General features: G+C 37.6%; 1 protein-coding gene across 1 annotated transcript; it reads right to left on the reverse strand.

Annotated features, from left to right (window-relative positions):
- Positions 1 to 17,049: 17,049 nt before the first annotated feature.
- Positions 17,050 to 59,313, reverse strand: LOC145989982 (uncharacterized). The gene is made up of 3 exons (XM_083125540.1): positions 59,220 to 59,313; positions 22,764 to 23,084; positions 17,050 to 18,468 (listed from the first exon to the last, which is right to left on the reverse strand). Exons 2-3 carry the CDS (start codon positions 23,081 to 23,083, stop codon positions 18,267 to 18,269), a joined length of 522 nt encoding a protein of 173 aa, XP_082981666.1. The 5' UTR covers position 23,084; positions 59,220 to 59,313; the 3' UTR covers positions 17,050 to 18,266.
- Positions 59,314 to 60,948: the final 1,635 nt, after the last annotated feature.

The raw sequence follows: 60,948 nt of genomic DNA on the forward strand, positions 1-60,948 counted from the left end.
GGCGAGGAAAGATATTTGGAAGATTCATGGGTATCTATATCGAGAGAGAGACAGAGGAAGAAGGAAATAAATTCGTAAGAAAGCAATACGAACATGTAAAACGTAATGAAACTTCAAAGAGATAGAGAGGGAGAAGGAAATAAGAAATTTGTATATCAGAAGTAAGTAATGAGGAAAAATAATTTGATCAGGAGAGAGAAAGAGGGAGGGGTCCTTAAGAAAAAAATAAGAATATGAAAATGATATTAAGGGGAACTCCGGAGAAAGAGAGAGAGAGAGAAAGAGAGAAATAAAAAATGTGCAAATTAGAAATGATGAGAAAAAAGAATTTGAAGATCCAAGAGTATTTGCATCAAGAAAGAGGGAGGGAGTGAGAGAGAGAAGAAATTCGCAAGAAAGGAATAACTACATAAAGAGACTTTAGGAAAAACTCCAGAGACTGAAAGAGAGAGAGAGATGAGGAATGTTAAAAAATAATTTAAAGAAGCAAGTGTTTGCATCAATAGAAAAAAGGAGAGAGAGAGAGAGAGAGAGAAAGAAAGAAATTAGATTATAAAAAGACTTTAAGAGAAACTCCAGATAGAGAGAGAGAAATAAGAAATTTACGAATTGAAAATGATTAAAAATATTCTGAGGAGGAAAGCATATCAAGAGAGAGAGAGAGAGAGAGAGAGAGAGAAAGAGCACAATAAAAATAATGAGAGACTGTTCTTTCCAAGAGAACTGTGGAAGCAACAGGAAAAATGAAAAGCTGAGACTAATGAGCTTCACATTAAAAGTAAAGAGTTCCCTTTCACAGATCATCCAATAAGTTAACATGGAGCTTAAGGTGTTTATCAGTCATAAACAAAGCTGCTGTGATTAGTACCAGATTCTATCTGGCCATGTCACACAAGATAGCGGAATATACTACTAGCAGAAGACAGTCTTTTACGGGAAAGAAGCATTAAATTCAATAATTATAAATGTCCTCATTTGGAGAAAATGTTCTTTTTACAGGTGTCGTTACTGATAAAATAGAATAATATAGAATATAGATAATTTAAGAAAATTAGAATCAAATATACTCACATAAGAACAGGAAAACGTTAATTCACACTAATCAGAAGAAAAACTCGTAAACCAAGAAATCAATAAAAGAATACTGCAAACGTTGGTGATTCAGGTTTAGAATTTTTCAAGACAGGGGAAAATAGAATATTCCTATGGATAGCGTGAAAAAACGGCAGTAGTAACAAGTATAAAATCAAACAAAGATTAAATGAAATGCAAAATTTTTTTGGCTGTAGAAAGGATGGGATTAAATTATACTGCAAAGAGATTTGTAGCTAACAATCTAGAGGGAAAATAAGCATATGTTGAAAGGAGACGAAATTATGACTATTGCAATTATGTGATTATCATATGTAGAGAAAATGGAGGGAAAGTATCGAGGGAAATGAAGCTTTTTATGATAGAATGATAAAAGGAGATATGGAGAATAGGAGAAAGACATGCAGACAGAGGGAGAAAAGGAAGGAATAGAATGATAAAAGAGTGAGAGAGAATGCCAATTGAGTTGTTAAGTCTAACTTATGCAGAGATCGACTAATCGGGACTGGACCTACAGTTTAAAGTGGGATATAAACCACTATGTGCTTCGACCCCCTTCATTACAAGGTGATGACGTTAGTACTGCGCCATCTGGGAAACCCAAGAGAGAGACAGAGAGACAGAGAGAGAGAGAGAGAGAGAGAGAGAAAATGGATATGCAAAGTGAGATGCAGATAGGAGAGAGAGAGGGAGGGAGGGATACATGTAAAGAGCAAGTGAGAAATGATAACACACAGACACACAGAAGCACACACACACCAACACACACACACACAAACATATATATATGTATATATGTGTATATATATATATATATATATATATATATATATATATATATATATATATATACACACACACACACACACACACACAGTGATTTATTCTGGCTGTACGCCGTACCGGAACCCTTCTATAGGTGATCATTTCTGAACATACCATAATATTTTGAGTTCTTATGAAGAACAATAACAAACAAACTTGAAGAGTACCGGAACATTTCTTGCCAGAAGGGTGTGTGCCAGTGTGTGGGGAGTGAGAGAGAGAGAGAGATAATAGAATGAGGTGAATATAGTATATTTAGACAGATAGAGGGGGAGTGAGATTCAGATTGAGAGGGGAAGGATACATAGTACATACATGCACAGAAAACGAGAGAGAGAGAGTATAGGTACAGATGTAGAGGAAACGAGAAAGAACATCTTGACAGATACATAAGGAAAAAGAGATAGAGAAATGATGATACAGAAATAGATAAAGAGAGAGAGAGAGACAGAGAAAAATATATAGAAAAGGAGAAAAAATAAGAAAGAAAGAGAGAGAGAAAGAAAGATGGATTACAGAGTGATAAGAAGAAAGAGCAAGAGGGATGCAGAAAAACAGAGAAAAACAAAATAAGAAAGAGAGTTATAAAGAGGAGATTAAAATATTGGTACATGAAGCAGACGCCAACTGCCATATATATATATACACACACACACGGCAAATATAGAGAAATCTGCAGAAAATTAGAATAAAATAGATTAACAACAAAGTAAATTAATAAACATTAAAATATGAAAATATAAAACAATAGAAAAGATTGATTCATGTTATCAGTAGAAAAAGTAAGCTCATATTCTTTGTTGAAAGCATTGGACGCCATAGTGTCCTTGTCATAATGCAGATGCTATGACTAAGTGCACTTTATGCACGATGGCCTAATTGGGATTGGATCTTCCATTTAAAGTGGATCACCGTGCAATATGTCTCCACAGAGAATCGAGCAAGAGAGTTTACAAGGCTTGAAAAGTAACGAAATTAATGAAATAGCATATAATAATAGAAAATAGTAGAAATTACGAAAGAAGTTTAAAGAGAGAAATAGAGACAGATTATAGACTAGATATATGTGAAAAGAAAACAATGATTATAGAGGAAAGGTGATGAATAACAATTTGAAGGCACACGAAATGGAAAAAAGGGAAAAACTGAAAGTTGCCAACGTGAAGCATGTTGTGAGACAAGATACTAAATTTTTAATCACTAAGTCTAAATAAACTACGATATAAATAGGAGGTAGTAATGTTGAAAAGAAAACCTGTGAGTGTAAAAACTATTTCAAGCCACAAACATAAATTCGGCCATAACTTCCAGGAAATACTTTTCCTTAAAGTAAACATTCGAGAAACTTCTAAACGACAGCATTCAAAAATTCGAATATTGTCCCTACACAGTTGCAGTAATCTAGTTCATCGCTCTTGTATATAAGCATTTTATTTAAATACTGATTGAACTAAAGTAAAATTGATAATGGTAGAATTAAAATAAATGCAATTACTGTACATCTATAATACGAATGTTTTAACTCCATAGTATTTTACACAGTTTTTCATCGTAAAATTGATGAACATCAGTGTTAATCAAAATAATATTAATAAAGTTAGAGAACAGATACGTTTTTGATAGGTATAAGCTAATATAATCAGGAGGAAATATAGTAGAATTTAAAGGTCATTAACAAAAATAATTAGTTTTGAGAACGGTTTCATCTTACAAAATATATCACGCTTGGAAATATAGGTAATCAAAGTGAATTGAAGGGTAAATTTAGTACTTTCTATATGTTTTCATATTAGAAGAACTTATCGTACATTAATAAAAAATAGGCATTTTAATGTACTCTTGTAAATGAGAAAAATAATATTGTCGTTAATTGTTTGCACATTGTTTCATATTGGATAATAATTCGACACTGTAACTGTGGCAGAAGTTACTTTAATTTTCATACTCGTATCAGGTCTTAAACAGGCTCAACAGGCAATATTTCTATGTGCCTCTACCGGGAATCTAACTCGGGAACTCTTGATTACAAGGCGACGTCGTTCAGAGGAAAGAAAGTATCAACTATAACAAGAGTTATAACATTATCAAGGCATACAATCTTGGTAGGTTTCTGTTCTGTCAATGAAAAATAAACAAAAACAAAGATAGAATGGAAAGGGTAATTCAGTTTTGTTTAGGATGAACAAAACTATCAACATAAACATAAACATTAGTCAACGTATTTAATGTTTTTTGATATTCTCCCAACTTAATAAAAGTATGCAATGTGATAACGAGAAACGTTTAAGTATGAAAGAAGAAAAACAATCACAGTATATAGAGATAGAAGAAATTTATCAAATCAGAGCTTAAATGAAGGATGGAATCAAATTCCGTAATCTGTATGATAAACAATTAACAGTTATTATTTTTTTATAATAAAAACATGTGCAAGGAACAATACCATTAAGATACATGCAATATAGAATCGAGGTGTGGTAATGCATAATGAAGTTAAGGACAGAAACATTTCATGCAAGAGGGAAAAAGAATAACATGCAGTATTACAAATGTGTGTAACTATAGACCACATGAAATTTCAAGAATATTTAAAGGAAATAAAATATTGAAAAGTGGAGATAATACATGAACGAAATATGACCACTAACAACATATTTCATGAATTATTCTTACTTCCATTTGTTAATACAATTATAACTAAAAATTGCTCAAATTAGGCATGCAACATTATAACTGGATATTGAAAAATGTCTTTCAATAGATTGATGTGAAGCAGGATATTTTCCAGTGGGTGGCACACAAGGATTTCCCCTCCAAAACACTGCTTCAGTTGGAGGTTATGTTCGCACAACGATTTTTACCAGTATTCTTGTAAATATCAATCCAATATATTAATTAACACAAATTACTGTGACTGAAATGCAGGTATGTGTGTGAAATACATATTTGCTGACATTCACCTACCAGAAGCCGTAGGATTTAATGCACAAAATGTGAATGACTAGCTACATTGTAAAGTTAGGAAATAAAAATTGATAAATTTGCATAGATTATTTACCTTTATGCAAATATATTTAAGTCAAGTAAGTTTCTACAAAGGGGACTTTTCAATAACGAGAAAACTTTGTGTAGAAAACACAGTAATAAATGAGTTTTCTCTCAAGGAGTGTTCAACACATGGACGAATGAATTCATAAGAGAGAGAGATGAATCAGTAGGAATGAAATGTTAACAAATGTACTTAGAACATTCCATGAGAAGGGAGAGAGAAAGGGTGAAGGGAAGGAAGACAGATATTGAAATAGTAAGAGATAAAGCAGAGTTATGAGAAGGCGGATATATAGAGAGGAAAAGGCAGAGGGAGGAAGAATATCATTAAATGTGGGAAGAGGAGACGTACAATATTAATAATTTTTAAAAAAATTTAAGATTGTACGACGAACAAGAAGCATAAGAGAAACTGAGAGATCATAAAGTGAATTACAAAATAGAAGGTGAAAAGCCACTGCAATGCATATGTCATGCAATAAAATGAAATCATAAATAATACTTCATGGAAAATTAGTAAAGGGAGAAAGGCTGACATTTCTGAATTAAATTACTATAGAAGAAACACGTATAGAGTATTCAAAGGCATGTAAAGTAATAAGCAGATGAAGGTAGGAACTTTTAAAATAATTTGCTCATATATATAGGATACAGGCAGTAGGTTGTATAGTATAGCACATAGCATAATATAAGTTAATGCTACATTGCAGAAGAATTTAAAATAATATAAACATAATAAAAATGAAAAGAAAATGAAGTAATTACGAGAATTTAAGAATGGAAGAAGATAAAACTATAGGATTTTAATTTATAGTAGAATTTAAAAGGATAATGAGAAAGATGTTAGAAACATAGCAAGGGAGAAATTATAGAATTATAGTTGTGTAGATGAAAGGGAAATCATTGGGGAATACTACAAGTTTGTATGTAAACATGAAAATTATATAAAAGGTAGAAAAAATAGTTAAGAAACGGAAAGGTGTTTTTGTCATCAATAAACACATTAGAAAGTAGGGAGCGGTAGAAGTGGGAAATAAAGCGTTGTCAAGATGAAGGTGAAAAAAAACTTCATATAAAAGCTGCAGGAAATTATCTTTAAGGGAAAATAAAATTGAACAAATACAGAAAAAGATAAGGAACACCTACTAAAGAAAGTATGTGCTGACATAGAGAGAATATAAAGTAAAATATGAAAAACTATAAAGCACACAACAATTAACAAATATAAACATTATAAAAATAAATACGATATTTGAAGAACAAGAGAAAGAACATGAGCTAGTAAGAACACTCTGGTAAGAAGTAGAATATGAAGCGTGATGAAGAGAGAAGAGTTGTAAGCGTAAGATAGAGGAAATATCATGCAAATGGTTCAAGTAAAATAGGACAGAAAATATACCTTGAGTGATAAAATAATAAAATTGTATCAAAGTATAGCCCTAGATAAGAAAAAGCACGCACTATTATATGATATAATATGACAGCGAAGGTAAGAAACGAGCAAGATAGTGTAGTACAGTAGTCATAACGAGTTAAAGTTCTTCAAAATAAAAATATCATCCTCCATTTACACCATTATGGACAGTAAACGCTAATGGTACTGCAATATTTTATATTTTGTACCAACTAAAGGATGTAATTCGCATAGAACAAGCAATGTAATTAGAACAATTATATTGTACATTTTCCCGACTTTAATGGAATATCAAACTAATAGTTTGTAATAATAGATTAAGTTTAATAATAGATCACATAACTGCGAAAGAAAGAAACGTGACAATTCACAGCTCAGAATATATTAAGATAGTTAGATACACGAAAAAAATCATTAAGAAGTACTTATGTTGTAAATACAGAATAAGCAATTATGGGCAAGGGTAAATTTAGATATCGAAATACTATATGAAAAATGATCGTAACATGAAGAGAAAGTATCTATTTATATAAAGAAAGATAGAAAGCCATGCATATAAGGAATACATTTGTGATAAAAACAGCAAACTAGAGAAATACATGAAGGTAATATTCAGGTGAAAAATAGAAAGAAGATAAGAAATGGAATAATTACGAAAATAAATTGAAAAGAGAAAGAAAACATGGGGCCAGGTAGAAAGAGTAGCAACATAAACTAGATTAAGAAATTTGAAAATAAAGAGCAAAATAAATACTTCAATAAGCTCTTGCAGAATCAGATATTATGTATAAATCGTAAAGAAAGACTATTTATAAAAGATGTATTAAGCATCAGAAATTTAAGGCGAAAACCTTTGATACATAGGGAAAGAACGACTGCATTTATAGAGTTAATAGAAGAATTGAAATCACACCATCTCAGTCAATAGAAACAAATCTTCAAGGTAGGAATTAAAGGAGAATATGCTGATACTTTTACTAGTAAAAAATGGGGAAAATATACTTCGAAGACAGATTTTAGAGGCAGAGAGAGAGAGAGAGAGAGAGAGAGAGAGAAGAAGAAGAAGAAGAAGAAAAAGAGAGATTAAGGTTGGATTACATACACGTTTCACAAACATTAGAAAAGTGATGATGATTATAAATTTGGGACAGTATTTTCAAGAGAACTAAACAGTTTTACTTATTGCAAAAAAATTGCAACAGCAGAAAGTGGTATGGAGAAGGCACATATAAACGACAGTCTGAGGAGAAATATAATTTATAACAAATGAATTCATACAGTGGAAAAAGAGAGTGAGACCTAGTGATAAATTAAATCTATAAAGAAATAAAGTGCTTCCAGAAGGAAAATAAGAGTAAAGCAAGAAAGCAAATATATCACAAGGAAATAAATAGACCTGTACTGAAACGTAAGGAGAACGTAGAGAAATAAAGTAAGGAAGTAAAGAAGTAATTTGTTCAGATTAAAAATGGATGAACAATAACATGCTACGTATCGAAACAAAGATCAAGGCATGAAAAAATATGGTGTGAATGAAGAGGAAAAATAAATAAACACGCCTACACTCACACTAACAAGTAAGACACTCCCATAATTGTAAGATTCAGTTTCAATATCAACACATATCTTGGATTTCTCATAAAATAAACTTTATTTTAACTGTTATTTCTGGGATATGTCACTTTAAGCTTATTACACCTTGTGGTTCTAACCTTACTAGGAGTAATAAAGAAAGAGTTAAGAAAGAAAACAAGAAAAGTAGCAAGGTGAATCTAGAAATGCACATACTAGAAAATAATTCACAAATCAAATGTAAATTTAAGAAACATGGGAAGTAGTAACATACAGTAAAGAGAGAGAGAGAGAGGGAAGAGGAATATAGATAAAGTAACGTAATTAAGTTCCATGAGGAAAGAAAGCTCACAGACTAGAATAGTCGTTGAAAGTAAAATAAAGAAGTACTGAAGAAAAAAGTTGTAAAAAGAAATTAACTTCGCAAAATAATTCACATTGAACAGGTAAAGCATATTACGGTTTTTGAAAGACAAGTAAAATTGAATTGCATGCAAATATATATGATGTAGAGTATCATGTAAATGAATCAAAAGGAAGAGGATAGAGAATTAAATTCAAGGAGGATTTTAATAGAATGGCAAGTAAAGGAATTCTCGACGAGACAGGCAATAAAAGGTATGCAGTACATTAGAAAACATACGAAAGTGAAGGTAAAAAGTATTGGAAGAAAATAATTTGAGAAAATCTATTGAAAGATTGGAATGGCAAAGAAAAAAGTTGAAAAGAAATAGGCAACAGATTAAAATGATGAGGAAAAATGAAGTAAATAATGCAAGAAAATTTAAAAGTAGAATAGGATGAGAGATAAATAAAGAGGAGAGAGAGAGAGAGAGAGAGGGATCAATCACATTTGTTATGCAAGTCGTGCAGAAAGTTGAATCATTTATATTATGAAAATAAAGAAAGAAGAAGTACTGAAAAAGTAAATTCATATTTTAAAAATTCGTGCGAAGGATTAAGCATTTTAGAAAAAAAACCAAGAGAATTGAATATCTCTTAGAAATAAATGTTTTCAATATGTTGAAGTGTTGAAATGAAGGAAAGTAGAAGAAATGTAATGTAAGTTATGAAAAATTGAAAACAAATAATAGAACTAGGAGAAAGTTTTAGAATATTGAGGTTCTGGAAGATATAGCAGACAGTCCAGAAACGATGAACAATAGAATAAGTATATTATACTGCACAAATGTCAGTAGGGAACAACGTACAATATAGATTTCTAAGTTAAGAAATAGAATGATATAGAGTATATCAACTGAAAAACATAAGTGTACGATTGCATGCAAAAGTAGATTTACATTTGATATATTTAATCATAGGAAATTAAATAAAAAGATTGAGCAATAATTTGTTCGTCAATAGACAAATGAGAAATAGAGCTAAATATTCAATTAGGAAAGTATAAGCTAGTAAGACATAATGAAAGAGGCCGTAGATAAGAAATTGTATTAAAATGATGAAAGTAATTGAAAGTACAAATGAAACCTAAATGAAAATACAGAAGTAGGTAGAAGAATAGCAAATGATTTCTAGAATCATATTGATTTTCAAGAAAAGAAAAGGAGCATAAAAGACAATAGAAACAAAGAAAGAACAGAATTAGAGAAATGTAATAACACGAAAAAGTTATTTTTTACTATAAGAAAAACAAATACAAGAAGGCAACCCTGTTTCATGAACAAATTAAAAAGATAAGGATAGTATAATGAGTTAAAGTGCAGAAAATACTTTATGCGAATAACTAGTAAATCCTAATTTTAGATAATGCACAAGTTTAAGATAGAAATGTAAGATTTTCCCAGAAATAAATGCTAGGTTGACTTACAGGGAAAGCAAGAAAGAAATTCAGTTTTCAAAATGAGAATAATAGAAATAGGGACAAGAAACTTACACAAAATATGAAAGTAGATGAAATTAGAAAGATGGAAGATAGTATCATAGAATTCTCATGCAAATATAGCAATTTTGAATTTCGAAAAAAAATCAGAGGTAGTTTAGAGAAGATAGGAGAAGAGATTAGAGGACGTGAAAGAGTTACTATGCAAGAAATGCACTAAATATGTAAGTTGAAAAGTATTTTTAAAAATAGTAGAAAAGATTAGGGAGGAAAATCAATAGCGGACAATGCTAAGAAAGAATATAAAACTACTCTTTCGGGAGAAAACTCACGTGTGGAAGGGAGAAAAGGAGAATGCTAAGAATTATTTCAGGGAAAGATAAAGTTATGGACAAAACAGTAAACGAATCAGTAACAATTCGAATGAAATCACTATCATGTGCTGGAAAGAGGTTCAAGAATACAAATAGAATTGTAAACATGCAAGAATATTCCACAGAAAATGAAAATTCTAATATATTTTAAAATTCATTACGGACTTGTCAAAAGCGAAAAAGATGGATTCACGATTCAATCTACGTACTTTTATTAGAGTCACAACGAACATACAAAATGTGCAAAAATCAACATTATCAAGAGAGCTTAATGTAATACGCAATAAAAAGTAGAGAGGGACAGAAAGAGATGAATAAAGGAGAGAAAGAGAGAGACGAAGTGAAAGTTAGAGAAAAGGAGGGAAAGAGGCAAAGAGAGAAGAAGAGATAGAGAAAAACGAGAGAGGCAAAAATAGATAAATAGAGAGAGTCGGAATCAGAGTCGGAAAAAAGAAAGATAGACAAAGAGAGATGAATAAAAGAGAAAAAGGGAGAGTCGAAATCAAGTATAGAGAAAAGCGAGAGAGAGACAACTAGAGAGCAAAATAAAGAAAGAGACAAATAGAGAGAGAGAGAGAGAACTAGAGGGGAATAAAAAGAAGGAAAGGGAGAACGACAAAGTGAAAGAGAGATGAAATAGGAACAGAGAGCGGGAGAGAGAAGGGAGAGAATTGTATTGGGCATGCAAAAAGTGAAGACTATGAGTTGGATTGAGAGAGAGAGACGGAATATGACGTCATGAAGAGAATTCGAAAATAGAGAAATATTGAAATTCTAAACATACATGTAGAGACATGTAAAGAAGAGAAAAGAGGGTGGATTTTCATTGAATTAGCTTTTAGAAGAGTTTCCTGTAGTGCAAGATATATTCAAGTTTGAAATGGAGATTAGCTACAAGAATGGCTAGTTTCTGCAAGAGACAAGTGGAGATTCAACTTTTGTTTGATACCAAGACACAGAGCAAGATCTGTAGACAATAAACACAGACACAGAGGAAGTGAAGAAGATAGAGAAGATGTGAAGATTAAATTAGAAAGAAAAGGAAAATGGATTATAATAGAATCAGAGATAGAGAGGAGGAAGATAATTTATTTCATAGATAAAGAAGAGATAAGAATAGGAGCGAATAGAAATGAGGTACAGGGAGGAGAGAAAAAGAGGTATAAGAGATAGAAATATAGATATTCTAGAGAGGTGTGAAACAAGGCAATTCCATGGATTCATCACTCATTTGCCTATTGTTAGCATTATAATATTCATAACAAATGCACAAAAATTCAAAATATGGACAGAACTTCATGTAATGGTGGACAAATATTCCTGATGAAAGTGACTGCTCCAAAAGGCGAATGAAAATTATTTTTCCTTGATGCACGGAGAGATGCAGATACAAATCTAAAGATATGTAGAGAGAGAGAAAGAGAAGAGAGATAAAGAGACAGAGTGAGTAAAGAGAGTAAGAGAGAGACAGACAGAGTGAGTAGGGAGAGTGAGAGAGAGAGACAGACAGAGTGAGTAGAGAGAGTGAGAGAGAGACAGACAGAGTGAGTAGAGAGAGTGAGAGAGAGACGAACAGAGAGAGAGAGACAGAACGTGAGAGTGAAAGAAAGCGAGAAAGCCAAAGTTAGAGATAGACAGGGGAGGAGAGAGAAAAATACAGATGCAGAGAGGAAAAACAATGGAAGAGAAGTGTAAAGCCGCAAAAAGGCGAAGAAAGATAATTTCATCGAATCGCCTACTTTGTTGTTCTAATTAACATAATAAATGTGTAAAAATTAACAATGTAAACAGAGGAAGAAATATCCTTCAATTGAGAAGAATGAAAATTTAAGTCTTACTTGATACAAATCCAGTCACTGATACATTTATAGTGACAGATAAAGTTATAGAGAGATATAGATCAGAGAGAGAGAGGGGGGGGGAATACACATAGAAGATGATAAAGATGGTGGACAAGAAGAGGATCAGCGAAAAAGAGAGAGAGACAGTCAAATCAGAGACAGAGAAAGGTGGAGAGAGAAAGACAAAATCAAAGAGAGACGAGATAGAAACAGGGGGGAGAGATTGTAATGGGCATACAAAATGTGAAGGTAAATGGGTTTGACTGAATTACCTATTTTAATGTTGAAATAAACATAATAAGCCTGTAAAAATTAACAATATGAGCAGAAGAAGAAATACCCGATAGGAATATCTTCAAGAAAGTAATTGCTCCAAGAGTTGAATGAATATTCAAGTCTTACTTCATACAAAATCAGTCACGGATACAATTATAATGACAGATAAACCCACAGAGAGATGGAGATCGGAGAGAGAGAAAGAGAGGAATAGAGATAGAAGGTGACAAGGGAGTAGGCGAAAAAATGGAAGAAGAGATAGAGAGAAGAAGGAAGTGGAGAGAGAAAGACAAAGTCAAAGACAGAGAGATGATGAGAAAGAATGAAAAAGAGAGGCCATAGAGGCATGCAAAAGTTGAAGAAGATGAGTTTGTTGAATTATCTACTTTGACGTTGAAATAAACATTATAAATGTGTAAAAATTATCAACATGAGCAGAAATATTTTAGTGTGAAATAGGGAGAAGCTAGAAAATATATTCTTAAAGAAAGGTCTTGCACCAAGACGGTGAATAATCAAGGCAGAGCCGAAGTCAGAGATATAGATAAACGAAGAGGAAACAGAGAGAAACGATATCAGAGATAGAGAGAAAGTGAGAGAGTGAGAAAGAGAGAAGGAAAAAAAGAGATACAGTCGAAATCAGATATAAAGAGAAAGCACGCAAGAGAGAAACAAAGAGAGAGAAATAGAAGATAGAAGATAGAGAGAGATCGCGCAAGTCAGAGATAGTGTGAAAACGAATGAGTGAGAGAGAAAGAGATTAATAAAATAGAGAAAGAGAGAGACGAAGTCACAGGTAGAGAATAGAAGGGAGAGAGACAAAAGAAATTGAATAAAAAAGATAGAAGAAGAGCCCAAGTCAGAGATAGAGAAAACTGAGAGAGAGGCAAAAATAGGTAAATAGAAAATAGGGAGAGAGTCGAAATCAGAGATAGAGAAAAAGAAAGAGAGCCAAAGAGAGATGACTAAAAGAGAGAAAGAGAGAATCGAAGTCGAGGATAGAGGAAAGCGAAAGAGAAAGAGAAACAAAGAGGAATAAAAGAGAGACAATTAGAAAGAAATAATAGAGAGAGAGAGAGAGAAAAATAGAGAGGAATAAAAGAGAGACAATTAGAAAGAAATAAGAGAGAGAGAGAGATAGATATAGAGAGAGAGAGAGAGAGAGAGAGATACAACTAGAGGGGAATAAAAAGAAGGAAAGAGATATGAATAAAAGAGAGAAAGGGAGAGTCTAAGTCAAGGATTGAGAAAATCGAGGGAGAGAGAGAGAAATGGAGAAGAATAAAAGAGAGACAAATAAAGAGGAATAAAAGAGAGAGAATTGGAGTGGAATAAAAGAGAGAGGGAAAGAGAGATGAATAAAAGAGGGAAAGTGGGAATTAAAGTCAGAGGTAGAGAATAAATGTGGGAGACAAAGAGAGACGAATAAATGAATGAGAGGGAGAACCAAAGTCAGATATAGACAGAAGCGAGAAAAGGATAGAGAAAAAATATATGGGAGAGAAGTAGAATCAAACTCAGATACAGAGAGGGAGAGCAAGAGAGAGAGAGAGAGAGAAATATAGAAAAATGAATAAATGAGAGAGAGGGGGAAAAGAAGTGAGTGATCCGACGTCAGAGTCATAGATAAAGCGAGATAAAGGCAAAGGGAGTGGAACAAATGACAGAGAGGTTAGAGGGAGAATAAAAGATGAAAAAGGCAAAAATCAGGACCAGAGAAGTGAGAGAAAAACAGAAAATGAGAGAGAAAGAAATGCTAAAGACGAAGAAAATGTATTTGGTATTGTAACGCTATAATATGAAAAATAAATTTGTACAAAATTAGCTACGCGAGCAAGAAATTTTGGAATGTGAAATAGGGAGAGCTAGGAAAGTATATTCTTCAAGAAAGTAGATACAGCAAAGACGAATTAACATTTAAGTGTCACTTGATACAAAGAGATATACAGATATAAAAATAATGGCAGACAGAACGAGGAAAGAGTGAGCGAGAGTGAGAAAGAAATACAGAGATAAGAAGAAAGAGAAAAACAAAGATAAAGTGAAAGAGATAGAGGAGGAGTTGAGATAGAGATGGGGACGGAGAAGGATAGGGAGATTGAGAGTAACAGTGTAAATAGACATGCAAAATAGACGAAGAAGATGGATTTGATTGATTCGGTTATTGTAAAATCTAACAATGTGATCAATTAAGTTAAGGTGATAACGAAATAGTCGAGTATAAAATATGAAGAAAATGGAAAACTATATTCTTCCAGACAAATGCAAATTCAAGATTTACTTGATACAAGGACAAATGCAGACACATACAGATATAGAGAAAGAGGAGATACATATATTGAGTTGAGTTTTGGGTTTTTGTTTTAAGTTCACTTTTATGCACAGATAAATTGTGACAGTCTAAAGTAGAATCAGAACTGCCGAGAGAGAGAACTAGAGAAGGAGGAAAGGAAAAAGATAAAGTTAGAGACAGGGAGGTTTGTGAGAGAAAACAGAAAGACGAGAGAGAAAGAAGTTCACTATAGACTTGCAAGTATTTGAAGAAGATGGATTTGTTTTAATCTAACATTATTATAAACATAAACGCATATAAATTAATAATGTAAAGAGTTTAATTTAATATGAGCAACACATGAATATGCAATTTCAAAATTAGGTCAAGGGAAAATATAAATATTTGTTTTAAAGTAGTTGCTGCTAAACACGAATAAACAATCAGATCTTGCTTTAAACAAACACAGTTACAGTTATAGAGACAGAGAGAGAAATATATAAATACTCAGAGAAAGACAATAACAGGAAGAGATAAAAATAAAATATAAACAAAACTAGATGAACAAAGTCAGAAAGAGAGGATTAGAAAAATCAGAAACATCTAGAAGAGAGACGAAAGCAGAGGATGAGTTTGAAAGTAGGGTTGAAATGAATTTCGAAGGCAAAAAAGCTGTAAAACAATTAAACATGAATAGAAAAGAGCAAAAGACAAAGAGAGATAGTTGTAAAATAAATAAATGATAAGCACAGGAACTGATAGTCAAACAAAAGGACAATGTACAGAGATAATGTATTGCTTGTACACAATGTACAAAATAAGTATACAGATCGATTTGAGTAAATATATAAGAAACTAGATATGAGAAAGGGCTGTCTCTGAACGAGTCTTGCAAGTATCAAAATTCATGCAATTGAAGGACAATAGAGAAGACTGAAACATGAAGAATTTATGGAAAAAGAAAAATAGTGAAACCGTTTTAAATATGCAAATTGTCATTCTCTCTTTCTTCTAGATATAATATCGTTGAAGAAAAAGAAGCAATGAATGCTCGAGTCACATGCTATAAGTAGAAAATTCCGCTTACATTGATACTGAAGGAGTAAAGAAAGAAGGAAAATAAAAGAAAAATGTATATTTGAAGACAATTGTGAAAAGTGTCAAGACTGAGAAGATATAAAGAAACAAAGGATATAAGTTATGCACAGCAAAAATATATGGATTTACTTTCTCGTTGAGTAGAACTTTACCGTGTGCTACGTATGCATATGTGTCACAAATATGCTACTACAATGTGAACAACATGAATCATGCATTTTGGAGTACATAGATTTCAGTGAATGAAGATAGTAAACAATATCGGGGTTGTTATTGCTTCTTGTCTTCTTGGTAATTTTCATGCTATCTTACAAGTTGTATTTATAGCAATTGTTATTGTAGTGCATGCAAAAGAAACGAATATATTGAAATATTGGAAGAAATACCGTTGACGTTTCTAATGTTTAAATATCTCTATATCACAAAACAGAAAACACTGAGAAGAATGTTAAACAATAGAAAAGTTGAAGATATTTTTTTTGGGTAAATAGTGAGAGAAAGAGAAATGCGATTGTATATAATAATAATAGGCGATCTGTTCATATTAAGAGTTAAGATGTAACAGCATATTTATGAACATGAGAACATATGAACTCGCATAAGATATAGCTAGAATGTGCTATCTTGTTTCGTGAAATATAGGTAAAAACCACACCTCCTGGAAAAAACTTTCTGCTATTTAATATCAGTGTCCCTAAAAAGGTTGGTATGAACGAACATTAAAAAACTTATAAAAATAATATAAAAACATTTTCATTGTACCACACGACTATTTTGAAGGAAAACCCTATGTCTTCATATCACTTATCATTAACTTATTGTTCTAGTTTGATTTTGAACGATCTCGCACTAGAAAACTAGGCACAGTGTATGGGTTCTTACAGTAAGATCATGTCATTACTTAACACTAATACTAATTACAAGTTATAATTTAATTTTGAGTGTTATGTTTATACTATTGACAAACATGTACTCATATATATTTTTAAATATGAATGAAGGTTGATCTTATTCATACAAAGACATTGTGATTAATATCTGAAGTTAATATAAGTACTTATATTTACTTTCGGTATTGTTGTTGGTAACTAACAAATACTCAAAATGAAGAATTCATGAAGAAATGAGTAGAGAGATTAACAATTAACGAAAATAATTCGTGGTTTATTGCATCATGCTTTAAAAAGCTAAAACCCTCACCAATGTCAGGCAGTAGGTACAGAAAACTCCAAGGAAAAATGGCTAGCAAATTGTAAAAAATATGCCTCAAGTAAGAATGAAGAATTTTGCAGAATTATTATCATACTGGTGGAAACACAAACAGCTAGCTACAAAGTGCCTTAGAATAGAAGGTAGAAGGAAGTGCATAAAATTGCAATAAACAGCATTTCTACAAGTTAGTTGAAAAAGTAAAACTTTTATTGTGTACCAAGATGGAAAAAATGTGTATATCTACAAAACTATCTACAGATAACTTTGTACAATAAATGGCAGTACAAGAAGAAAAGACAAGAGTCATATACATGCTTCTAGATAGTGAGAAATTAAGGAAGTAATCCAAGTAACGCTTGTTACTTATTACTTACAATATTACCCTTCCTTGTTAGAATCTCAAGCATCTTGCAGTTTTTTTTAAAAGGAATTGATCAGTATCAGCAGAAACAGTAGAGATAGGCACTGTGCCAATATTCATATTCATAAGAACTTGTTAGTGTCAAAGTGTGTTTGAAGCAAATTCTAGAAAGTAGGAAGATAGACACATGCAGGATTCCAACAAGAAAGGTTTACAATCAAAAGTTAAAAATGTACTTTACAAAGTATACAACAGAAATTAGGAGAAATAGGGTAAACTACAGAAATAGAGAGCATTACCTTATGAAAAAAAAAACTTACAGTGTTCATGTCTTATGTGCAATTAGTGACTAGCAATAAAATTGTAATTTATCATGGAATGATTACGTTATTACATATATTTTCTATGGCTTTATACTTAAAAATAAATCTTCTAACCTAACTTCAATACTCGTGTAGCCATTTCACAAGTAAAACTTCCAGATGTTAAACATATGTAAAGGACAGATGTGTTGCACAATTATAAAAGATAGCAACATGCACAAACGAAAGTTCTATCTTGATTTATGGTAATCGACTTTCAAACTTGTGGATATAATTCACATTGTTGAAATTTCAGTGCAAAAATATACTCCAAGTTGAATTGGTTCTTCCAACTGAAACGTAATGCAACCTTAGATGAAAGTTCGAACCAATCGTTAAGACGTAAATTTTATGCTTAGAAATGTTGGTCACTACTAACTCTCACAAAATATTTGAACTACAGAAAATTGTTAAGGTTAGATAGTCATGCCATATTCATATGGCACAGTATTGTTGTACAGGACTAGATAGATGTATAGGAATATGTTCACGTGCAGTTTTTGCAAGAAGGGTATTTCCATATCACAGCTCGAAAAGAGATACTAGTTGTTTGGCAAGAAAAATATCATTCAAATGTTCAAGAAGGGGAATTATAGAATCTTCAGATCTCAGGGCCATGTACAGGTGTCGCTACGAAGTGAAAGTTTCGTCACCTAGAAATAGAACGATGATGAAATTGCTACTTCTTTGCGATTCTAAAGCCACTAAAGCTTGTCACTGGAGACTCGCTCTGTTCCTGTTGCAGCTGTCCTGCCGACCAGATGGCAGCCTTGTCGCCGACCTCCATGTCGAGTAGTGCTACGTTCGCTTGAGCTGATGAGCTTGTTGCGACAACAGTTGTCCAAGCGTCACTGTGGGATGCTTTCTTCTTCAGAGCAAGGCTGAAAGAGACAATAAAAAATGATCATAAGTTGGGTTAGGAATTTTATAACCTAAAAATCATCATCATACAAAACAATGCATATACGTATGACCTAAAACTATATCCTAAAAAATATAAAATTGTGTATACTCATACTTATATCTTACATCATGGAGTGAACAATTTATGTAAGAATATACAGAAACAAGAAATATATGTAAGACATTTAAAACTGTATTTGCCTATTTAATTTTATTCATTCATTCTTTTGTTTTGAACCTAACTGCTTTGTAGAGTTACGTAGTCATAGTAACTAGAACACACAGAAATTTTTCTCTTCGATGCAAATCGAATAAGATAATAAAAATATGATAGAGTTAATGAATAAATTCTGTTCCTAACTTCACAATATGATGGAGTTACAATATTAAATATACAATATAAATAACATACAGGCTACTCCTGTAATTTCATAACAGATAGACTATAAATTGCACAAATTGTTAATATCACTCACTTCACAAGAAAGCACGTGACGAGTCGAGAGGAGGTATTTTGAATGCATGTGTTGCTACACTTGAGGGAGGCGGATGGAAGAAAATATCCATGGTAAGAGGAAGTTGAGTGACACCTGGTTTGATTTGTCTCTTAATTTGAAGCAACTTTTGTAGTTTTACTCTTTGGCTTTATTATATGATATTCGAATCACGTACACTAGAAATTGTTTTAGGCCTACAGTTTCAATGAGTTTCTAACATTGGGACGTGAAGTTTTCGTCTTAACGACAACACCGAAAAATTGAGGAAAGCAAAATAAGGTGTTGAAATTGTAATTAGGTAGATAAAGGAGATAAGTTTTCGGTGTTCCGGTTGCCATTTTCCAAAATAACACCGACTTTTGTACTTTAACGCAATAAACGCCGCGAAATATGCAATATCAACTGGGGATAGCACTTCTTCTGTTCAAAAAGAACTATCTGAAGAGCTATTCCGTAATTTGTAGTCTAGCTGGTGATAGATCGACTCGAAAGACATTGTCATTTTATTTATTGCAGTTTGGCACAGACATGACTGACAGTGTTTAACATCGTCCTGAAAATAGAATTCGGTCGGGGGGATCTTTCCAGAAGGGAAATTTCGTAGGAACGGGAACATTTTCAGGAACACCTGTTGTGTTTAGGAGAAGGGGGCGTGTATGTGTGCACACAAAATGGTAGGTATTTTGAGATCGAAGAGGGATTTTTTGGCATTGCTAGAGAAATGTGATGTGTATGATTGTGTTCAAAGATTTGGGTGTTATCATTCAATAAAAATTTTATATCTAGGGGCTGATGAGATGAAATAGTTTTCCAAATGGAACCAATTTCGTAATTTCTGAAAATTTGTCTCAATTTTCCAGAACTAAAACAATGTAAAAATCTTAAGCATAAAAGGAACAGTAAAAATGCTTGTAAAAATAACACCGTTTTATAATTAATGACACCGAATTTTGCCCTAAACCTCGAAAAATACGTAACACAGAATTTCAGTAAAGAATAACATCGAAATTTAGGGAAAACTAAAACGGAAACTTCACGTCCCTAGTAGCAGGTTAATATTTTCAAGACAGGGAATGGGGTTCCCGATGGCGTTGTGGTAACGTCGTCACCTTGTAACTAAATAATCCCGAGTTTGATACCCAGTTGAGGCACACCGTGGTTCGGAATCCACTTTAAACTGCGGATTCAGACTATATGTGGATAAACTGGACTTAAACTTCAAAACAGGAAGAGTAAAATAAAAATCAACATCATGACATGAGGTTAGGTGGTAGAACAGACGCAGGCTGAACCCCACTCTTCAATATAATAACATATAATAATTCCATTTATTACATTATTACATTCATTACATATTGAATTTGCATTATCATATAATTATAGACAACCATAAGCAACCAATATACACGTATTACAACTATTCAATACACGTAATAAGGGGGGGAACCCCCCGAAGTAAGCCCGCATACATACGCTTATTGTCCTGGTTCCTAAAAATATACCAGGACGTCAGTTGCTCCGAATTTCACGGTTCCTCCGACTTTATTTCCTCTATTTATTACTATTTGATTGCATTTTAAAGTAGGTGTAATAATAAATTGTAATGCTATACAAAGGAATATATACATGACATAATTGATGTATACAATACTTTATGTGATATTATTTCTGTCTTGGGATCCAGAACAGAGGACATGAACCTCGTGAGTGACATTACATTACATGGTAACAATTGTGAATGAACCCCCCCCCCAGAAATGTTTTCCTGCCTACGGCCATGATGTTGATACATACTGTCAGTTGTGGAAGATAAATTCATTCCTGGCAGAGAGATGATCTTCGATATCATGTAGAGTTGAGAAATTGATTGATTTATTTGGTTCATTTTACTTCGCTTCTGCCACCTTCCAGCTAATCGCTAAGTGAGTGATGACATAATTAAATGAAGGGACATTCACAAAGAACAGCTACACCATGATTCGAACCCGGGCGTCGTAGAGAGTTGTCCTAACCACTTAGCCACCGAGGTCGGGGATGGTGGGGTTAATTTCCACCAAGCTTGATGTTACTGTAATTGAATCTACCAACCCTACATTTATCCGTATTGAAGTCACCACGTAAACCAAAACTGCCATGACTCACCTAGACGCGGAACGATGCTTTAAAGGGAAAAGAGGAAAGAAACCATAGGTATCTTTTCTTAACCTTGGAAACGACAAAAGAAACATTATTTGATACTCTCTTCCACGTAGACACACTGACCTTGTTTCGATCGTGTGGGCAGACTGACATAACGGTGCAGGAGTTACAAAGTTTTTTTTTCTTTCACTAACGGGGCGTTTGGTAAAGGTTAGCCGGCACCGCCCTGCCCTCTGGTGTCGAGTGAAAGTACCACGGACCGTTATCCAGCAACTGCAACGAATGGCTGCCACCGCAAGGATGACGTAACTTGGACCTTCGGAGCAGAACCTGTCTACGGGAGCCGATTATTGCTCTGATTGGGAATACGTGTCTTGCAGTGCATTATTCACATAACTGGAGCATGAGGCTGTTATGCCCGCTTTCATTTTCTCTATTTTATTGAGGAGAGGTTAAGGCATTGCAGTTCCCGCTTAAATGAGGTTCCCGGTAGCAACATTAGCTATATCGTGATTATTGATTAGAGCTTTAAAATGACGATTGAGAACATTGCATCATGTGGTTACATAACTGCATTATGACTTTATATTTAAATTAATTACATTATTTTCCAGTGGCGCGAACATATAAGGGCTCGTGGGGTTTAAACCCACCCAATAATTTATCGTGTTATTATTATTTTTATTATTACTATATATTATTACACACACACACACACACACACACACACACACATATATATATATATATATATATATATATATATATATATATATATATATAAAGCTAGGATGCATTGTTGGCATGTATGAATACTATGATGCACGGGAGGGAGGGTTTGTAAGGTTGCGTTTTTAGCCAACACAATGTTCTTCAAAAGTTGTTATTTCCAAGATCGTTCAAATCAGCTGTAACCAGAAAAGATGTAACGTTACTTTTATATATATATATATATATATATATATATATATATATATATATATATATATATATATATATATATATACGTATAAAAAAAGCAACTCAATTACAGTTACTCTTTTTGAAATGTTGCTTAGATATGTATATATATAAGAAGTAATTCTTGTAACATTATAAGGGACCTCCCCGATGGCGCAGTGGTAGCGTCTTCGCCTTGTAATCAGGGTACTGCGTTCGATACCCGGTGGAGACACAGAGTGGTTCGGATCCCACTTTAAACTGGACCGTCTTACTTCTTATATATATATATATATATATATATTGACAGTCCTGATTAGCCTTACTGTGCATAAAGTTGACTTAAAACACCAACTCAATCAATCAATCAATTGTAACATTATAACAAGTTTCATTCATAACCCGCGAGTTCCCTATTTGTATATGTACCATTTTTTTATTTTTTCTGCCACTTTAACTGATCGCAACAATGAGGATGATGATGCTTACTGGAGATCTAGACTTGTGTATCGAAGGGGCATCCACCCCTATCCCCCGCAGCGGTATATTTTCCTGCCATTCTCGTGTAGCAAACCCTAAGAACCACCGCAATAAAATTGTGGACTGTCATGTCTTGGGCTTGAATAAATTATTTGAAGAGTATTGGGATGGCACGAATTTGAGCTGAAAAAATTATGATCACCCTATACAATACTCACTTGCTTCCAGCGAAAGCGAACTGGTATAACCCTGGGCAGTAGCATGTGAACTCCCCATCCTCCCTGCTCCAGCCGATGCCCTTATCGGTGAGGTCCCTGGCGAAAAGCACTTTAGTGGCGGAGCCGGACTTCTCGCCCGCCGAAGCGCCGACCGACGAGAAAGCGACGACAGCGCCGCAGTCGAGGGTGGTGGCGAACTTCTTGGCGCCGACGCCTCCCCTGGATGGTTCGGTGACTGGGAGGGAGCGGGGTTCGGGAAGGGCGGCGAAAGTTGTCGCCAGGAGAGGGACAAGGGACGCTAAGAAAAAGGGAAGATGCATCCTGAAAAGAAAAAGAATCATATTTTAGAAATTTGCAGACAAAGTAAAATGAAAATGATTTAACTGTCAAATTTATTCTTCTGCATGACAATGCCCGTCCTCATGCGGCAAAGAATACTGAAGATTTGCCGAAATCATTTCGCTAGGAAGCAATTTGAACACCCTCCCTAAAATCCAGACCTTGCGTCTTTCACATATTCGACCATCTGTAAAAACAGCTCAAGATAAGCCATTTTGCATCGAACGAAGGGCTCGTATAAGCAAATGTTACGTGCTGGATCATATGATGATTATGTGTAAATATCTTAGCAAATGCCCTTGTTTCACAAGTTTTAATGACACTGTTTCAAGGATATTGCCGACTTGACCCGATGTCAAGGGCGAAGGTGAGCTCTGGCCCCCGTGAAATAGTCTTGCCCACTTTTCTACCCACCCAAATGGCCTACGTAAGGAATTTGCAGGGTCGTGTAGAGTAGAGCAAGATTCACTCTCCGATGGAAAATAGACAAAACCAAAGAGAGAAAGTGATAGAAAAGTAGAGGAAGAAAGAACAAAAGAAAAAGTGGAGAGGAAGGAGAAAGAAAAAGGTAAAGAAATAGAGGAAGGAGAAAGAAAGAGGTAAAGAAATAGAAGAAGGAGAGAAAAACAGATGGAAACAGAGGAAGAAACGGAATCAGTAAAATAAAGACTGTAAAAGGAACGAGGAGAAAAAGACTAACAAAGATGGAAACGTGGAGAGAAAGAGAGAGACTAAGAGCTAGAAAGGTAGTGCAAAGAGAGAGAGAGAGTAAGGGACATTCGAAATGTGCAAAGAAAGTGAATAAGGTAGATTGAAACAACGAATGCAAGGGTAAGATAGAAACGTGGAAGAGAGATAGAAACGTACGGAAATAATGTAGAAAGAAAGAAAGAGTAAGAAAGAAACGTGGGAAAAGGAGAGTAAGAGAGATAGAAACGTACGAAAATAAACGTAGAAAGAAAGAGAGAGTAAGAAAGAAGCGTGGAAAAAGAGATAGAGAGAGAATGGAGAAAACGTCAAAAGAAAGAGAAAGTACTGAACATAGAAACGTGGAAAGTAAGGGAGAGAAACATAGATTGAACCGTCGTAAGAAGGAGAGAGGGAGAGAGAAGAGAAACGTAGGGTACCAGTTTCATATATCGCAAACACATTAAAATCGTATATTTTGTGTTTCGGATGGTTCGTACTTACCAATTGTGTATTGCGGGACATAGTTCAAGGTGCCATTCTGCTTTTTACACGAAAACAAACATTTTCTCTACTAAAATAACGCATTTTTCTAAGTGCTACCGAACGCACGTAACGATGCGATATCGTTTACTTTGCGAATGATATCGCTTCTTTTGTTTTCGAATATCAGTGTTTCCAACCAACTTCACCGAAAAATACCTACTATCGTGTTCGTCACGTGTGCAAATTGTACATTATGCACGGGTAGCTGACGGATAGCCCCACGAACCATTCCGATAAGGTTAGGTTAGGTTTGGTTAGGTTAGGCAAGCATGATTTCCCGGTCAAATAGATACCACGGTGAAAGAAAATACCTCGACTAACGTTGGAAACCTTAGAGAAACTCATTTCCGTAAGTATTTTCCTCTGTAAAAATGAAGAAATGTGTCTCCGATGTATGAAACTGTTACCGAAACGTAGAATGGAAGAGTAAGGAAGATTGAAAATGAAAGGAAAGGGAAAGAAGGGATTATGGAATGAAGAACGGGACTTGTGTTACGGTTCCAAGTTGGGACAACAACTGCCATACTGGAACTTTAACCATCGTGAACTGGACTTAATGATTACATGATCCTGGAAAATCGCTCATCGTGTCCGAAACCGCCACATAATCTCAGGCAGTATGCGAAAACGTAATAACAGGTTCGCACGCAGCTTGGTGGAAAACGTCTGTTACCTTCAATTAGCATAAACGAGATAATGGTTGGAAATTGCACAGATCGTAGACTAGTCATCCGTAATCGATGTCAAAGGGCAACCAAGATGCGTGGACTTATCTGAGCGTCCAGAACGCGCTCTGATCGAGAGTAAAGTCGAAGCAAAAGAGGAAGAAGACCGTACGAAAGGGGAAAAGGTTATACAGAAAGTGGATCGGACTCCTTTTAAGGAAACGTCACGAGAGCAGCGAGAGAACGTGATGGAGTTGTTCTCCCGGAGAAAGTTTACATGCGGGTGGCTCTGACAGACTATTTCACAGTGTTGCCAGAATCTAACGACATAATCTCCTCAATTTTTCTCTTCATTTTAAGAAATGTAATCATGAGTTACGCCAGAAATGTTTGTAGGTGGGTCGGGTCATGGATAAAATTTGAAGCGTAGAAATAATAACAATATTCACAATGATCATTATGGTTATGATTGTTTAATAACTATATAAAGCGATATAAATAAACAAATTTTATTCCAACTTATTATTATTATTATTATTTTATAAGATCCTTTGAGAGACTATTCCACTCGATCCAGCAGATGTGTGAATATCCATAACAACTGATTTTCATTTTTTTCAAACATTTCATAATGCATAGTTATTTTATTTTATTACTTATTTTTCCAGACAAAAGATAGGGAAAACTTTTAGTGACAAGTTTTATGTTGTGTGTCCTCTCACATAAAACTTATTTTTGAAACTTTGAAAACTGTTGAACAATTTATTCTTTTCATTAAACGGTGGAATGTGAAAACATAACATGGTTCCTGCATTTTACACTATTTTTCTTCAATCTAATGTAGATTGAACTTTGGTTGTTATGTTCTTGAGTAACAACCAACCAGTTTTAGTTATCTGTAGGCAAGTCCAAATTGACAAATGTCAGTTGCAGATATACACAATTTCCTACTTGAACAACAATGTAAAGAAGAAATGAACGAACAAGTTTTTTTACTATTTTACTAGCTGTAACAATTAAAAATATCACTAAGGAGAAATTAAAAATTACATTCTCCTCACGTAGTAAAAAAGCTGTATGTGTGTAATGCTTCAAATGAACTAAATTGTAGATGTATAGGAACTAAAGTGCATGGATGAAAATTTACACTTAAGAATTTAAAAATATTACACAAAAATATAGCATTAGAATTGTAAACTACATCATCTTAGTGCACGTCACTTTTCTATCTATTTAGGTTAATCACGGCACTGAGATTAAAATATATCCTTTTTTTGATTCTACTTACTCTAATTGATACAATTCAATATATTGACAAGTATAGTTTTTTAAATAAAAATAAATCGATTATTAACAAACATATTAGTAATGAAAGTGTCGTAAAAGCTGGGAAGATATTGGCAAGACAGTAAACTTGTAAAGGTCAACCAAGGAAGAGATACCGCAAGAAAATTGAAAAAAATCTCTCCTAGTTTTACCCATAACTAGCGTAACATCACGAATGAGATGCAAATTATTGTATGGTGTTCATTAGTAAAGTCAGCACCATCTTTTAAGGTAATCCAAGGTGTGCAGCCAATGGGTTGATATAACACTAAATGAACTAATGTAGGGTTGCCAGATGTTCTAGAGGATTTTACAGGATTGTCCTGTGTTCCACAATCTGTTTTTATGTCTTGTAAAAGTATATATTGCTTCAATGTAATGCACAGGCCTATTATAATATACCTACTTGTGTTAGTGTATAAATGGTGTTTCTTTCATCCCAATTCAGTACACGTCCAGTAATCGTAAAATGGTAAAATATGGCTTCCATGCAGGGAATGTGGAATCAAGTTTTCTTCCTTCCCTCCAATTATATCAAGTTAATTTGAATGAGTTTTCAGGCACGCCCTATTGAACCTTGACTACAGAAGTGATTGTATCTGGTATTCAGTCTACAACGTGAGCAAGTTGCCAATAGCTTGCAATGCAGACTTCCCAACCGAAGCGAATGAAAAAAATACATAAAAAGTTTGGATTTCTATAAATGCTTAAACCTTAAATTTCTTTCAATCCTTAGTCTGAAATTGTTTGTCAACCTTGGTATTAGTGGTTTTAGAGCAAGCAATAACCGGTGCTCACCGGTGATTCGTCAATTCTCTGTTTGAGTTACAGACAGGCTAATCGTGACTGGACTTACAGTTTAAAGTGGGATCCGAACCACTGTGCAATGTGCCTCCACCGGGTATCGAAACTGGGACGCCTTGATTATAAGACGACGACGTTACCACTATGCCATCGGGGAAGTGAAAAGGGAATAACATTTAGTTTAGTTTCCATGTAAAAGAGAACAATGAACAGAATAAAAATTTTCTGCGCCTGTTTTCCAGACGGGGCAAGTGCTCCCTTGCCCCCTCTGGATGTGCCCATGCCTATCTATTTCCTTCTGTTTCACTCTGCCATCGTGTCTATATATTATTCTCCTTTATCCCTATCTTTGCTTGTTCCTTCTCTTCTTCTTTGTCGGCGTCTCTTTCTTTACTATATCTTTCACCTTTTCTCTCGTTATATCTCTCCCCCTATCTCTCTCTGTCTGTGATTATGCAATTTATCCTTTATTTATATTCTTTGGTGTTTATAAATATGTGATACAGGGTAATTCAAAATGAATGGTGCAACTTTGCACAGTTATTATGATGTTACTATTTATGATAGAAAATCAGACAAGGCATCAATACAAACAAAAACTCCGGAAGTTCCATTCCCACTTAGCAGGCTTATTCTGCTTAGCCGATGCTCCACCAGGATTGCCAGTGTCGCAAAATGGCTAATGATCAGTAGAAGCCATATTGTTTGTTGGAGCTATCGAGAACTGATTCAATCACAATGGTGCAAAGACATTTCCTCATGCTTTTCGGTAGTAATGCATATGTTTCACCCTTCCGAAAGATTTGCCAAAGTTACAACTGAGAATTGTTAATGCCTTCGAAACCGTTGACAACGACTTCCTGTCTCGTGTACTTGATTATCGTTTGGACCTTTTCCAAGTTACACGTGGTTTCCGTGTTGAATGTTTATAATGTGAGTAAGGGGAGTAAAACTTCCAGATGCCTTGTCTGATTTTCTATCATAACTCTGTAGTAATATCATAATAATTGTGTAAAGTTGCACCATTCATTTTGAATTACCCTGTACGTATATCTGTGTCACAGTTCCCTTACTTGCCTTAGTCTCACTACATACTTCTCTTTTCCTCTTGTCTACTGCTTTATTTCCCCATTTCTTCCTCCTTCTTCTTCTCCGTCTCCCTTTCCCTTTCTCACACCTACACAACACACATGGTTACATATACACCTTGTCGACATGAAAGATACTTTCTTGTTCACCCATGCCCCGATTAACAATTACGTGGCCACTTAATTCAGCATTGTTGGTGTTCACGATTCCCATTATTGCTGAGCGAACACGAGGCGTCCCTCTCGAAGTCGTGCTGAGTCAGCAGGTTTGTCTTTCATCGCCCCAGAAACGTGTCTTTCCAGAGAGACAAGCTTCTCCCCCTCCGCTTCCTTCATCCTTTTTCTTTCCTCTCCTTCCTGCCCGCACAAAAGTCCTCCAACGGGCAATTCCACCGCTTGTTGACCTCATTTCTGCTATTCGTGGTCTGTCGCGGGTGAAAGTTCTGCGGTGTTGGAGGAGGAGGGGGCGTCCGGACGCCTTACTCGAGATTTGCACACCTCGTTCATTGCCAGATTAATTTCGCAAATGAAATAATACGGTCTCTAAACCACCTTTGCGTTGGTCATGGACACTGGCGTGATTTCTATTGAGAGAACGTTCATATGGTTGCACAGATAAGCTAATCGGGACTGAATGTACGACTTAAAGTGGGATTCGAATCGAACTCTGGACCACTACGCCATCGGGGAGGTTTGAGAACGACCATATAGAAATGTATCTGGACTGACAGCTAAAACCCACTGGTAAACCGAGTAACCTTACAATCAGATTGATTTGGTGTTTTAAGTCCACTTTATGCACAGTTTAAAGTGGGATCCAAACCACTTGTGCCTCCACCGGGTATCGAACCCCTTGATTACAAGGCGACGACGCTACCACAGCGCTATCTGGGAGGCCGCCTTACAATCCGATTCTTACAATTCAGTAATAAAGGCTAAGATCCTTCCTTCGGATTGCACCGTGTCAAGAATCCAAGTCGAGTGGGTGTAGGTCTCCACACATTCTCGATCTATGCCATATAGGAGGAGATGCTATCAGCACCACGCTCGAGATTCTGATTCTGAGATACATCCCAGGATTCTGGATTCTATAGTCAAGATTTTTATTCAATTACATATTTTATATCGGCTTGTTTTGTTGCATAAAAATATAAGTTGCGCATGAATTACACAAAATAAGCTCCTCATGTTCATTAATTTGCTTTATCTTGCTTCGCTTTTCTGTCACTTTTGACCCATCGCGAAGGAATGATGATACGATGAAATTGATGAAGGGACACTCACAAAGAACACCTATGCCGAGGCGTCATCCGGGACCCCTGACGTCACAGTGCGCTGTGCTAACCACTCCGCCACGGAGGTTGACATACTTCAAGCGAATGTACATATTTGTGGTGATGTTCACTTGTGGCAGATATGCTCATGAGTGAGCTCAGAAAATTTTCTATGGGATAGAGGGCTCCAGTTGCGTTTTTGAGGGGGATATGTAGCTATCTATATATCTATCTATATCTACACCGTGTGCCGTCATGATTGCGGGGCCGTAGTAAGATAGACATGTTTAAGGGAAATTGAAAAGAAGTGGAAGAGATAGAGTGAGTAGAAGGCAGGGGAAAAGAATAAAAAGTGCTCGATACAGAAATGGGGCAAGATAAAAAGAAGTTCTATAGAGCGAAAGGTACAAAAGAAGCTCAAAAGAATGGGAGGGAAGAGAATGAGGAAACGAAATAGAGGGAAAGAAAGGGAGGGAACGAAATAGAGGAAAAGAAAAAGAGGGAACGAAATAGAGGGAAAGAAACAGAGGGAAGGAAATAGAGGCAAAGAAAGAGAGGAAACGAAATAGAGGGAACAAAATAGAGGAAAAGAAAGAGCGGTAATTAAATAGAGGAAAAGAAAGAGAGAGAACGAAATAGAAAGAAAGAAAGAGAGGGAATGAAATAGAAGAAAAGAAAGAGAGGGAACGATATTGAGAAAAATAAAGAGAGGGAATGAAATAGAGGAAAAGAAAGAGAGGGAACGAAATAGAGGAAAAGAGAAAGAACGAAATAGAGGAAGAGAAACTTGATTGAAAGAGAAAATAGAAAGTGTAACAAAAATTGAAGGAAAATGGCGGTTAAATAAGCCATCACCAAGAGAGGGAGCAAGATAGTAATGCTTTAGAATGGAAGATTTAGAAAGAAAGGCAAAAAAAATAGAAATGGGTGGTAAAAGAGCAGAAATGAACTAAAGATTTGAAACGCAAATGTTACAAAAACTCTAGGAGTCAAGTGACCTCTGGCTGTGGGCACACGTGGATATGCTTAAGACTTGAGAGTATAATTCAATATGTCACGAAGAAATACTGTAGTGCCAAAAAAATATGGAAGAAAAATTTAAAATGTGTGAGCGAGGGATTTGCCCATGATTCGAAGCCAAGACGCCTACCAGTTAGGCAACCACCTTATCACCAAAGCTGCACAAAAATGAGCTATTAAAAATTTTAAAGTGCTTAGATGGTAAAATATAAAATACTAACTACTTAGGCTTTGCGATTGCCGATAGAGTACAGATAATAACTGTGCACTTACGTAGTTTCATTGTAGTTAAAAGTTTACGTGAATTAACATTTGTTAAACATATAACTCCATATTGATTGATTCATTGACTTGCTTTATTTTACTTCGCTTTTTGTGCCACTTTTAACTAATTTGCGAAGATGGGGATGAGTGATGACATGAAATATCCATGCCCAGGCCGGGATTCGAACGCGGGACCTCTGGCGTCGTAGCGCGATGCGCTAACCACTCCGCCACGGGGCCGGCATATAACTCCAGAGTAATACTAAATCTTATTCAAGATGTGTGACTAGTGTATTACTTGTCAAGATTGATCGTGTCTCGCTATCGAAGGTTCTGAATTGGAGTCCGGTATTTTAGTATTATACGAACTACCTGGTTAGGTTAGGTTAGGAGTATTAGCCCCAGTTTCAGGATCGACAAAATCATCGTAACCTAACCTAACCTAACCAGGTAGTCCGCATAATACTAAAGTACGTGGAGTCCTATTGTGCTTCTTCTGTCATCAATTTTATCTATCCACTATTATGCCTCTCTGATAGCGCAGTAGGTTGCGCTGTCACCTTGTAATCAAGGTGTACGAGTTCGATTGATAGATTGGATTTATTTTACTTCGCTTCTCTGCCACTTTTGCCTAACCGCGACGATGAGGATGAGTGATTTGATGAAATTGACACTCACAAAGAACACCCATGCTCAGGCCAGGATTCGAACCCGGGACCTCAGCGTCGTAGCGCGTTTTGCTACCAACTCCGCCACGGGGTCGGCTGTACTGATTTTCGCCCCTCCCAATCCAAAAGCTTTGACCAGGTTTCTCCATACATAATATTTAATTTATATTTCATTTGTATATCAGAATTATACAGTAAGCTCTCCATTATTTAATTGGTGTAATCATTATAGATTGTTAGAATATTTTATAAAGATTGTAATACCGAATTATTAATATTATTATTAATTATCTGTTCTCAAGCCTGTATTAAGGATGTCTGCTAAGAATGGTAAAAGAAGGGATGTTCGCCATGCTGGGAATTTCGCCATGCTTGTGGTTTTTGTAATCGTAGATAGAAACTATAGGTTGAAAACACTCACTGATGCCTGTACAAAATCAACTAACATGTGCCTTGTTTCCACTGACAGCTGCAGTGTGGTGAGCGAACTAGCAAGCAAGCAGTACAGTTTGGAATGCGCAGTTGCGTCTACACAGAAGACAAAGAAAGGTGCCGAATTTCAATACTACGTTGGAAATTGTCATTTCGTGGCAGATAAGAATTATTTTTCTTCCTTTTAATTATTAATATCGTAACCTGAAACCTTAAGAACGTCGTGAAAAGATTTGCTTTGGAAAGCGTGCATATACAAGTAAACATTTTTTTTTCCTTTCGACTATGCATTGCTGGTAAATTCGCCAGAGTAACAGAAAATGTGTCGAATTTCCCTTCTTACAGGCGACCTTTCACACACAACTTGTTCACAATGCATATGAACACTTATGCCTATGTTTCTTAAACATGTTTGTATTGTATCTTTTTGTATTGTCATTTGTAGGTCTTTTACACTTTGTTGTCTCACTTATTGGTAACAACTTGGTATTTCATACACTTATACTAACTATAAAATGATAAATAAGTTATATGGCGAATTTCCCAGCATGTGGCTGGAATTTTTTCCACTTTTTCTCATTTTAGTATTTTTAATATTACGTCAAAAGTATAAGTAACACAGTATTTATGTTATATTCCTCATAATCCACAATGACTACTTCTTGTATCGTATAAATTTTGTCCTTCTCCCCCAATTCGTTTAGAAAAAAAAATTAAAAGCATTTTGGTGGCGAACTTCCCCTCCTTTACCCTACATTCTAAATCAAAATTACATAAATAAGTTAATAACGACCCTAATGCTTTATGCATATTTTTACATTTTCCTGGATCAACAGGAGCGATATGATGGAATTAATTAATGAACATCCTTTAGTTATCCAAGATTCGGACCCAGTACACTTGTTTTCAGCTGTGCGCGTAAATCCCTGTAGACCACGGAATAGTTCCTATATATTGTTTATGTAAAAACTATGTAAATATTGTATCCCAAGTGCAATTCCTGGATCCGCCACTGGATTGATCACAAGTGGAGGCACTTTAAACTGTACTTTACGATTAAATCTATCTGAAACAGTCACAAAAGCGACGTAAAAATATGGAAAGCACAGGCACAATGTGATAAATACGAGCAGTTATTCAAGCATAACCTGTAACTTTGTTCAGTAGATAGTATTTTTCAGTCAGTCAGTCAGGCGTGTGATCGATTTCCTGCTCAAGACACGTAATTGTTTGCATTCGTATTTCGAAACCATGTTCTGCATCGGTGTGGGTGGGGGAAAGCTGCAGCTCCGACTCGACTCGCCTTACAAGGCGCTGCGACCTTACTATGCAATTCGTGGTGCAACACTGCAGGACTGTTGACTGCTTTTTTGTAGCAGGCGAAGCTTATGTGCGTTCTCCTGCAAATATACACAGCGAAACTGCTAATGAATATTGTGTCAGTAAATACACCCTGCGCATGTAGTAGCACTTCGGACGGAACTGCTAACTTGAAGAATGTGTCAGCTTCCAGAGTTCTGCTGGGCGCACCATTGGCGTTGCCAAGCATTGTCTCATACGGCCTCCCCGATGGCGCAGTGGTAACGTCGTCGCCTTGTAATCAAGGGGTCCCGGGTTTGATACCTGGTGGAGGCACAAGTGGTTCGGATCTCACTTTAAACTGTAGATCCAGTCCCGATAGCATTTCTTTGCTTAAAGTGGACAAACCCAATCACAAGCATGGTCTTATGGGGCATATATCCTTCTCGAAATTTTGTCAACTGACACTGCTCTGCAATGAAATGTTTACAGAAATGACGTCAGCCATTTTCAATACATTTTTATAAAATTAATATACATTTGCATAACTTGCAGGATAATCAGACTCGGCGAAAGTGTCGTGCGCCATTTTTGCAAACTCCGTGAACCATCCAAATGTCGGGAATGTACATTGACGTCCGCACGATTTTTTCCAGGGAGGGGCAAGGAAGGTATTTTTTTTCAGGGGGCAAACAAGACACATTTCCCCATTAATAGTGTTGTTCCCTCAAAAAACATTGCTTAAATTTTAATTTATCATATTCATGCAATAAGTAACACATATTATTGTGGCTGAAATGAAATTATATGTGTGAAATATATAATCTTTGGTTGACTTATTTTGCAGGGGGGCCACGGCCCCTTGCATCCCTTCCGGACGCCCATGGGAAAGTATCCGTAAAATCCAACCGATATTGCTGGTATCGGCCGATTAATATTTAATAGAGCAATGCTAAAGAAGAATTCTAAGTCTGTCTTCCTAAGACACTTCTGCTGTATATATACACTCTCTTATTGGAGCACGTGAATCGAACACTCAAGGCGTTAGTTGCCGGAGACATATATGAATACATACTCATGCATCAACGTTTGCTTTGTTTCAACGAAAGTTAAAAACGTGATCATTCACACCGAAAAAGCCTGGAAGAATTTCAACCTAAGAAAAACATCCAGTACATCACAGTTGCAGAAATATGTTTAGGTAAACCGCTTATTCCTATTTCTATTTCTTTCTTTTGTCATGTCTGTTCGTGCCTTAATCGACTTTCACTTTGCGTTTTGCTTCGTTTTTCGTGCAACGAAAGTGAAAGCTCCGAAGTCAAAATGGCGTGCGTGAAGTGATTGTATCTGGTTTCGTCTTGAACTTGGTCGCTTTCCGTGCCATTTGGAAACACTCTCTTCCGCGTTATAATGTCGTCTCTCTCGGACAGCAGGGGCCGGTTCGAGCAAAAAGGTTACACACTGTTACCCACGTGATTTCCCATAATGCCCTGACAGCATGCAGTCACATTCTGCTCGATCACGTGCTTTCGCCATTTTGGAAATGCCAGTCATTACAGGCACTCTTTTCGTAATAAAAGAAATTCGCTTTCTTGACATTTCCTTTCCCAGATTGAGCTAAAAAAGAGTTAGGAAAGTTGATGTCCTCCGTTAAGATTTAAAGCAAGAAAAGTAAAAGTTTTACATTTCGTAAATCTCGTATATTTAGGATGGGTAAGCTTAGATGACTCTCTGTAAATAATAAAGTTATTTGTGAACTCAAGTAGTATTTTTGCAAGAAATACCACAGGTGAAAGCTACGAGTATAAATTCTATTGAAAGGGGACAAGCAGTGTTGTGATTCAATTCAATGTTGTTGTTCAAATATCACATCCCATACAATTCGACTACAACTTTTTTCTCTTGTTAGTTACGCTGCATAGTCCTTAAATTTTAAGGTATTATTCAGGTGTATTGATATAATTTGAATGTTGTAACTATTCTTCCTACTGGCCGTTGCATATCAGTTAAGAAGTATCTTTTACTATTGCCTTTTGGTTGCTATTGCGATGTTCATCTCTTCATTACACTTAAGAAATGTGAAATTAACCTGACCAAGATTAAAAAATTGTTTCGTGTGCATAAATCTGACAAGTCAATGGCACGAGTTAGGTTATCCAATGTGCAACCGTTGGAGTTACAATGCTCGAATCTATGAATTGCCAGTGTTGCCAAATGTATGCAGTGTTTCATTGCTTATGGTTTCTAATTAAGTGGACTTAGTGCACGAATTGGAGGGGCAAGCTGAGAGATGGTATCCTCCAGCTAGGGGGGGAAAATACGTAAAGCATCTCCCAGCTGCCCCAATGTCCCTGTGTTAAAACATAGGAGCATCTCTATGGCTGAAGCAATCAGCCCTACCCAACAGTTTCCACTTCGAGCACTGACTGAAGTTATTTTCGTAGAGAGAGAGAGAGAGAGAGAGAGAGAGAGAGAGAGAGAGAGATTGTTCCCTGCAAAGAAACTGCATTGTATACAGGGCTATACAGGGTTATTCAAAATTTTGATGTACGTAAGATACAACAGCAGTTTTTGTGACAAAACGTGTTAGGGGGTGAACTTTGGATCTCGCCACCGAAGTTCAGGGTTCGAGTCCCGGTGTGGGCATGTGTGTTCTTGTGAGCGTCCTTTCATCGATTTTCTCTAACCATGGCTCATCTCCAAAAGTGGCAAAAGTAAGAGGCAACCACAGTTCAGATAGTCTGTCAGGAATTGAATACTCTTTAAAACATTATGTTAGCTCTTAAAACAATCTAAAAAATTACAACACTCGTTGCAAGAACAATGTTTCCCATGAAGAAGCCAGAGACCACTGTTACAGAACATTTATCTAACTTCTACATGTTTGGGCAGAAATTTTAGAGATTGGTAGGTTGGTTGATTTGGTGCTTTAAGTCCACTTTATGCACAATAAGGCTAATCGGGACTGGACCTACAGTTTTAAAGTGGGATCCGACCCACTATGTGCCTCCACCGGGTATCGAACCCGGGATTGCAAGGTGACGATGCTACCACTGCGCAATCAGGGAGGTCCTTTTTAGATGAACTGGAGGAATTGTGAAAGAGAATATCCTCGACAAAGAACCATCCTGTGAAAACGGGTTCACTCTTTTCTTCACTGAGGATTGTGTCTCGTAACAGGAACTCTAGCAGAACGGTTACTCAATACGGCATTAATTCGAAGTGCAGTAACCTCCTGCACTACACGGGTCGACAGCCCTTATTAAAAATTCGCCTCAAGGGTCATGTTTTGGGTGCCCACACTGAGGGCTCGAATGCCTTGTCCTTCCAAATACGGCCACGAGAGGGCAGATCCGCGAAACGCTGACTCAATTGGGCGAACCTGGTGCCGGAAGATGAGATAAATGCCGAGCAGCGCTCGAGTGGGCGAACTTCCAGGTTTTTCACCTCTGGATTTGCAACTGGAACTCGTGAGGTCTGCGAGTTGCTACACTTGGAATAGGAAGCCCCCCTCTCCTAAAAAAAACCCTCTCAGGTTAATTAGCTATTTACGGGTAAGTGCTGGGCGGTGAAATACCTTGCTATCTTGCACCTGACAGTCACATGTAAACTGTCAGAATATTTTAGGCTAACAGCCAGCAGGCGAAGCTTCTCACAATCTTGGCGTTTGGTTTTCGTTGACTCACTGCCAAGTCTTGTATGATCCACCTGTGCAGATGATATGCTGTCGCTCGTGTCGTGCTAACTTGAGAACAAAGCATGCCCGATATAGGCAGATATACGCAGGTAAAGTCTTCGGTTAGCGTAAATCTGAGGATGTGTGTTCAAGTAAAACATGGATATGTGTGTGCTAGTTGTATGAATTTAGACGTGGATTCATGTGCAGTGAAAATTTGACAAATAGGCAGATCCTAAAATTTAGAATCTTTTTGTTGCTGATTTACACCATTCTAAAAATAGCCTTTCACCCAAATTATACATTTTGGTTAAATCCAGAAAATGATTAGGGATAGACACTAAGAAATGATGATATAGATTCAAAAAATAGACATTCAAATTCCCAAACAAAACCAGCAGGCTATACAATAGTTATTTATTTTCCTTGCAATGAATAATAATACCTCGATAATCCGGACTAATGGGGGGATAAGTTGACCGGTTTAACGAAAGTCCGAATTAACTGAAATAACCTAAAAGAACATTAGAAAGTGCATTAAAACTCAGTTTATAGCAACAAAACACGTTTATTATGGTGTATTTAAAGGGCATTCCTGTGTAAATGCTGCTTCTTCCCGAAAGTCTGCGGGAAACAGAATTTCATCAGTGGTTGACTGCCTTTTCTTTCGGAAGTTCTCCCATGGACGTTGGATGTACGTATTCTTAGCCGTTACGGAGCAATATGACGAATGCGATTGTTGACTTCTAGCCACATATAAAACCTTGCATTCTGCTTTTTTTCTTTTTTTGCCTGTCCGGATTAACGAAGTCCGGCTTATCGAGGTCCAAATTATCGAGGTTTAACTGTAATTCACTTGCCATTTTGTCTACGAACAAGAAGGGACATAATGTGGAAAGCACAAGTTAAATCGGCATAGGCAGGGAAGCTGATGGGGCTACAGCCCCCTCCCCCGAAATTTTGAGAAAATCAAAAGTTTTCAAATGAAAGCAGTAAAGGACTCTGAAAAAAAGATAGTGGTAAATTCAAATTCCATTAAACTGACCTAATTACCATTTTTTTTCCTTGAGCAACACGAGATATTTTATATTGTCCCCCTTTCCCTTAGAACGCAGCTGTGCAATATCCATCTTTACAGTACAATTCCATCCCAGTTCGAAAAAATTCTGCGTACGCCAGTGAATAAGGATGATGCGCCAGCCTCTGTGACAGATTGGGTAACGACGTTACGACGTCAAAAAAATTTTGGTTCGAATCCTGCGTAAACTATGGTGGTGTCTCTGTTCCGTAGAGAAGCAATACGAGTAAGCTATACAGTATGTTCTACATTGTTTTAGCACCACACCTTCTCATATGACTGGAGTGCGAACTGCAAACTGGGAATGCATTCTCTTGTTGGCTGACTGTATCAACAAAATGAAAGATCGAATGGATTTAGCTTTAATGCAAATAAGTATGTACATGAAATTCACTAGACCTTAACTACTTTAGGCTATGTAATTCTTCGTCATGACAAGATTAATGAGTTGGGAAGAAAATTGAGTGCTGCAGACTACCACTTCAGGCAATTCCATCTTTTATTACCCTTGTGGAAACAAGCGTGTTGCTGCGGTAATCCACTATTTTCTGTACGTAATTGGACACCCATTATATAGACCATTACACAACGTCTGCCAGTAGCGATAAAAAAAAATGAGACTGCAGACGATTAAGAGTTGCTTCAAGGCTTTGGATTTCTATTCGTGAGTTTAGTTTCAGGACCTGCTACTATGGCGCACGTAGTAACCCTTAACAACAGGTTTTTGTTTCGTGTTTTTATAAAGGTGCTTAATTAACGGATTAGTTATGTCATGTTACTCAAGGAACTTTAAGAGGAGAGTGGTGTGTGTCGTAAATGGGCGTGGTGCAGGAAGGGAGAAAGTGGGGGCAGCAGTTCCGCTTGCCCTGAGCCATGGCGGCCATCTTATCTTCATCACAAATCAATCAGGAGCTGCTTGTAAAAGTTGCTTTGCTCTGTATAGGCATCCGCCCTTCTTCTTATCCGATTCATCTGCAAGTTTGTGATCGTGAAGTACTGTTAGTGGGATATGTCTTTTACTGCCTGATGTACAGTGGGATCCTAGAGTATTACCGTGCAAATTGTCCATCACCATGTTCGTGAACTTTATTTGACCCAATAAGAGCTTCAAGAATTAAAAGAAAACTCAAAAGAAGCTGTTGACAACTTCTGCACCAGCATACATAAAAATCCGTCGCTTAAAAACACACAGGATGCAAGAGAAAAATTAATGAAAATAGTCATGGACAATTTGCACGGTAATTCTCATGGATCCCACTGTACACAATTATTCTTGGTCATACTTCATTGAGAGCAGTGTTGCCAGATTACATATTGGAAATTCCACTATCAACAGTACAAATTTATATCAGAGCGTTGTTTTTTTTGTAGTAATAATAATAGAAGAGATCTTCAATGAATGGTTTGATTGCTGTCGACATGAACTTCTATCATTTAATGAATCTGTGCTCATTTCAAACCACTGTGTTAATGATAAAAGAAATATGGGTTCATTAGCAGTGAATTGTTGGTGGAAAAGTGCCGACGTGCAATGTATAACATTGGAATGGCTAAAGTATAACAGGGACATAAATATTTTATACAATATTCTACATGTATTAATGGTACGATTTGCAATAAATTTGGTAAGTTTGGTGATCAATTCAGATGTTTGGCGAGGATATAGCTGGTTAGCATTTTTAGAAAAGTGTAAAATATGATTGTAATGGGATCAGGTTCGCATGTTTCCTATTGCATGCACTAGGGCACTATGGCCTTTGTCTACCAAGAAAAAGCAGACTGTCCTTAACCCCAGTTTTGGCACCCAATCGCCGCTACTGTGCACATACATGATTATTTCCTATTGTTTGGAAATAAAGTGTATTTTTAGACCAAAATGTCTGTAATTTTCCACTGGATAGGCAACACTGAGAGCTGTTACAATGTAACATCGTTAAAAAAGCTAAGAAGGAAAGGACAGCCGTCAACTGCAACACGGTGAATGTTGCTCGGCGATCTCAATTTCTCTTGTGTCTGTTATGTAACTCTTTCATTTTGTGGTGCACGACTGTAATGCGTTTTTCCAAACGTACCCTGGTTCTATGGACAGTCGACAATCAATCATTAGGTGAAAGGTAAATATGATAATTGTCCGCGAGTAACGTTTATCCTTATTCTTCCCTGACATTAACGAAAGGAATGGTTGCATTGTTGAATTACGTTAGGTACGAGATGTATTTACGATGCATAAACCCACTGCTCTAAACCCTCTGCAGTAGTTCAAAGATTGTAGTGGGCTAGTACTTTATTTAACAGAAAGTTTAACTGTACCAGTTACGTCATACTGCTCAACACTGGAGTTATATCAAGGGATTAGTTTCATAGAATCTAAAATGTAAGTCCAACCGCCATCTTCAGTTTGAATTATAACGACCGAGCACATAGATAAATTAAGTAGGAAGATGGAAAAGGTGTGTTTTGTACCAGCAAAAAATGCGCCATATTTAACGATCATTGTCCATCATGGCGACAATTGAGTGAACATCAGATTCATTCAATGCTTGAAGTTTAACTAGGGAAGCAGAAGACTGAAAGTGGTTGAGACAGTGCTCAGCAGATACAAAAGAAAATGGCATGCAGTACAGTCATGGAAAAAAGTTCTTCCCCATAAGGCTTTAATAGGAGCAAGTAATGCAGGAGGGTAGGCAACACATATTGCACCCTTCGATGATCGGGTGATTTTGCCTGTCTTAACACCGAGAAATGTGTTCCACGCGAAGGTCAACATGACAGGAAAGCAAAGAGGGTCACGTGACTATTGGTTACGTGGAGTGTTGTGCTTCTCCACGTCCCCAGTTCTTGATCCACATTGCAGAAAAAGTAGAGCTGCATGCAATATATGAAAATAGGTTGTTTTCAACTACACGCTTAATTATGATTTTCCCAATTGTAAATCTATCAGACGTGTCTCCCGATTTAGTCGGGACAGTCTTTTACTTTGAATTCCTGTTTTTTCATAGGCGTAACTTGACGGGAGCAGAAAGGGCATTTGTAACCCCCCCAAAAAATCAGGTTTCTTAAAGCTGATAAAACAGGAATTAAATACTATGATTTGACGCGTCCAAAAAAAGTATTATATTGAAAGATTGTTCCCAAATACGTAGATAGCAATTTAATACTTTGAAAGTGTCTCAGATTTGTTTATTATGTCACATCTTAGTGTGGCACAGGTCTACTACAAAAGTGGAATTTCGTAACAGAAATATGAACCCACTCCTTTTATTTCGTAGCCGATTTCATCTTGAAACTGAAATTAAGAATATTAGTTAACAAGGTAAAAAGGTAAAGTGTTCCCCTGTGCATAGCACCACGCCATGAAGGCGTATAGGGGGTGTGGGGGTAACGCCCCACACTTTCTTGATCCGGTCGTGAGTGGGGGTGATGTGATCAGCATCACGCCCCTGACCGCCTTTACCCCCCAGGGTTTCCCCCAGGTACCCATGTTATTCGACGCTGGGTAGACGCCGGGACCGCTTCCACCGTTAACAAGGTCATTGGTAAACAATAAAAAAATGTGTTAGACCCAATTCTTTAATACCTTATCATAATCTTTATCGCAATTTTAAATTTTGTTGTAAGTCCACTTTATGCAAAAAAAAGGTAAAGTTCTCACCTGTGCTTAGCGCTACGCCATGAAGGCGTATAGGGGGTGTGGGGGTAACGCCCCACACTTTCTTGATTCGTTCGTGAGTGGGGGGTGATGTGATCAGCATCACGCCCCTGACCGCCTTTACCCCCAGGGTTTCCCCCAGGTATCAACGTCATTCGACGCTGGGTGGGCGCCGGGGCCGCTTCCAACGTTAGAAAAGTTCCCGGGCTTGAACCGGCCGGGGATCGAACCCGGGGCCTATAGCATGGTAGTCAGACGCGTTACCGACTGAGTCACCGGCACAGATAGACTAATCTGAACTGCATACAGTTTAAAGTGGGATCCGAACCACTATGTGCGATCACCTGGTATCGTACCCGAGACCCCTTGATTACAAGGCCTTACCACTACGCGATCAGTGAGGCGCACACAATCTTTGTATTTCGACCTTTTTAAACCTATGTGTATCATATAAGAGGTTGTTTAACGTTGCTATGCCTCTATGGATTATATATAGCCAGTATTCGAGCACATAGCGTCAGGTTTCATAGAATATAAGCTTCTCTTGCATGTTTATGGTTTCCTGTCTGCAGTAGAAAAACTGGCAGGTTCCCGTAGCTTTTCTTTCAATAGTCTTCCAATGGTTGCATATCATATCACTCAAATTTGATTCATTCGTTGCGAACACAATCCCCGATGGCGGAGTGGGATCGTGGGCGCCTTGTAATTAAGGGTCCCGGGTTCGATACTCGGTGGAGGAACATAGTGGTTCGGATCCCCCTTTAAACTGTAGGTCCATTCACGATTAGCCTAACAGGATATAAAGTGAACTTAAGACACCAAATCAAGCAACCAACACAATCCCGTTATTGTCCAGATTATCGAATCCAGAGCCTTCGTCGCGAATAACATAAGCAGGAAGACAACATGAAATAACCGAACAGAAACAGAACCTAAAACCTACATCGGATAGATTGGATTAAGTCGACGATACAGCACGGGTTCTGAAATGAAACAGAATACGAAAGTTGAGGGACCTCTATACGCACCCACTTTTCCTCCACTCAATGGGGAAGATATCCTTCTAGCTGAGAAGCCTTTACGTAGGAGTGCCCTGAGGGAACTTCAAGGCCACGACGATAAAGTGTTCTACGTGCAGCGGCGTATACTCTGGGTCATCTAGGTAATCGCAGATGACCCGGCTGTATTTCTTTTTTTTAATATATATATATATATATATATACATTTCCTCGCAATATTCTTCCAAACCAATTTCGATGCATACATTTCCTTGCTTCCAGCGCGCGAATACTTCCAATCGTTTGCCACCGAATGTCCGGGAACCTTTCTCCAGCCGGTGGAATGACTTCAGGGAATCTCACCCTGACGTCATTCCTCCCGCTTTCCTTACAACCCTTGGCGAGGAGGGAGGAGAAAGGAAAGAGGGGGAGGAAACACTGCTTTTCAGGCGCGGTGATTCCGTGCCCAGGGTAAGCTCCTTCTTGTGAGAGTCCACCGGTCGCACTCTCAACCTTGAGAGCCTTTTTACCGTTCCCTCCGCTCAACTAGGGAAAACATACCCGGTAGAGTGCGAAGAACAGGAAAACTGAATAACATGGGCAAACCAATTCTACGCTAATTTTCACTTTACATTTGCTTCTGTCTTGCTGATTTCTGTTACTTGAACATAAATTTATCAAAAGGGAAAAGCTTAAATATTGAAGATGAAGCAAACTGAATTAAAATTCAAGGCTTAAGCAATTAAAGCACCTATTTGCTGACTCCCCCCATCCTTGTATTTACAAAAATAGTGATTGTTTCTCCTCTCTAATCTTCAAAAGCAGCGAGAATACTTATCTCACGGAACTGAATATTTTTTTAAAGGGAAACCCCCCTCCCCGAAATCCTACAAATATCTAATTTAAAAAGTGTATAGTGGTAATTCATTTTACTTCATTAGCAGGATTAAACATTTTGCTTAATACGTTGTAATAATCTGAGATTCATCTTCAGGACTTCTAACCCCACTGTTTCAAATTTATGTGGCGGCTGATAATAAGGGATGATCCCCATCCCGAAATAAAATTCTGACTCTGACCTGCAATGATTCGAACTTTTAAAAACCTGTCAATTCGAGCTCGGAAAACGATTTTTTTTATTATTCATAGGGAATTTCATTCTGAGCCAGGAACACAACAACAGAAGTTTGGCGCGTGAAACTGAATGCGTGTAGTCGTTGGCTTCGTGCTGTGCTTCGTGTTTATTATTTATTTAGGTGTTTGTTTGTCGTGATAGTGCTGTGTTAAAGGGTAATGGATGTGATACAAGATTTGCTGGTGAAACCTTTTGGAACAAGATCTTTTCAGGAGAAGTTGCAAATTGTTAATACAGGTAGGCCAGTGTCATCGCTTGAACTTATTTCTACACACAAAGACAAAATCGGGAATATGTGAGGCATTTTCGCAAGCAAATTATGACAAAACACCATGGTTGACAGGAAGTATAAGTGTTAATAAGCTTTGCATTTTTGTTCGCCGTGCTTACTTTTCGGGGCTGAAAAGAATGTATGGACGCGTGACTGTAATCTTTGCAACACTTGTGCCAAACATGAAAAATCCAAAAGTCACACAACTTCCTTTGTTAAGCTGCAATCTTTCGCCCAGACACGTATTGACGTGCAACTGGACAAACAGCGTGCTTTGGATGTAGTACAGCACAAGTAATCGGGTCCTGGAGTAAGTTGAATTTTGCACTTAAATTAATATTGCGGGTTTTTATTTCACTAGTGCACGTCTTTCATTTTTATATTTCACAGGCTGTTTTTTTATAGCTTTATAATACTGTCTTGTTTTATTATTTGAAATTCTACGCGTATAGTAAACTGCAATAACGAGAATTAATTGATTGTGATCGTAGCAATAAGACAAACATTCCGACACAATATTCCTAAATCCAATATGGAGCGTGACATAAATTGCACGGAAACTTTTGGAGTTTGAGGATCAAAAGGTCGGAGATTACCCACTCGTTAGAACCAGCATACGCCACTGTCTACGTGCAATGACGGGACCAAAACATACGTCAGATAGCTGTGTTCCTCCTTATTTCGTACGCCATTGATAACTGGAACACGTGACCTCGTCTTTGGTAGAGCACAAGCCTGCTTGCTTGCCACCACCCTTTAGTTCAGTGACCTTCGCCCGTAGTCAGCAAGAGTGAATGACTCACCAGATACTTGTTGTCTGTGAGGCTACACAAGAATAGATATTTCGTTAGTGGCTGTAAGTATTGTTTCATCTGCAGTTATATCAGTTAACATTTCAATAGTTTCCTAATGTTTACGTTAGTGATAAACATGTAAATTAGTTCTCGAAAGTGAACGTTTTATCTATTTGAACGGGGGATTTTTATAGAGCCTGCATGTATTATTTTTTCCTGAAACAAGAAGAAATTCGAAGACGCAAAAAGAGTTGTATAAGAGTAGTTAACAAAAGGTAAAAAGAAGAAGAAAACGAAAATGTAAATGCTGAAATAAATTATGGTAGAGATCGAGTGAATAACATTTTGTCATGGGGCCTCCTCGATGGAGTAGTGATAACGTCGTCGCCTTGTAATCAGTGGATCCCGGGTTTGATACACGATGGATGCACATAGTGGTTAGTATCCCACTTTAAACTGAAGGTCGAGTCCAGATTAGCATATCTGTGCACCAAACCAAAACTAAGAAAGAAATTGTCACAGTGTAAGAAAATTTCATGTTCAACCAGATACGAAACAAAAGGGAATAATATATTGCAGGTTGGAGTTCACATCTGTAGCATCTAACCAGCACAATTATGAATCGCAACATATCGTATGAGATCCATTTTTATTATACATGTATGATAATATAAGAGAAGTAGAGGAAAGAGAAAACCAAGCGAAACACGGACGCCTTCTCCAGAATTTCAAATCTCGTTACATAAGGTTCTGGGTTGGAGTCCCGAACAGGCATGACTTTCTTGTTCTTGCCCTTTTATCTGCTTCATTTCATCATAATTCATCGTTATGGTTTACCTGCAGGGGAAGAATAATGACAATAATTGCCAATACAAAGCCAATGACAAACAGAACAACTCGATTACGGAGGTGCCAAGAAGAAACGAGACTTGACAGTTTCTCCGCCTCTCGGTTTGTCGAATTGAAAATTGCTCTCCCGTTCTCGGTCTCGACTAGTTAAATATAGAAATCGAAAATGTATGTGAATGAATATACATGTATTTTATATATTCCGGTTTTGTAGGAGATTTCGTGAGAGATGAAATAAGTACTCTTCCATCGTATTTATTTTTATAATTTTTATTCCCTGTTCGATGATCGCGACGATAAGGACGAGTGACCATTACACGAAATTGATGACGAAATAGTCAAACACCCCCGACAAGGACGGTACTCAAAACCGGGAACTTTGGCGACGATATCGAATGTCAATCACTTAATGAGCTTGACCACCGAGCCTGCTTAATGTTGTTTCTGTCAGGTAATTCGTAATAATATCCCACATTCACTATCATTTGCTTCATAATTTATCTTATTGTTGTGATTAACCTGAATTCAAAGAATTAGTTGAAAGGCAAAAATGGAAGATTGAATGTCTCTGATATTACTTCGTGCCGAATAATATGACGTGGTATTATGATATGAATTTTATTAATCATATAATATGCCTATTCATTCCATTGATTGATCCCAATTGAGCACACAAAATATGGTATAATGTCCACTCCATGGAGGAGCGGTTAGCACAGCGCGCTACGATGCCATGGGTCCCTGGTTAGAATCTCGACTTGGGCGTGGGTGTCCTTGGTAAGTGTCCCTTCATCAATTTCATCATAGCATCACTCATCTTCATCGTCGCTATTTGCCAAAAGTGAAAGAATAGCAAATCTAAATAACAAACATCTAATCAAATCGAACATCTCTACCGATTTAATTCTATACGGTACCGAATTCCCACTTTATTACTGCATCTTAAGTCATTTTACAGCATCTCAATTGTTTTCCGATTCGAAAACATTTGGAATGTTGTTTTGTGCAGTTGATTGTGCATTGTTTCGTTGTTTGGATTGTTTAATTAACGTCGCATTAATTAGTTTTAGACCAATCGTGACGGGGGAAGCAAGAGCACAAAGAAAGCGAAAAAGACAAGGAAGAGACCACGGCTTTCTTTAAAGATAGCATCCCGTGAATACAACTCAAGTGACTGCAGAATATTATGAATAAAATTTATTTCGCTTTTTCCTTTTATTTCTGTTTCAGTTATTTTACTTCGCTTTTCTTCTACCACTCGCGTTACTCGTGTCGGTGAGAAAGAATTATAAACTCGTGAAATGGACGATGGTACAAAAAAATATATGCCTCTCCCACGGTTCGAAACTGTCAGTACAAAATATTGTCTTATATTTAAAATTTACGGGCAAATATGGTTTGTCAGGTAGCAATTTTCGCTTATCTCTTTCTCAAGGGGTTCCATTGCCTCTCTGATGTCGTAGTGGTAACGTCTTCGCCATGTAATGAAAGGCTTCCGAATTCAATACCAAGTAGAGAGGCTTTGGTTCGAATCCCATTTTAATCTGTAGGTCCAGTGCATGAACTAGACTTAAACAATTAACGTGTGGCATGTGGTCTGTGATGAGAACCATCATTTCAGCGAACCTTCTTGACAATGACTCTAATATCACTTGATAGAATAGTATTTCCTTACGAGTAGCTCTTGTCAAGAAACAAGTTCCTGAAATTTTCTTCTGGAGGCATCGTAGCACCCAGCTGTTTGTTGTGGCTGGGGCACGAGTCATGTGACTCATGCTATCAAAGCTCAATCCTTCCCGAGAAGTCAGAATCACCAGGCAAACTTAAGCGAATATTTTGTTATTTGGGTTGCATAAACAACAGGCTTTAAGACGTTACGAAATTCTACGTCCCGTGGCCCAGGTATTTTTTTCTCAGACTGTACATCTAAAAGCTCCAAGACACGAAGCAAGAATTACAGAGAGAGAAAGAAATGTATTATCATTTCAAAGACACAAAAATAATAGAGAAATGAAAGAAACTAGAGAATTGTAAAGAATGTAAAAAAGGAAATTATGCAAGACAGACAGAGCAGGGAAATCGAAACAATCAATAAGGGCCAAGAAGAAATAAGTAGAAAACACAATGAGAGTGAGAAAGGAGGAAGTGTCACAGAAAAGAAGGATAACACAAGAAATACGAAATAAAGAAGAATAAGACATAATGAAAATGTAAATGATAATTCGTTTACAGCTATAAAAAAATAACAAGTTCTCCGTCTATTAATATATGAGGAGATGCAATATAGCTAAAGAAATCTGATTGTCTACTTTCCTCTAGGCTATCCAAATACCAAGCCTACCGGGATGTCCCAATCATTTTACTTCATGATTTATGAATATTTATCAATCAATTTCCCCATAAGATTTCTCGAGTACAAAAATAAATATTTCTGTAACCACTTTCAAGCATCATTGTTAAGCTTTAGTTTATAACCATAATTGATAGCCTCCGCTACGTTATAACATAATACCAACAGGTGGCAGGCATAAAAATGCACATTTGATGGGCAATCAATTCACGACTCGGTGAGCCAGTATTGTTCGAGGCCAGAGACCTTTTGTTGCAACAATTATATTGTCAACATTAAGAGAGGATGGGCGTGTTTCAGAAACAAAGGGGCTACCAATTAATGCAACAATCAGCGTTCACACCACGATTGTTGAGCGCCAAGCCTTCATCAACAATCACGGAGCATAATTGAGCAAATTGCGGATTGGTGCAATCATCCCCCATTCGCACCTAACTCGCTCTTAGACTCTATCCGGAATCTTGTTTATCAGCGAGGAACTGTTGAGGAGTTGAACTGTGGGCGCACATGTGGGATGGACACGAGTCCCGCCGTAGGTGGGGCGGAGGGCCTTTGCGGAGGGGTCCTCGACCTTGGGAGTGGGAGGGCACGGTCCCCTGTGAGCAATGACCTGGGAGATTTGCAAATAAACAACGAATAAAAAAAGGATCTTGGGTACGGTTTTTGCATCCTTGTTGTGTCGAGAGTCAAGAAACTCTTAATGATCTTTTACGCAAAAGCAAGACTGATATTTTGGCCATACTTGGGCGGGAGAGAACGACTGCTGTTTATGGTTGGGATATAGTCTTATAAGAACCTTCGTGTTTGTATATTTCTCGTTTGACGCTGTTTCCTGCATTTCCAGAAGACCAGAGGTGTCGCCATCTGGTAGGCTGCCTTGCACTCAAAGTTCCTACGTTAGAAATTTTCCGGATAATTTGTGGTAGAGAGAGAATATCACACACAGAGGATAGAAGAGATACGAAGAAAGAACGTACAAAGAGAGAGAGAAAGACAAATGGACAAATGGCTAGATAGAAAAACGGAAGAAGAATGAGAGAGAAGGGGAGGAAAGAAAGACAGAAAGAAAATAGATAAGCAGAAGAATAAAGAGGTGGAAGATAGAAAGAGAGTTAGAGAGAGAGATAAACATGAAAAAAATAGGAAGAGGGAGATAGAAAAAAGAAGAGATAGGAAGAAATTAACAGATAAAGATAGGAAAGCGAGATAAAGATGTAAAAGAGTGAAAGAAAGAAACAGAGATAAACGTGGACAAATAAGGAGACTGATAGAAAGGGTGAGTACACTGAGAAGGAAGAGTGTGAAATATAGAAACGGAAGGAAATAGATAGAGAAAGAAGGAATAGCATGAAATAAAGAAAGAGAAAAGTAAAGATATGAAGAAGGGAAGGATAAACAGAGATTCTTAACAGCACGGAAGAGGTGTCGATATGAAAATATCTAGGCCACCTTTTAAACCCACCAGAATGCTCTTCTGACGAATCAGACTGATAGAAGGGACATCCACATACTGGTTTCGGGACTGCAGTCCACTCCTGGACTCGAACCCGGAACGATCTTTATCAGAACTTTTAAAAAAACTACACATATGTGTTCGTAGTAATATTTATTCACAAAGGAAACTATTCCACTCTACTGTAGTTTCCTCGCGTCGCTTTTATACCTCTTTTGGATAATCGCTACGGTGGATAAAAGGGTAAAGTATGACTGTTCCAGTGATTAGTTCTCATCCATTTCATGCATTCATTGTTCATTCTTAATGCCTCGGGTGGCCGAACACATTGAGTGTTTGGTTCACATTATTGTATTTATCGAGACGAGACCCAGAACGAGACATGCATTTGCTTACCGAGACGAGAATCAGAACGAGACATGCATTTTCTTATCGAGACGAGACCCAGAACAAGACATGCATTTGCTTACCGAGACGAGAATCAGAACGAGACATGCATTTGCTTACCGAGACGAGAATCAGAACGAGACATGCATTTTCTTATCGAGACGAGACCCAGAACAAGACATGCATTTGCTTACCGAGACGAGAATCAGAACGAGACATGCATTTGCTTACCGAGACGAGAATCAGAACGAGACATGCATTTTCTTATCGAGACGAGACCCAGAACAAGACATGCATTTGCTTACCGAGACGAGAATCAGAACGAGACATGCATTTTCTTATCGAGACGAGACTCAGAACAAGACATGCATTTTCTTACCGAGACGAGAATCAGAACGAGACATGCATTTTCTTACCGAGACGAGAATCAGAACGAGACATGCATTTTCTTATCGAGACGAGACTCAGAACAAGACATGCATTTTGTTATCGAGAGGAGACCCAGAACGAGACGTTCATTTGGTAACCGAGACGAGAACGAGACGAAACCCAAAACGAGACATGCATTTGCTTATCGAGACGAGACCCAGAACGAGACGTTCATTTGTTTACCTTGACGAGAACTAGACGTTCATTTGTTTACCGAGACGAGAACAAGACGATACCGAGAACGAGACATACATTTGTTTATCGAGACGAGGGCGAGAACGAGACAGGCATTTCTTTATCGAGACGAGAACGAGACGAGACCGAGAAAGAGACGATCGATATCGAGAACGAGACATGCATTTATAACGAGACCCAGAACGAGACGTTCATTCGTTTATCGAAACTGAATAAAACTGTAGCAAGTGTCTCTCTCGAAGCATCAAAACAACGAGTTTGCACGAAAAGCAGTTCCAGCCGTTTCCGTCCGTTAAGAAGGAAACCCAACGCTCGTAGCCGGACAGGAGAAAGTAAATCAGGAACACTTTCACCGCCTCCAAATGTCTGTGTGAGCACGGACCGTACCGGAAAGGCATGAAGTTAACTTTCACTGCTCCGCAAACGAAGGTGTTACCACTTATCCTTATAGCAAGAGGCAAGGGGTAATGTATGGAAGGCAATCTTCGGTGCATGATACTGCAATCTCCAGGAAGCTTGTTCAGAAGGCTTAACAACTTCCCACGCATATTTTGTTAACATTAATTTGCTATCTGTTTAAATAGCCGATGTTTTCTCAAGTCGGCGAAGCGTGCCGGAGTATGCAACCAAGTATAGATGTTGCGAATGATTAATATGCAAATTGCTGAACTGTTTCCTCTGTTCTTACGCAATGTCCGCCTTTCATAATTACCGCAGTACCTGCAGTGAAGCTTCATTTGGTTAACACATTATTCCAACTGGTAAAGGGGGACGAGGTCTTCTGGTACCCCACCAGGGTTGATGAAGGTCCAGGAATTTTAAATACATTCAATTCCGGTCCTGGAGAAAAATCAGCAAGAGTAGGTTCTGAACCGTAAAGAACCTTTTATATTTAAAATATTCCATTTGGGTCCAGAAACCTTTTGTCCAGGGTTGCTAAAAGTCTAGGAATCCATGAATTCTAATGGGCTCCGCTGCAGAACCGAAACGTTTTTCCTCACACAATTTAAATTCGGTCCAAGTTCCGTATTGTTTCATTGAAAAAAGGTTCCTGGACCGAATTGAAATACTTTATAGATAAAAAAGGTTCTTTACGCTCCAGAACCCTTACAGTCCGAGTTCCGTACATGGACAGTTAACAACCCTGGTACCTATACCTCATTCACCGCCAATTCTCATTTTAAGAGTAATATTAATAAGCAGAAGCGTGAAAGCAAGTATTGATTGATTGATAGAATTGATTAGTTACGTCACGATGGGGATGAGTGATGATATGATGAAATTGATGAAGGGAGACTCACAAAGAACATCCACGCTGGGACTCTAACCCATGACCCTTGGTGTCGCGGAAAGGTGATCGAAAACATTTAATTGAAAATAATGTTACTTATTTGTAGAGGTTGAAAGGTGTGGGTTGAAGACGAGAATTTAAGACCAATTTAAAATTCCCCTGTAAATTAAAGCCACACATTCCTGATTCTGGGCTAGTTATTGATTGATGTTTATCATCAACCAAATCAACAAACTTGTTGTTGCACTATTATCACCAAAACAACAAGAAGTCGCGTACAAAGAGCTCACGAAAACGCACTTCTGGCATACTCAACGGAAAAAGCAAAGTGGCTTCGTTTGACCGACACGCTTATTTACTTGGCGTTGTCTGATCATTTTGTGCCGAATACTTCGGTCCAAAATGGATTCAACGAAGGGTGCGAAATCCTGGGGGGAAAGAGGGGATTTCACCACAACAATTTTGGCCTCAAAAAGTCCCCCCCCACCAAAAATGTCCGGGGGTGAGAGTTTTTATTATAAGCACATAAGATAAACAATTAATTTTTACTTCAAATATACTTTACTCAGGAAAATATCGACAACACACACAAAGATGTGTATTTGTGAGTGTTCAGTGATTTCTCTCTCTCTTTCACCCAGTGCTCGAAGTGAGAAGGGATGCAGGTTATGGTATCCCCCAGGTAGCAATATTTTTGCAAAGCATCCCCCCAGTTGTCTCACTGTCACAATGCTAAAACATAGAAGCATCTCCCACCTAGTCCCAAAGTTCGACCAAACATCCCCCGCTAGAAATTTCCACTTTAAACGCTGCTCACAACAGATCTCCACTATCAGCGTATGCACAATAAAAGCAAAACGTGAAAGCAAAGGCAAATAATTATGAAATCTAACTAATTTATATTAATATAAAGCATAAAAGTAAAAATGTAATGCCTTTATATTTAATTATATATATATATGTATGTATGTATGTATGTATATGTTTGTTGTGTGTGTGGCTTAAGATATTTCTCCTCCCCACCACCACCACCAGTCTTCAATGATTTCGCACCCTGATTCAACGTGACCATATCCTAAGGTGCATATGATCAAGGCCGTCATTTATGCAGGCGTCATCCGGGGAGGAGGGATAGGAGCATAATAATTACAGCTAGTCAAGTGCTGCATGTGTTTAGTTCTCGGACATGCATTTATATTTGTCTTAATATGCATCGCTTTTCTGCTACTTTTGTCTGCTCTCGGCGATGAGGATGGTTCGCAATTAGATGAAATGATGAAGGGACATTTAGAACTTATACTCAGGGCCAGAACTCGAACCCGGTACGTTAATCGTGAGTTGGTCAGTCAGCGCCTAGAAGGTACAGCCACAGGATGCCATTCTCAAAAACAAATTTTCGTTTCCTTGTCTTCATTCTGTTTATTCATTTTTGACAATGATGAAAGAACTCTTTTTTCTGGATTTCCAGTTCGATACGTTAATCTCTAGACCATGGAGGCCAGCACTTCTTGTTTGGGGTATTTACGTTATCGCGAAACTGCACTAAGAAAATTAAAAATTGATGACGATAAATTAGAAGCAAATTTAAAGTCGCGAACAAGCCCTCTTTAAAGACGAAGTCTGTGAGAAAAAGGCATTTTCCTTTCTCATAGTGACTCGTGCCAGTGTACAGCCTCAACGGTGCATTGGTTCGATGCCCGGTGGAGGCACATAGTGGTTCGGATCCCACTTTAAACTGTAGGTCCTGTCCCAATTAGCCTTAATGTGCACAAAGTGGACTTAAAACGCCAACTTAATCAATCAAAAAAAAATCAACGGTGCATTGAACGTTGAAAAATCAAGCACATTAGATTGAAAAACACATATTTCCAAAAACTTCCCTCTCTTTCCATTTCTCGCTATCTGCAACAATGGCGGAGTTGTTCTATTGCGCCGGAGTTTAGAATCAACCTGTGTAAAACAAATGAACCGAAGTACGAGGTTCCCAAGTGTCATTTCTGTATCCGCCACTGCAGCTACGTGACTATTCTCAATAAACAAAAGTGAATTTTCAGTAACAGCTACACTATACCGCAATACTCACTCTCAAGTTGGGACTCTTCTAATCTCAAGGTGACCTGGACTGAACTGTCAACTTCGAAGGAATAGAAATTGCACGGACTTGAAAGTCTGGTTTCTCGCAGCCCGTCAGCATCAACACCTGACGTAGGACAAACAATATCGTTGCAAATATTTTTCGGTCTCTCTTAGGGGAAAAAAAACAGTCTCCAGGCACTCTCCAGTTGAAGGACAACTGCGCTTGAGAGATATCAGATGGAGCTGCGCCCAAGGCACATGATGGGTACTGATCGTTCCACACTCTGTAAAGATAAAAATAGCGACACTTGCTCGGATATGGTGTTCACAAGATTCATTAACCCCAGTTCCTTTCCGTTTTCATTTATTTTTTTATGTTTCAATGCAAGAGACTCCCTGTGGTGCTACTCTGTTGCACGGAGGCCGATGAGTGCTTCGTGCGATGCGAACTTCCCGCCTGCACAATGCAGCTCAAGAGCAACAGAGTAGCACCAGAGGAAGCCTCTTGCATTGAAACAAAAAAAAATGGAAATAGAAATTAACTGGGGATGTTGGATAAATGTCATCGTTCTCGCGAAACCGCATCACATGACGAGAGGTTTTCCATCGAAGGAATACGACCGACGATGCCTCCTGCCCCTCTCACACCCTCCTATCCGCTCCCTTGCAACGCTTGAGCACCCTTGCATTCGAGAACGCTCCTTCATAAATACGGCTGGTGGACAAATCCTGCCTTTCTTATTGTTTTAATTCACTTCATAATCTTGAGAAAACCATATCCGAGCAAGTGTCGCTATTTTTTCTTTACAGGGTATATTTCAAATGGATGCGAAGACATGCCAAGAAAAAGTGTTTGGGAGTGATTTTGGGGTATTTAGTTCCATCAGTCTATTGGAATCTTCCAGTGGCGGGTCCAGTCTATCTGTTGGGGGCGGGCCACTGGATGAGTGTCAAAGATTTGAATGGGATATCCAAACAGGGAAAGTTCCCATCATATTCATATTATCTGTAAATTTTTGTTGGATCATGGCTTACTCTGGCGCCGCCACTGGATTCTACATTACTTCCGGTTTCATAATGATAGAGAGTACGACCTGATACATTCATATCCTTCTCTCTCTGACATGTAGTCGCGCATTATTTGCAATAAATTCTGATTGTTTTGTGTGTTTTCCTTTGTTGTGTCCTGATCGCACCGCCGTACACACTGCCTTCCACATTTGACTTATTTTTGCTATTAATTCAAATTTGGCGACTAAGCTTTCAGCTTTAGCTCTTAAATGATGTCCATTAGTCACAAGGTAATACCTACAAGTCGAAATCCAGTTTCGAACCTTCCACCGAAGGTCATGGCTTCGAGTTCCGGGCAGGTTGCAATTAATCTAATGAAATCGGTGCAAAAACTTCTAATTCAAGATGGAATGTCGATATGAACAGAATCGATCTTATATGACGCTAAGGTATACGCTTTCGATTGTGACAATTCTCGAGAGTCGAGACAGTACATAACAACGGGTCACGTGCCTTGCCTATAGGCTACACATATCTTTGAGATCTACTAATTTGCATTTAGACAGACCGATGGGATAGAAAAGTCTATGATTCTCAACCGAGAGTTCATATACTCTGCAGTACATTGAGATGTATCAAGGGGATTATGTTATTTATTTTAACAATCGTAATAACTACAGTAGGAATTTTTAAATGTATCACAATTTAACTTGATTTTCCGTTTGTTGTGAGTGTATTTTGAAATACAAACATTAGCTCCATCTCGTAGCCACACTTGTCACTACGTCCTAAACTGCAAGGTTCCACGCCCAAACACACTCACACTCATAAATTATTGTAACTAATTCACAAATATCATAACCGCATTTTGTTTGTGACATAAATGTACAGAAAGGGAGACACACATGATTGGAGTTCTATTGTCATCTTTAAACTCATTATTTCATTATTGTCGAGGCCCTGGGAAACAGGGAGGAAAGACATGGCAATAAACAGAAAGAGAAAGTGAGATTTAAAGACAAAGAGAAGAAAGGAGAGAAGAAAGAAGATAGAGAGAAATGCATGGAGAAATATGTGTACACAAGGGGAACGGGAGAATAAACGTATAGATGGGAAAGTATCAAAATACAGGGTGGCTCAATAAGTCACTTAACACCCCCAGTACAAGGCCACTGCAGCGCGCAACATGGAAATGGTGATGACCAATCATTATCAGGCCAAGGGGGAACCACATTGACGCCACCCACACGGTCGGCGGCCATCTTGATGTAAGCCATCTTGAATTCAACTTCAGAATTTTAAATGGGAAGGGGGTCGTGCGACATATCAGAATGGGCTAGAATTTCACGAGAAATGCAATGGTGAAGGTTTTTTTCGACGTATCTTTAACCAGTAAAAAGTTATGACTGAATTATTTTACCAATTTGCTCCTTTTCGAGGTGTTAGAAAAATGCCTTAAAATTTGTTTAGCGCTTCGGTAATGCATCGAGATCAAAGTGACGTCTATGGAGAGACGTTCGCATGCCATTGCACATTATTTTAATCGCATACATCCATGAAGAGCTGTGCATTATGAATGGTTGTCGCGAACAATTTACAGTGTGACGCTTCCATTGAATAAAATGTCCTTCACAGTGACAAGGCTAATCCTTATGTTCATAAGGAAGTTCATAAACAGAATATTCGATGATTTTTATCTGATAACTAACTTTGGACAAAAACTGGTTCATAACGTTCCCATAAGTGTTCTGGTGTTCTTCCCTATTGAAAAAACTCTGTAAAAAGTACCTTCTTCCATAAGCAAGGATGAAAAAAACTGTTTATTTAACAAATCAAAGTAGCCCTAAGCATTTAAGGTTCCGTTGATGGAAAATTGACTAACCATTCATGTTCCACACAGCACGCCACACCATTAACTTACCAGCACTAACCATTCAGCTCTGATCTGTCGAAAATGGGTTATCAGATAAAAATCATCGAATATTCTGTTTATGAACTTCCTTATGAACATAAACATTAGCCTTTTCACTGTGAAGGACTTTTAATTCAATGGAAGCGTCACACTGTAAATTGTTCGCGACAACCATTCATAATGCACAGCTCTTCATGGATGTATGCGATTAAAATAATGTGCAATGGCATGCGAACGTCTCTCCATAGACGTCACTTTGATCTCGATGCATTACCGAAGCGCTAAACAAATTTTAAGGCATTTTTCTAACACCTCGAAAAGGAGCAAATTGGTAAAAGAATTCAGTCATAACTTTTTACTGGTTAAAGATACGTCGAAAAAACCTTCACCATTGCATTTCTCGTGAAATTCTAGCCCATTCTGATATGTCGCACGACCCCCTTCCCATTTAAAATTCTGAAGTTGAATTCAAGATGGCTTACATCAAGATGGCCGCCGACCGTGTGGGTGGCGTCAATGTGGTTCCCCCTTGGCCAGATAACGATTGGTCATCGCCAATTTCAAATTCCATGCCGCAGTGGCCTTGTACTGAGGGTGTTAAGTGACTTATTGAGCCACCCTGTACATTACTGTTTGAATATTTGATCCACCCAATTCTTTGAGACATTCAATGATAACGCCTAGCGTCACCATAGAGAAATGAAGACATACGAAGACAGACAGTGACGATGAAAAAGAAGAAGAGAGTGGAAAACAGAGTGACAAAGAGGGAATGGAATGAGAGAATTACAAGCAGGGAAAAGAGATACTTAGAGAAAGAGAGAGAGAGTAAATGACACTGCGAATGTGTAGGGGAGAGAAGAGAGATAAATACAGGGTGTACATGCAAGGCAACGTACGTATTTGTAGCTTAAATATAATAAAAGAGCAACTGTAAAAATTTTGGCTGCCGATATTGAAAAGCTGTTTCCTCATCCCGCCGCGTGACAGCGCCTGTGTTCAAGATGGCGACTCCTCAGCAGAAATGTATTTGTGTTTAGCAGTTTACGAATAACTACCATTGGATGTCTGCTGTGTAATGAAAAGTTGCACTGTGTGTGTGGAGTGCGTATAGTAGGTGTTGTATCAACATTGTAGACTTACTCTTCCAGCTCATGCATGGCTTATTATTGTATGCCGTAGATAAGAGAAATTACACAAATTTAAAACTCAGATATTCTTTGCTGTACACCCTGTACATGTAGGTATGGGAGAGAGAACAAAACAGCAACACCGAGTGGGAAATAAAAATAAGAAAATAATATGCAAGGAAAAAGAAGAAGAGATATGGACGCACAGAGAGAAACAAGAGAAAGAGAGAGAGATGGGGGAATGGGAGAGAGAGAGGGGGGGGGACGACACGGCGAAATTAATGAAGAGAGAGAAAAGATATAAATGTGAGGGAGAGAGAACCAAACGGCATCACAAAAAGAGGGAGAGATATAAGAAAATCTTATTCAAGTGGACATAAATAGAGATATGGACGCAAAGAAGCAAAGAGGTATAGCCAGAGATATATGTAAGGAGAAGAGGACAAAGAGAGAAAGAGAAAGGAAGATAGAGGGAGAGAAGAAGCACAGGGGGCGTTCTTGAAAATTCGATGCCGGAAAGGTGCAGAGCGCGTGAAGAGTCGATTTCTGATCTTGATTCCCGAATTCGAATTCCGGCCTGGGCATTGGTGTTCTTCCTGAGCGTCCATTCATCAATTGGTACCCTTGACACTCTACTGTAACCCCTAGACAAAGTGAAATATCTTGCATGCTCAGACGGTAACGCGTCTGACTACCATGCTCAAGGTCCCGGGTTCGATCCCCGGCCGGTTCAAATCCGGGGACTTTCCACAACAACAACTACAAGTTTAAGTAGTTAAGTTAGGATTGTTAGGTTTGGTACTGATAGATATTTTCGGCGTGTTCTTTCGCTATTTTAGTGCACATACAAACAGTTTTTACTAACAAAAAGCGGCGAAAGTGTTCCGAGATTACAGGTTTTAACTCACGTGGATGAAATGTCTCCGTTATTTGTGCTTTCCTAACGCTGGAAACACTTTTACATTACGTAAAACATTGAAATCTGTCGATTAAAAAAAATCGACGCAATTCTTGAGGGTGTACAGTGGGTAAACGGCCCCTAACAATTTCATCTAATCATCCTCAACGTTGCGATCAGTGAAAATGTGCTACAGAAGCGACGTAAAATAACAAAAAATAATTCGAATCCGAAATACTTTAGAATGTATTGATTACCCTTGTATTGTTTTCCTATCCTCTCTTGCTTAATCGCGACGATGAAGATGAAAGATGAAGTGACAAAATAGAAGGAAGGAGCACAATGAAACACTCATAACTTCCCCCCAGGATTCGAACACGGGGTGCCTGCTTTCTTAGCAATCACGAGACTGAGCAAAGTGGAGTTTGACAGCACACGAGATGAAATGGAGAAAACACTCACCTGTCAGTGTATCGAGTGCAGTGGGATGTTCCTGTGAGGAGGCTGAATAGGTGCCAGCCCTTGAGCCTCTCCTGGCTCTTGCGGCATCACCTGCTTGACTGTGGAATGGCTGGCCGCCTCGCCGGCGATGCTTTTATACACCTCTCTCCTCTCCCTTCCCCTTCCGACGCTCGGTCCAGCCGTGGTCTGGAGGTGGCCAGCTTCCAGCGCTTCGGCTGGGAAAAGACGCCAACACCTTTTGGGGAATATGGCAGCAGAGAGGGTGGAAGGAAAGAAAGAACTCGCCAACGCAGGTTCCGGGTTCAACTCCTTGGTGTTTCGTTAATTTCAAATCACCATTCATCCCACGAGCTTAGCCAGAATGCATTTTCAGGGGTGGCCAAACTTGATAAAAGTCTGTGTTGAAAAATTCTTGCTTTGCATAGCAATTGTAACGATTGATTCATAAAATAGTATAGGGTGGCCGTAAAGTCACGGAACCGAGAATTTGAACGTACGTAACTTTTGTACAAAAAGCTGTAGTGGCATGATGCGTTCACTGGATATTAACTTTGTCTATGCGGGTATTTTTAAACATTACCTAACTAACTAACTCTCTAGCCTTCTTAAACCCGAAGGTTCATGGCTGCAGCAACACAGGCCTTCCATCTGTCCCTATCTTGATCAAGATCTATACACTCTTTTCCATCCCTACCGATTTCCATTAGGTCCATCTCAACGTTATCTCTCCATTTTCGTCTTGGTTTTCCTACAGGTCTCTTACCATCAGGTTTCCCAACAAGAATCCTGTAAACTCCTCTTTCCTCTCCCATTCGTGCCACATGGCCTGCCAACCTAAGTCTTCTTGATTTAATTATTCTAATAATATCTGGACATGAATACAAATTATGTAGTTCTAAATTATGTAACCTTTTCCATCACCTGTCTCCTCATCCCTTTTAGGTCCAAATATTTTCCTAAGAATCTTATTTTCAAATATTTTTTTTTAAACATTAAAAAAGAAAATGATTCGGTACATGAACGTTCAGTATACGGTACAAAGGTGTAAAAAACTTTTTTGTACGCAGTAAAAAGAAACATGTATGAAAGACAGATATGAAGTCGCTTGAAATAATTTTCCATATATATATCGATGTCGAGGGCGTCCGCAGGTTTTTTTTCCAGGGAGGGGGCAAACAAGGCACACTTTCCCCTATAATAGTGTTGTCCCCTCAAAAAAAAAATTGCTTCAATTTGAATTTATCATGCTCAAGCAATAATTTACATATACTTTTATGGCTGAAATGTGAGAAATATGTAATATTTGATTGACTTTCATTTTCCAGGAGGGGGCTGACCCCCCCCCCTTTCCGGATGTCCATGATCGATGAGTATTTATTGAATTCCCAAGAGAACGATAAATTTGTAAGCATTTTCTGCATTGCAGATATGGGGTTAATTGAGGAGTAGAAGTGGTAAACGTTGTAAGTGCCAAAGTGCGAAAGTGTTGGGAAATCGCATCGTTCCGCACATCAGCCCGTAAGAACGTGCACACTAGTGACCTCTTCACACGCCCTTTTAACTACTTAGAGGGCTACCAACCACATTTCACATTTACCACATTATAGAGCATGGCAGATTTCACAGTTTAACGTGGAAAACGGTGTTTGAATTATTGTGACACTTACAGCGTTTACTAATTTTAGTCTTCAATTATCCATATTCATAAAAAAGTAAATATTTTTGAAAT

The sequence above is a fragment of the Lepisma saccharinum genome, chromosome 7 (genome assembly GCF_977018435.1).
Source record: "Lepisma saccharinum chromosome 7, izLepSacc3.1, whole genome shotgun sequence".
NCBI lineage: Eukaryota > Metazoa > Arthropoda > Insecta > Zygentoma > Lepismatidae > Lepisma > Lepisma saccharinum.

What these genes read in the sequence shown, in the direction of transcription:
- LOC145989982 (XM_083125540.1), bottom strand. Translation starts at nt 23,083, where the DNA reads ATGCATCTTCCCTTTTTCTTAGCGTCCCTTGTCCCTCTCCTGGCGACA. An exon ending in TTCGCTTTCGCTGGAAGCAA is followed by an intron (nt 18,469 to 22,763) that starts GTGAGTATTGTA and finishes TGTCTCTTTCAG; the next exon opens with CCTTGCTCTGAAGAAGAAAG.